The following is a 72,089-nucleotide window of genomic DNA, read 5'->3' as shown; positions in this document are numbered from 1 at the left end:
AACGAGCACAAAGACAAACAGCAAACATTATATCAGGCCTAGAAGCAGTTAAGTACATTAAAGAACCTATAATAGCCCGATACTGAGTTGGGTCCACATCTGCATCACCGTCTGACTCAGCACCCAATTTGTGATTGACGCAGATTGGAGTGTCGAATGGAGTGCTGTCCTCCATCTTGAAGCGTTTGAGCACATCATGGACATACTTGGTCTGATGAATGAACATCCCATCCTTCTTCTGATCAACCTGCAATCCTAAAAAGAAAGTTAGTTCACCCATAGTACTCATTTCAAACCTCTTTTTCATGACGGCCTCAAAATCTTGACACACGGAGACTCTTGATGCAGCAAAGATAATGTCATCCACGTAGACTTGCACTAGCAGGAAGTGCTTCCATCTCTCTTGAAGAACAACGTGCTATCTATCTTCCCTCTTTCAAACCCATTTTCAAGCAAGTAATCTGATAAAGTTGAATACCAGGCACGAGGTGCCTGATGTAGTCCATACAATGCCTTGCTTAACTTGTACACGTGATCAGGAAAGTCTGGGTCAGGAAAACCCGGAGGTTGCTCAACATACACTACCTCATCAACTTTCCCATTCAGAAACGCACTCTTCACATCCAACTGAAATACCTTCATCTTCTTATAAGAAGCGAACGCCAAAAACAATCTAATGGCTTCCAACCTTGCGACAGGAGCGAACACTTCATTATAATCAATCCCCTCTTGTTGATTAAAACCTTTAACGACTAGCCTCGCCTTGTTTCTTATGATAATCCCTTTCTCATCTCTCTTGCACTTAAACACCCATTTTGTGCCTATCGCATGCACATGCTTCGGTTTTTCAACCAAAGTCCAAACTTCCATTTTCTTGAATTGAGCCAACTCTTCTTGCATAGCTTCAACCCACGAGCTGTCCTTGAGAGCCATTTGATAATTCTTCGGTTCAATCTGGCTGATAAAGCAGGTGTACAAGCATTCGTTGATTATCCCTGTCTCCTTGATGCTTGTGTAAACACAGGTGTGCTCATTCAAGCTACGTCTTGTTTGTACACCGGAGGACACATCACCAATCACATTCTCCAAAGGGTGATCTTTATGAATTCTCGTGGTCGGAACAGAACCGACATGCAAATTGTCTTCCAAGTTAGAAGAGAGCTCGTCAATGGTTGTTTCATGCTGAGAGTGAAATGGATTGAAAAATTCTTCTTCAGTCGAGGCAGCAGGGGTATCGACAGCATTTGATGAGGAAGGTTGACATTTATCGATCAGCTGTCTTTGCAATAGGTTTTCTTCCTCATCAAGGATCATCTTCGTAGCAACTCTCTCTTCTTCTTCAGCAATATCCAAATACGGTATGTTAAAAGACTTAAAAAGTATAACATAGTCAAAAAAACTCAGCAGGTCCGTTGCTTGGTTTTGGCGGTTGGTAACTTGTGATATCGGTGTTACACACCACCTCAACCTTGCTGGTCGATGTATTGAAGACACGTCGGTTGGGAGTCCCAACAACATAACCGACTAAGATTCCTTCATCGGCTACTTCACCAAATTTAGAATTTGTCTTCAAAATCGAACAAGGGGACCCGAATGGTTCAAGACCACTCAAGTTGGGCTTTTTCCCATGCATAAGCTCATAACACGTTTTACCAAGTCTTTTAACAGTTAAGACTCTATTCAGAACATAACAGGCTGTAGCAACAGCTTCAGCCCAAAACACCACAGGAAGCTTCGAATCAGCCAGCATAGTTCTGGCTCCTTCAATTAATGTTCTATTCTTCCTTTCAGCCACTCCATTCTGTTGCGGTGTATACGGAGCGCTGTATTGGTGTTCAATCCCTCTCTGAAGGCAGAAGATCTCCATCTCAAAATTCTTGAACTCCGTTCCATTGTCACTCCTGATGAACTTAACCCTTTTATCCATAACGTTCTCAACTTTGGTAATCAAATTCTTCACCATCTGAGCCGTTTCGTCTTTTGATTTCAGGAAATACACCCACGAATATCGTGAGTAGTCATCAGTGATCACCAAGCAATAAGAAGTTCCTCCTAGACTTTTTGCATTCACGGGACCGAAGAGATCCATGTGAAGCAATTCTAGAGTACTGGCAATTGAATTGACTTTCTTGGTGAGATGGGATTTCTTGTGCTGCTTTCCCTTCTTGCACGCTATACATTTATCTTCAAAATTGAAATTCTTCAAGGGAACGCCCAGCACAAGTCCATTCCTGACAATGTGGTTCATCTTCCGAAGATGAATGTGCCCCATTCTCCTATGCCACAATTCGGACTCTGATTCACTCGCTTTTGTCATAAGGCATGATTCTGCCGTGGCCATTTCAGTTGATCTCATATCCATAATATATGTATTTCTTTCACGTGGAGCCTTCATCACAATCCACTCCTCTGGTATCTGAAAACCAGGTTTCAACACAATCGCCTCATTCTTTGTAAAATGAACGGTGTACTCCTTATCACAGATCTGCGACACACTCAGCAGATTGTGCTTCAATTCTTCTACAAAGTTAACCTTCTCCAAAGTCATCTTTCCGTTTGACACCGTTCCCATTCCAGTAATCTTGCCACCACTTTCACCGGTAAAGCTCACTCTCCCTCCTTGAACAGGTTTCAAATCGTGTAACAAGTATTTGTTACCCGTCATGTGCCGGGAACAGCCGCTATCTACAACCCAAAGATTGTTGGCAGCCCTGTTCAACTGTTCCTGCACAATAAAGCAAAAGATTAGAATTTAGGGACCCAAGACCAATTGGTCTTGGATCTATACATCCCAAACTTTGGCTTTCCAAAGTTAGTATCTCGAAAATTCCTGTAAGTCCTATTAGGAAACCTCCTTGAAGATTGATTGTGAGGCCTACCAAACCTTTGTGAATTGAAAAAATTATAACTTGTGGTTTGGTTATTAGCAGTCTAAAACTGAGATTTATTTCTATGAAAACCTGAATTAGTCACATTTTTGAATTTTAAGTGGTTTTCATTTTTAGCAGCATGATAATTACTATTAGGCTTATTCTCAGTTTTAGTAGGCCTCACACCTCTGAATCGCTGCTTCAGAGGGCAATTTGCAACAAGATGTCCTAATTGATTACATCTAAAACAACACCTATGCTCAACTTTTTTATCAACCGGTGTTTTGGATGTCGAGGTTATATTACCGCCCGTTCGTCTCACATATGGTGGGACGTACGGGTTTAGTGGAGTACTCCTTTTATTTGTTTTATCTTTTTCTCCACTCTTGGGTAACACAACCTCCTATTTTGCCTTACCAGACTCGGATGACTTATCCGAATCTGACGAGACTGGACTTTGATCAGAAATTTCAACTCTTGAAACAGGCGAACTTGTTTCGCCTCTACTAACATTTGGTTCTTTAACAGTTACTTTAATTGGCACTGTCTGAGCAACCTCAAAGTCAACAGATTTCTGAACACTAGGGTTAAAAGTGTAATTGTGATTGTACGGTGGTGGAACCTCATGATAACCGATTCCTCCCCTCTTGACAGAGGAACCTTGATCACTAACAAGGTGATCAAGAATAGCAGAGGAATTTCTGAACTGCTCCAGTTTTCGATTCAGTTCCACCACTTTCACCTGGTGGTCAGCAATCTGTTTTTCTCTCTCAGCAATTAGTTTGGTCTTTTCTTCCAAAACTTCATAGCTTAAATCAATCACTTCAATTTTTTCAGCAAGTTTTGTTTTTAGACTTTTAACATCTTTTTCACAAGCTTTTATTTTAATTTTATAATTATTTTCTCTTGATTTAATAAAGTGATGATCTTCTTTTAACGTTTTAAACTCAGCATCCAAACTAACATACTGATCAGTTATGGTTGCTAGTTGCTCAGACAAGTTCTCACATTTTGAACAAGTTGGTTTATAACATACCTCGGAGAGCTGATCTTTAACATCTGCCATGAAAGATTTTTCTTCTCCGGTAACCTTCTCACTTTCTTCAGTTTCAACCTTCGCCAAATTTGCCTGCTCAAAAGTTTCTTTAGACAGCAGGTTCCAGTTGTATTCACCATCTTCTCTGGACATCATCGCACTATAATCTTTAGAACCTCCACTTTGCTGTGTAGACATGCCCTGACTTCGTTCTACACGCTCATTCCTGCATTCCTTTGCAAAGTGACCGTTTTGTTGACAATTGTAGCATCTCACCTTTGCCTTGTCAAACCCCGGCTTTCCACCGACAAACTTCCTTCCCGTCTTTCTCATAAACCTTTTTACTCTTCTCACGATCATGGCCATTTGCCATTGTAAATCCATTTCTTCCATATCATCAGCATCAATCTGATCGTAATCTTCATCCAACATAGCTGGATCAACAATCTTCCCTTGAATGTAGTTCTCATAGGAAGCAATGAAAGAAGCATAGAGACCAAACTGCTCTTCAGCAGACTTGACACTCATAGGCATCTTGGAGTAGTTGTTGCTGGGAGAACTTGGAGAGCAACTACTCTTGCTTACCTGGGGTTGAGAACCACTCGATCCAGCTGCTACATAGCAAACATCCCCATTTGTGTTAACTGACACATGCCCCTCATGTGATGAGTTGGGGCCCGACTCTCCCTTTATGTAGTAGGCAGCAGATTCAGTCTTCGATCCTGAGCTAGTGTTGACTTTAGCTCCATACATACCTGGATCTTGAACCTGATCCATAGGTGTCTCTTTTCTGACCATGTTAAGCTCAAAGGTTCTGAGCTTGTTGACTGCCGTTTCAAGATCATATGTGGGAAAGTCCTTGTCTTCCCTCATCAGCATAGTGTACATCTCCCATTTTGGTGGGAGAGCATCTAGAAGCTTCTCAACTATTTCTTCTTCTCGGTAGGAAATAGAATAGTAGCTCAATTCAGTCATCAGATGGTAATATCGAGTGATAATATCATCTAAGGATTCATTCTTCAAATACTTGAAGACTGAGAACTGGATTTTGAGCAATTTTATCTTTGAAGCACGGATTCCTACATTCCCTTCAAATCTGTTCTCAAGAGCTTCCCAAAGCTCTCTTGCTGACGTATAATTTCTGAACGTATGAAGGATTTCTTGAGGAAGAGCCATAGTAATAGCAGCATGAGCCTTGCTCTCGGCCTCATACATCTTTTTCTCTTCTTCTTCCATTTTACTATACTTTTTTAATTTGATCACGACCTTCATACTCCACAACTGGTGGAATATAACCATCCTGGATGCATACCCACATCTTCGCATCCTGGTATTTGACGTATTGTATGAACCGATCCTTCCATGCAACGAAATCGGTTCCCTTCAGCAATCTTGGGGCCTTGGTAGCTGACCCTGCTTCAACTTCCATCTTCACTAACTCAGAGATGTTGATCGACGACATCTTTCCCGAAAAGTAAGAAACCTGAAAAATTAAGAAATTTTTTTTTTATATTAAAGTACTGTAGGCGAAGTTACGGGTAACTTCGCTTGAAGTAGGCGAAGTTGTAGAGAACTTCGCTGAAGAACTTCGCTGATAACACTGCTGATTAACTTCGCTGATTCTTAACTTCGCTTGAGGTAAGCGAACTTAAAAGGTAGGCGAAGTTGTAGACAACTTCGCTTGAGTTAGGCGAACTTGAGAAAGTAGGCGAAGTTGTGGATAACTTCGCTTAACCTTATATCTTCGCCGAAACCCTACGCACAGTGACGGCAACTTCGCCTGATGAACACGGAAGATTTGCAGATCTGTAAATCGGGATTTTAACGAAGTTTTTGACGGTGTAAAGGCTTGAACACGATGGTAGGAGGTAAGAATGATAAAAAATACAGAAAACACGTCCCGCGAATAGTCGAAACGGGACGATTTCTACACCCGCATGAATATCCCGAACCACACAATCGAGCAAATGCTCTGATACCAATTGTAGGTTCCTTGGACGGATCACACGAGATATCTCGGTCTACTCAGGTGCGGAATCCCTACGTAGATCGTTACGAGCGTAGAAAGCAAATCAAACAAACACACACGAATAAACCGAAACACGTTATATATTAATAACTGAACTCACGTGATATGAATCACTGATACAGACTCTCGTCCTCACATTACAATGAACTCAAACCAGCTTAGATCAACTCGATGAACTACTCCAACACTAAGCCGTAACCTAGTATAAATACACGACAACTTCGCCTGATATGTTCAGGCGAAGTTGTCCATAACTTCGCTTGTTAACAACTTCGCTTAAATAAAAACATAAATAACATTACAGACTCGATTACAGACACTAGACTATGAACTACTGACATTTGTGCACCAACATGTTCTGATTCCCGTGAAGATAGCGTGTCAAGAAACTGCAGTGATCCAGATTCGGGACTTGCAGTTGTTTACTACTCTGAAGTTGTGTAAATACTTAAAAAAAATGTGTGTTATTGAGACATTCTAGAGTTCATAATGTTAATACTTCTCAATCAAGATGTAAGAAGGAGAAAGGGAAGAAGAGTCTACAGAGTTGTGTACTTACCAGTTAATCAGACACTACGGGTCGAGGTCAACTCGGGGTGACTTGGGGAAAGCCAAATAAGCTTTGAGAATAGATAGGAGGCATCATAATCTCTGAGTTGTTGCCCACTTAAGTTTTGAGCTTAATTGAACCTAACCTGTATCACAGAAACGATGAAAACCATTTTAAGTTATTTACCTGCTTACAACCTGTTTCTTTATGTCATAATACAGCTGAACACGGATCTGTGTGACAGTCACTTAATTAGTATGATTCCTGTTCGGATCTTTTCTAAAACATGGTAGTCCCTGTCGAGACTGAAATTTGATCCCGTGTACTTTATAGTTAAAATATTTTTCTACTTATGTAGTTGTTTGATTTTATACCTGGTTACTTGGTCTTAAACGTATCATTTAACTCTTTAAAGGATGTTTTCAAACTTAATTGCAAATTTTTCAAATTATAGGGGTTAGTTTTGTAAAGTATAATATCGGCGAACTTGTGCATAACTTCGCCTGCAATAGGCGAAGTTATCCATAACTTCGCCGGTATAACTCTGACCCTATATAAAGAAGTTTTAAGGTCAAACTATTTATTATTTCAAAAACTCAGCGAACTTGTCTTCCTGTAACCCGGCGAACTTATCGTAACCCTAAGCGAACATATAGCATCGATCAATCTGTGTTTTCATTCTCGATTTCAATCCGATTAAAGGTGTGTAGTGTTGATAGATTGTATATACACTAACAATTGATGTTATTCAGAGGTAGTATCGACCCGTTTCGTGACCTCGGACCTTCGAAACCTTAACATCCGAATTTTTAAACTTGTTATTACGTGGTCGTAATCAACTTAATCGTCTAAATCGTCTTAAAATAATGTTTTACGAGATCCGCAATCTCCAAATTCACCAACTACACGTCGATTCGAAAACCTAACTGTTGCCGATTCATATTCAGGCGAACTTACAGGTTAGGCGAAGTTATCCTTAACTTCGCCTGAGGTTTAACTTCGCCTGATAATTAATTATGTAACAGTATATGCGGCGAAGTTGTGGTTAGGCGAAGTTATCATTAACTTCGTCTGGCCCTTTTAATTTTAATTAACTGTTAACAGGCGAAGTTCAAGTTGAGGCGAAGTTGTTCCCAACTTCGCCCCACCTCTAACTTCGCCTATACAGAATAAATCATAACTTCACTCATGGTAAGAGGCGAACTTGTGATTTGCCTTGATGTTTATCTAACTTAGCCTGTTTGCTGCAAAAATGGCAGCTGTAGCTGGAGCAGGCGGTGCAGGTGGTGATGAAGGAGGAGACAACCAACGACAGTTCTTCCCAGGTCATAACATGTACATAACATTAGACCCGGATGCGAGCGGTGTTGATGATTTCCGCGAGATCATCACGTTCTTACTCCGCTCGCGTATATTCCACGCGATTACCACAACACTGCCGATATCTTTGCCAAACATCGAAGATTTCTGGCAGACCGTGGAATATGACTGTCGTGTCGAGCCCCCGGTTATGCGAGCAACGGTCAACAATCAGATTGTTCAGTTCTCATCTGAACAGATCCGGGCAGCTTTGCGGTTTGGAGAAGAAACGAGAGACGATCCGACAGATTTTGTGGCTCCATTCCGAGATGGAGCGTTTCTGAGAATGGGATACTCTGGTCCCTTGGGAGATACTCAGAGACGCAAGGGGTTCTTGCTAGACCAGTGGCGCTTTCTCATGCATGTGATGATCGTGTGCATGTCAGGGAGAAAGGCTGGTACTGATGGGATGGGCGCGACCATGCAGTCGGCGATGACTGCTCTGACTTACAATAAGCGTTACAGCTTTAGTCAGATGGTATTCTATGAGATTGATCATCAAAGAAGAGCGATGGCGCATGAGAGATTTCTCATGTATCCAAGATTCCTCCAAATGATCTTGAATCATGTTGCTCCCACGTTACCTCAGCGTCGCCCGATCAGATATGTAGAAAGTGTCAGTAAAAGGATCTTCGCCCAGTGCAGATCATCCAGTGCGAGGAGTAAACCTGAGCTCCGTCCTAGACATACTCCACTATTTGGGTACTTGATCAACCAAGAGTATGTTCCAGCTCGTGGGGACGAGTTTCGGGATCCTCAACCACAACAGGCTGGAGCGACTCAAGCTATACCTGCTGCTCCTGTTGTGTCACCGGAGGACAATGTAGACCTTGATGTGGCATTTGGTGGTCAAGGTTTCTTTGATATGGATCGTGTTGATCCTGAAGAAAATGTGCAAGTCTCAGTTGAAAGGGTTTCGAGTGTGAATATTGCTAGGCCAGCTCAGACGGTGGCTGATTCTGATTCAGATGATGATGTGGCCGAAGCAAGACGAATTTTGGTAACTCAAGAACGAATTCATGGGAAAAGAAAGAGAGCTGATGATGACAGTGAGTCAGATTATGAGGAAGAAGTACATCAGCTGATTCGTAGATCAAGAAGGGAACGGGCAGGTGCAGGTTCGGGAGCTGGTGAGAGCTCAAGGGTGGTACGTTTCACTCCACCCGCACTGTCCGGTATGACAATTGTCCATTCATCATTACAAGTTACAAGGCCAAGCGCCACGGATGTTCCCGTGGTGGCTACCTCATCCTCATTTGGCCTCCCACCCACTACATTCCAACTATCGACTCCGGAGATTGTATCCTTGCCGCCTCCAACTCTTACTCCAACGGAGGTCGTGGCAAGATTTATTGAGTCGACAGTTGTAGCTACTGCAGGGTTGTCAGTTACGATACCACCTGCGGTTACGTTTACGCCTACTTCTGAGGTCCCGGTTAAAATGGAAATCCCTCCTCAGTACACTCAAGATATATCACATCTGAGGTTTGATTTCGATGCAACCTTATGCGACTCAGAACGAATAGCAGCGCTTGAACGGGTCATGGCAGAACAATCAAGGGTAAATCTTATCTAGACCCATGCTATTCAGCGCCTCGTTGCAGAGAATCAGATACAATCGTCCCTGCTGATCGAACATGGCAAAATCATTGATGCTTTGAAGGTGTTCTTGGCATCTCAGGGGGAGACGAGCTGTAAGGGTGATGAGCTGAGGACGAAGAAGCGTAATGATCGAGACGATGATCCCAATGCATCGAAAGGTGCAGGTGGAGAGTTGCCAAGAACTGAACAAGCTCTTGGGACTTCCACATCTCAGGGGGAGTCAACAAGTGCAGCGGGCGGTACAGGTGATGATGTGGTGGTCGTGGATGCTGAGGTGGATGATGATTTTATAGGTGATGATGATGTATTACCAGTTGAAGAGATAGAGAAGATTGGTGCAGAGATTGTTATTGATAATGATATTGAAGAGGGAGAGATTATAGAAGAGAATATTGAGCATGAGATTCCGGATATTGATAAGGCAGATATGAGTAAAGATATGGGAAGTGATGAGACGGAATGGGAAGAGCAGCCAAGATTGAAAGAAGGCTACGCTCAGTGGTTCGTAAAAACGAAGAAACCGGCGGTCCCTACTATGTTCAAGAAGAGTTACAACATTAGAGGTTATGCTGAATCGAGAAAGGGGATTATTTGCTGGATATATGATGAGAAGTTGAGGCTCTTTGTGGTTAAAAGATATGATGGTGTTCAGTACTTCAAGAGGATGTTGAGATCGTTGAACACGTTGCCTGAGTGTGAAGTGAAGGACTTAGCCAGATTGGGGTTAATAAACAGGAGTGATGATAATATGGCTAGAGTCATTGGGAAGATTGTTTGGAAGGAAAGTATAAAAGAGAAGAAGTTCGAGCTGTTGAAACCACAAAAGGGAAAACTTATTGAAGACAAAGATAGAGGATTGAGAGCAGATGGCAAGCCTTGGATGATTATGAAGTATAAGCCGATCCGGTGTTTAAAAGAAGTGCCGATGAAACAAATGCCCAAGGATGTGCTCAAAGATCTGAAGTGGTGGTATGTTGATTGTGAAACAGCTGAGGTAGTAATGGAGGACGAAGATGAATAAGAGCTGCTGAGAGTATATGATCCGATGCATCTAGTGAACTTGTCTCAAGCTGATCTGCAGGTGCTGAATGAGAAGAAGATATTTTATATTCCTGCTTGGAAAGACGAAGCGAAGAAATATCAAAGAGTTGTTTCGGTATGTGTACGAGAAGGAGTTCATGCTTGAAGATGAAAGATACAAGATTGTTGAAGATTACCAGACACGTGCTTGAAGTTAGAGATATGAAGCTACTGCCAAGGGGGAGTCTGTTGGTACATGATGTCAGTAGTTCAGTATATAGTGTCTGTAATCGAGTTAGTTGGATTAGTATTTTGTAATAAGCGAAGTTAGCTCACAAGTTCGCTTATATAGGCGAACTTGTAGAGTAAGCGAAGTTAGTGACAACTTCACCTAAACATGCTAGGCGAAGTTGTCGTGTTTATAAGCTGCTAGGTTACGGCTTGTTTAAGCAATTAGTATTGATCGAGTTGTAACGAGTTGTCCAGTGTTTGTGATTGATATCACGTGTTTTCGGTTGCAATACAACGTGTCTTTGTTAATTGTAACGTGTGTTTGATCGTGTTAACTCGTATCGTCTTCTACGCTCGTAACGTCTTACGTAGGGATTCCGCACCTACGTAGAACGAGATATTCCGTGTAGATCCGGCTGGGAACCTACAATGAGGTTGTTGTGAATCCAGTGGCACAGTATGATGATGATGATTTTGCCAAAGTTGAAGAGGATGAAAGAGCTCTATCAACTATAACCATGGCTCTTTCTCCTGAGATTGCCCTTGGTTTTAGAGAACTTCAATCTGCTAAGGAACTATGAGAGGCATTAATCAAGGTGTATGAGGGAAATGAAGATATGAAAAGGAGTTGCCAAGACCTGCTGCGACAAAAGTTCAACATGTTCAACCATGTTCTGGGGGAGTTGTTGGAAACTCAACTCCAAAGGTTCATATCTCTAGTGACTGAAATGAGATCCACCAGTATTTATCTAGCAACTTCAGAGATAAACAACAAACTGGTGAACTCATTGCCAAAAAGTTGGGACATGAATGTTGCTGTTATAAAGAAGACTAAAGATCTCAACAGAATGTCGATCTCTGAGATGATGGCTACTATTAAGGCATGTGATATGGACGACAAGCAACGTGAAATAAATCATGCTAATTCCTACAGTGCAGCTGGTTACAACGTTGCTTCCAACAATGCTCTCATTTCTCATGAGAGTTTCTCTATGTTCAAGGCCACTCAGCAACCACCGAACCAAGGAAACTTTCAGATGTTTAAGTCCACTCAGGGCCATTCCTCTGCTATTCCACCTCAACCAGCCTCAGTTTTCTTCACTAAGTCTGCTCAATCTTCATCAGCACAACCTTCATCTGCTGGCACTGCTCATGGTCTGAACTCAAGCCAGTTTCCCTCCATTCCGAAAGAGACTCAGGAGAACATAGCTCTAATGGCAGGGTTCATGAACTGCTATAATGCATTTCTAGCTGGAGACTTGGTTCAACCAGTTGTGGCTGCTGAACTCGATCAGATTCACCATGATGATGTTGAGGAAATGGATATCGCTTGGCAAATCGCCATGGCAGTGTTTCGTGCCAAGAAATTCACTAAGAGGACTGGTAGAAACAATTGGAACATGCCAAATAATTAGAAAGTGGGTTTTAACAAGAACACTCTAAGGTGTTATAACTGTCACGAGTCGGGTCATTTTGCTCGTGAATGTACTAACCCAGTGAAGGAAGGAAACACAGAAAGGGCGCTGGTTCCAGTGGGTAATGCTAGGGGAGATGTTGGTGAGAGTTCGGGAAATGGTGAAAGGGGATTGATTGCTCAACAGTTCTCTTGGGATGATCTGATGGCTGCTCTCAACATTGGAAGTCAGACTGCAAATTTTGCAAATGTTGAAGACATTTAAGAGGAAAACGCTTCTGAGGAGCAAGTCAAGGAACTTCAATTCGCATTCTACGCGTTTACTCCCTCCAGCTCATCTGAGGTAAGCTTTCAACCATGCTCTCTAGATTGTGTTGATAAAATCAACTTATATAAACTTCATAATGATAACTTAATCAGAGACATGGAAAGAGTAAAATCAGAAAATTTTAAACTTAAGAAAAATGAAAAATCTTTCGTAGATAAAATAGAAGCATATAAAAAGGATCTCTCTAAGCTTAAGTCTGAATTCAGTGTAAAGTGTTGTCACCACCTAGATGCTAAGCAGGAAATTGTTGAATTAAATGCTAAACAGGAAGCCTCAAAATTGGAAATTTTGAACTTAAACGCTAAATTTGAAAGAGCTTAATTTGATTTTAAAAAATTTGAGAGTTCCAGTAAAGTAGTAAACTCAATGATTGATAATCAATTATGGTGGAAGGAGAGGGAAGGTGAGGGATTAGGGTATAGTCAGGTACCCCCACCTTACAATGACAACTATGCTCAACTTCCTGTCACCAAAGAGCAGGAAGAAACGGTACAGGACATGAAGTACGGTAAACATGATAAGAATGACGTATCTGATCATATGAGTGCATCCACCTCAGGAGTAAACGATACTAACGTGTCTACTTCATGTGCAGAGAAAGTAATTGTCGAGGATTGGACTGATGAGGATGATGAAGCTTGTGTTTCGTTTAATTAAGACTTTAATTCTGATGTTACTTTGAAACTACCTGTTTTGAATTCTGTTATTCCAACTGTTTGTGTAGGCTCTGTTTTAAAGGGCAACGATTTTTATGTGGTTGATTCAGTTGAAACTTTAAATTCTGAAAATGTGGTTTCAAATAAAATTGAAAAATCAAAAAAAATCAACAAGTATCTACCACCTAAATTTGTCAAAGAGGGATGCTCTAATGACAAACAAGGTGATAAGTTTCAAAATGTGAAACATGGTTCTCGCAAGTTTAAACAAGCTGGTCCACACAACCAGTCCAGACAAGGAGTTGGCCAAAATGATTTTTACATAAAGTGACAAACATGTTTTAACTGTGGCACTCCCGGTCATATTGCCAGAAATTGTCCACATCGTCCATATGTTCCGTATTATGGATTTTATCAGAGGAATATGCCCTATATGCCTCATAATTCATACAGGCAAAAATTTAGGCATTATACGGCTAATCCCTCTGACGGTGATTGGAACCGAAACAAATCTGGCAGGTTTAGTTCTCATCAAACCAAGCCTGACATGTCTCAGAAAAGGGTTGGAAACAATGTTTCTACTTCAAAAGTTCACTTGATTTCTAAACTTCAGCCTGTCGGGAGAACAAATTCGTTTGTTCCCTCTACACGCAAGCCAGAGACTAAACCATCCATTCGTACAAACAACAGTAAATCTTTCAATGGTAAATATAAATGGATGCCTAAGTCTCCGGTTAAGAAGGTTTCTTCTTCCATGTTAGATAATCGAGAAGATATGTCATGGCAACCCGTAACTAGTGTAGATGAGTCAGGTGTACCCAGTGTCACTATGGACTGGGTGCCAAAATCTAACTAATACCGCACTTTGTGCAGGAGCTGCTATGGAGGAATATCATCAGACCATGGTATGTTGATAGTGGCTGTTCCAGGCACATGACAGGAGACATTTCCCAGCTACACGACATTCAAACTTTTAATGGTGGGTATGTGTCTTTTGCGGGTGGAGAAAAGGAAAGATCACACAGAAGGGTACTGTAAGTAACGGTGTCTTAAAATTTGAAAACGTAAATTTCGTTCCTGAATTGAAGCAGAGTTTGCTAAGCGTGTCACAAATCTGTGACAAAGGGTTTTCAACTCATTTTACTAAAAAGGAGTGTTTGATTCTGAAATCGGGTATCATTATCCCAGAAGACTGGATTCTTGTTCGATCACAACGAAAAGATAATGCTTATGTGATCGATATGAACAAAATTGTTCCTGATGAAATAACATGTTTGTTCTCAAAAGTGTCTGAACACAATGCAATGCTCTAGCATCGTCGTCTTGGTCATGCAAATGTGAAAAATCTAAGCCGACTTGCTAAAAATGATTTGGTACGTGGTTTACCCGTTAAGGATTTTGTTACCATTGAAAAGTGTGTGGCTTGTGTTTCGTTTCGAGGATTGAGTCTTTTTTAGTGTAATCTATTGTGAGTGTAAGGTTTTATTTTCGCTTAAACTTATGTCGGTTTCTTAAGTCTGATGAACATATACTTGTATATGTTTGGTCCAGTGATCTAATTGTAGAGTCACAAGGGATAGACATTTGTCTAAAGACTGAAAGCATCCGGGGCGAGTGTGATCCGTTTTATGCTTTGAATTCTCTTGCTTAAAATCATGCCGGTTACTCAAGTTCAACGAACATATTTCATATGTTTGGTTCTGTCATCAATTCTTGACTCAAGGGATAGCCATTAACCTTAGGACTGAAAGTGACCGAGGCAATTAAACATATATAAAAATTAATTTTTGGTTTAACTATCAGTTTAAGTTCCCTCACTGAAAATCATGTCGGCCACTTAAAGTTTGATGGACACATTTTATTATGTGTTTGGTCCTATTGTCTACATGTAGACACATAGGATAGCCATTCACCTGAAAACTGAAGGCAGCTGGGGTGATTGGATTTAAATCGTCTTTGGAATATCATCTGGGAAATGTTATTATTATTCAGCTGAAAGCTTTTCAGATAGCTTAAAGTTTTTCAAATGAAAATTGATCCAACCTTTGATAAATGATAGATAAATTGATTTTAAGTGCCTAACGTGTGAAGTTATTAGGCTAAAAAGGCTTTTGATTAGTTATTGATGTGTGTGGAAACTTTTTATGATACGTAAAAGTTGAAGTGATACAAACTAAATCTGCTAAACTTAGTGTGGAGAGTCATTTTGAAAATTTATGCATGTCCCTAGACACATCTCTCCGAATTATAGGCAGAAAAGCAATTACCCAGTCATACACGAGCCCGTTAGTATCTTGATCACCAAAAGGGTTATATCTCACAAAAAAAAATTTATTAAATTATTATTGTTATTTAGTTTATCATTAAATTGTTTTCTAAAAGCTTAAAGGGGTCTCAGGAAACTACAGGGGTGGGGCATCCAAATAAGTCCTAAACACCCTGAATGTAAGGCTTGTAAGTCCGGATGGCATGTAAGTCCAACGTTCAACCTTAAAGCTTAATAATCATTTTGTATAGAGAAAAATATGTTGATCAAGTACTAGGGGATTGGAGTCAAATTGGGGTGATCTGGGGAAAGCCAAATACGCCTTGAGAATAGATAAGGGGCATCAGAGGTCCATAAGTGATGTCCATGTAAGTTCTATGTCTAAATTGAACCTAACCATATCACTTTAGCAATGAAATTCATGAAAATTACCTACTATCAACCTTTTCATTATGTCACAATAATCCTGAAAATGAATCATTGTGAAAGTACCTTAATCAATATGATCTCATGTTCGGATTTTTTCAAGGTGGCATTTTTTTAATTAGCTGAAATTTGATCCCAATATACTTTGATTTTCTAAAGACTGGATAGGTAAATTTTGTTTTAGTTTAGTTTTATTTTTATTTTTTTATTCGTATCTACTTTCATTTATTTTATTTTTGCCTCGTGTTTACTCATGTCTAAACAAAGCTTTTGAGAGATCGTTTTTCACATAAGTCGGGATACTTTTCAAAAGTGCGTTGAGATAATTTTAACGAGTAAATCGTTCTCGGTTTGAGTTCTCGACTAAACATGGTTTATGAGTTCTCTGTTGCTTGTCATGACGATGTTCTCGGCTGCTTTTTGTTCTCGGCCGGATTTGAGAGTTCTCTGCCACATGTTTTCGGCAAATCTCTGTTCTCGGTCTGGTTTGATGTGACCAGGTAGTCTATAAAGGCACTCATTAATCTTGAAAAATCCAACTTCTCGTGTCTTCCAAAATCTTCTCTCACTCTAACCATCAAATCTTTCACCTATCTCGCTGTCTTACTTCTTTTCTTGTCTCCTTGAGATTCTCAAGAAAATTTCCTTAAATAGGTAAGGAACTCTAGTATGGTTGAGAGATCCTTAGAGATTATTTTGTTTTGATTTATCATTCAAAAGGTCTGTTTGATCTATGTTGAAGTTACTAATGGTTGGTTTTAGTCATTGGTTGTAGTTACAGGTTTGGTTATTAATGATGATTAGTGGCCTGTTGAAGATGATGAACAGTGCTTTGAGGTTTTCGGCATGGACTGACCAGATTCTTATGGTCAATTAGAGAGATTTTGAAGAGTTGTTAATGCATTCTCGGTCAAACCTTGACAGAGGATCCGTTGGTTCCACCAAAGATACATCGTGCTTGACTTTTCTGAGTCAATCAAGTATAATATTCGTTGCTATCCATGATGACGAACATAATGTTTATCTATTTCATATGGAAAGTAGCATGACCTGTGCCGGACTTCCAGCCAGGTGTTTAATTTAAGGCGCTAAATATGACACTAAACCTCCTAGTGTCCATCTTGAAGCCACAATATATACACCGAATGGCCTAAATCAAAGTATTGTTGTACGATGATTATCTAACGTCAAAGCAGTTTTGATCAAGCAATAAACCAAGGGGGAGAATGTTGGGCTATATTTGTGGTTTATGCTTAGATGTTGGGCTTAAATAGAGTATATTATGTAAGCCGAGAACTTTAGTGATTCTCGGCGGGCTTTGGGCTGTTGTTGGGCTAGTATGTTAGTTCCCTATATATAGATATCTTGTATAGGGTTTAAAGGTTGTTCGTTCACGTGGTCTTTAGCCGTCTAAAGGTTTTTAGACGAGTATTGTATTGCTAGGGGCTTAAGCACCCGACGTTAATATTAACGTGTGTTTTGAAGCCACTCTAGTGTTTAACGTGTTTGAGCTTTTTTTGTGTTCTTGAATCATCAAGTGTTGGAATTCCGCGCCAACACCTAGATTGTTGATATCATAATTGTAGTGATCCAGATTCGGGACTTACAGATATTGGTTGGTCTAATGGAGTGGGTTCGGGTGAGGATTCGGGTGAGTCGTGGAGTAAGGTTTTGGTTTTCTTGGATTTGGCTATCTTTCTGGTCTTTGGTTTCTTGTAGGTAGGAATCTGTAATTTGGTTACATATAATTCTTTGAGAGCTTTGGCTAGGGCTTCTTTGGTGATCTTGGGTTGGTCAGATGGTTTGTCTTGTGAGGGAATCTTGACAAGAAACTTGGATGACTTCTGGGAGTCCCCAAGTTTCCTCAGACGCTTCAAGGGCGACTGGTCTTCCTCTTCCTCTTCTAATTCAACAATCTTTCCCTTCTCAGTCTCCTTCCTCTTTAAATCGTGCTTGGCCTTTGTGCGGTCCTCAAGAGGCTCATCAGACGAATCTTGTTCAACCTCAACCTCTGGCTCATCTTCCTCTTCACTCTCAACAGATGCCTTATCCCCAGCAGGCTATGTTTCCTCAAACAATCCAAATTTAGGACCCGGCCTTGGTCCCTCATACTGATGTCCCCTTCCTTTGGTGCTCAGCAACACACCAAAGATTGACGTCTTGATTTCATTCACATGATAGGGCTCGGGAAGAGATTTCTTGTCTTTAGCCTTCTTTGACCCTAGACTTGGAACATCTGGGATCAAATCATCCAGGAGCAACTGTACGAATCTCGGGTACATAAGCCATGTGGCTTCACTCTTGATATTCACCAACATGCACAGGAATATTCTTTGAGAGTAATTGAACTTCTCTCGAGTCGTTAATGCAAACATGATCCTGACCCAGTCAACCCTCATGCTATCAAATCCTCCACGAATATCCGCAAAGCAATGAGTGACTATGTGGAATAGAAATCTCTAGTATGGTGGGAGATGTTTCTTCTCAAGGCTCTTCCACTCTGTATCATATCCCATACTCACCACAAAGTCTTCCAACTTCTTCCTGTCTCCCTTCTCATATTTGTAATCTGGCTCGTCAGCAATCCTTAAAACCCGTCTAATATCTGCTTCAGTGATGGTCAACTCTCTTCTTGCAGCCTTTGTTGTGAACGATAGGGAATCATCAGCAACTTTGGCAAATGCCTAGAAATCCAAGACCCACTTGTAGTAAATAGCTGGATCAGCAGATATAGCATATGCAAGGGGTGATTGCTTAAGTCCCTTGACCATAGATGTGAACGCCTTGTCCTTTCTAGACTTTGGAAGCTCAAAAGCACAAAATTGATTATGTCCCTGAAATTAATACCACAAGATCATGAGAATCATCATTAGATAAAAGCAAAACGAGATAAGTTATATACATATGCCTTAAGTATTTACATATTACTTAACTTAGTGAATTTTACAATAAATTAATTATGTATATTTTGTTTGAAAAAGCTAATCAGTTAATTTTAGTTAATTCATAAGTTAACGAGTCCACTATGTCCAATGCTCATGTTCAGAACAGTCCAAGAGTCCCAACAGTCTTTAGTTCCAAAACAGTCCAGTAGCTAACAGTGTTAAAGTTCTGAAAAATTTTACAAGTGTGACTTTTTCGCATGGTGAATTTCGCATGTGGTCCAGTTTCGCTTCGCATGGTCATGCGAAGCAAATCAGAAACTCATTTCGCTTCGCATGGTCATGCGAAACGAGACGGAAACCCTTTTCGCTTCGCATGAGCATGCGAAGCGAAACAGAAATCCTTATCACTTCGCATGGTCATGCGAAGCGATACAGAAAGCCTTTTCGCTTCGCATGGTCATGCGAAGCGAAACAGAAAGCCATTTCACTTCGCATGGTCATGCGAAGCGAAATGCAACCTCAAGCGAAAAAATTCCACTTGTTCCATTTTGATTCCTTTTTCTTTCAAGGGTGTCGCCTAGCCATGAATTGGGTTTCTGGAAAGATTGAACCTGAAACCCTTTGGTTTGCTTGGTCAATTGAACCCTTGAACACATGAACAAACCCTAAAACTACATCCTGTACACAAATAAACCTAAAACTAGCAAACAATGAGGATAAACATGAATCTAAGGTCCTAATTACAGGTTATGATCATGAGAACACCAAAAAAATCAAGAGATCCATCTTAGATCTAGCCGACGGTTCAAAAGAACCGCCGTCTTGATCCATGAGAACCCAGAAACACAGATGAAAGGATGAATTTAGATGTTTATGATGTTATACCGAAGGAGCATGATCTGGATTCAAAGGCATATTTGATAATGAGGGGTCGGATTGTTGAAAAATTTGAAAGGAGGTTAGGGTTTGAAGGTTTGAAGATGAGAGAGAAGAGAGAGAGTGAAAAGTAAAAGTGTTTGGTGAATAGTGAAAGATATTTTGGGTTTCCCATTTATATAGGGTCAGCCTATCTCGCGATAAGGTCAAAACATCGCGAGTATTCACCGAAAATACACTCTCAGTTCTCGGTCTTAAAAAGATTTTGCATTTTCAAACCCGAAAAACATTTACTCACCGAATCCAAACACTTGTTTAATTTTTTATAGTTTTCTTTTGTCGGTCCGTTACTTTTAATCTTTGCACTAACGATCTCTTAAACATAAGCATAAAAATAAAATAAAAATAAAATAAAATAATAATAAAAATAAAAGTAAAAGTAAAAGTAAAATTAAAAAGAAAAATAAAAATAAAATTAAAATTAAAACTTAAAATATTTAAATGTACAAGTACTTAAAAATTTTAGAAAACAAAAACAAAAACAAAATAAACAAAAACTTTAGATGAAGATAATATTAAATTAATTTACATAGTTATTTTCTTTATTTAATTTACAAATAACGATCTTGAAATGGAATCATATTGATTTGCAAAGCCCTAGATCACGTCTCCATTTTGAAGTTATTGTGACACAAATTCATCATTGACTGTAGATATTGTCCATCTTTTTAACTTGACAAGTGTTTTGATGTCAAAGTGATACATTTGAAGTTCAATTAGGCACGGTGCTTATGTGGTCCCCACTTAATCAGACATGTTACTGATTCCATCATATCTCGGGTTTACTTTGTGTTAATATGTCACTTCAACTTGACTTAAACCTTTCTTAGTTAATCACAATACTCTTATTAACATACTTGACTTTTTGTACACTGTACACATGACACTTTGTGCTTTGCACACTTGACTCAATCTATAAAGATTAAAATAAAGCAGAAGTTCAGGCCATAACAATCAGGTCGGATAATGCCATATTATCACGCAGAGAAAGTCCAAGGCTTGAACAAAAGAAAGAAAATAAAACAAAGCAGAAGACTCAGGGCCTTAACAATCAGATCTTGTATGACTTCAAACGTAGAAAGTCCAAGGCTTGAGTCGAAAATAAATGAAGAAATAAAGCAGAAGTTAAAATTCCTAGGACTGACACTTTTTCTTTTTCTTTTCTGACTCTTTTGTTTTTCTTTTTCTTACTTTTCTTGACGTTTTACTTGACTCTTTTGTTGACTCAATGAAAATTAAAATTGACATTGACTTTCATAAGACCACTGTGATCAGGTAAAGAGAGGCTTGGGTATGACATGTGTAATTACATTTCATCCTTCATTGATATGACTTTAATGGAATCATGTAACCGCTTCTTAAACGTGTAGCCACTAGCAACGGCAGTAGTTTAAGTTTATATCGCCCAATACTTACTTGTTTGTCAAGCCTATCTACACTTCAATGAATGACTTTGTAGTCTTTTGTTCTACTCTTTTGACATGCTAGGATCAATACATAATGTACTATCACTTTCCACAAGGTCGAATCAAGTTCTTAATTGAAAATTTTAAAATTAGCCGACTCCCTCTATAAAGGAGCTCCCTCTAAGCGGGACAACACTTTTAGAGTTTTCTTAAGATTTTCTTAATTAGGAGTAAAAATGAAATAACTATTAGGTATAAAAATTAAAATCTTTTTGTTAAGTCAAGTGACTTAATTTTTTTTTTCTAAACACAAATTTAAAATATAAAAATTAAAATCTTTTTGGTGAGTTAAAGTTAACTCATTTTCTCCCTCTAAAATTGTGACATATTTGAAAAATATTTACAATTTTAAAAACAAAGATAAAATTTACTCAAAAGAAATCATGTCTAATGGCTCAACGAGAAACAAAAATCGGGCACGACTAAAAGCTTTAGTAAAGATATCTACAAAGTTATAATCAGTATGGACCCTTTTTATGTCGACGAGCTTACGATCATAATAGTCACGAATAAAGTGTATTCAGATGTCAATGTGCTTAGTCTTTGAGTGCTGGATAGGGTTTTTAACAATAGCAACGGCCGCCTCATTATCACATTTGATTGTGGATCCATAGAAATTCAAACTGTAATCCAACAGCTGATGCTGGATCCATATCACTTGAGAGCAGCAGCTGGATGCGGCGATGTACTCGGCTTCTGCTGTGGAGGTGGACACGGTGACTTGTTTCTTGCACTGCCACGAGATCAACCGGTCTCCAGGAATTGACATCCACCAGATGTTGACTTTCTGTCCAAGTTGCATCCCCCATAATCACTGTCGGTGTAAGCATGAAGTTCCAAGGGAGAGTCCTTTGGATACCAAAGACCCAAACGTGGTCTACCCTTCAAGTATCTGAAAATATGCTTGACAGCTGTCATGTGGGATTCTCTCGGGTCAGACTGATATCTGGCACACTGACAAACAGGGAACATGATGTCCGGTCTACTTGCAGTGAGATACATCAGGGAACCAATCATTGACCTGTAAAGGTGTTGATCAACTGGTTTTCCCGATGGATCAGGAGCGAGAACAGGTCGCGTAGCGATTGGAGTCATGAAAGATGTTGAGTCCTTAAATCCAAACTTCTGAACAATGTCGTGAACGTATTTTTCTTGGTGTATTAAAGTCCCGTCCTTCTTTTGCTCAACTTGTAAGCCTAGGAAGAAAGTCATCTCCCCTAAGGAACTCATTTCAAATCGCTGTTTTATAACCTCAGAGAACTCCTTGCACAGATCCTCATTCGTGGACCCGAAAATGATGTCATCAACATAAACTTGCACCAGAATCAGGTCACCCTTGACCTTCTTGACAAAGAGAGTTTGATCAACAATTCCTCTCTTGTATCCATTCTTCACTAAATGATCGGCCAGTGTGGCATACCATGCACGAGGTGCTTGGTGAAGACCATAAAGTTCTTTGTCAAGGTGGTAAACGTGATCAGGATGACTTGGATCTTCAAAACCTGGAGGTTGACTAACGTAGATCTCTTCTTTTACTTTCTCGTACAAGAAAGCAGTCTTCACATCCATTTGATACACTTTGAAGTTCATGAACGAGGCGTATGCCAGAAAGATATGAATTGCTTCTAATCTGGCTACCGGTGCATAGACTTCATCGTAATCAAGACCTTCGCGTTACCAAAAGCCTTGCACAACAAGCCGGGCTTTATTTCTAATGATCACCCCCTTGTCATCTTTCTTATTTTGGAACACCCATTTCATTCCAATCGGTTTCTTATTTTCTAGTTTCTTCACTAGCCTCCAAACATTCAGCTTCTTGAACTGTAACAGTTCTTCTTGCATGGCTTCAACCCAAGAGTTCTCTTTCAGTGCAACCTTGTAGTCCTTGGATTCCACCTGTGAAATAAAACAAGCAAAAAGACATATGTTAATGTTACCGGAAGTACTGCGTGTTTGGATGCCAGCGGACGGATCTCCAATGATGTTCTCAAGCTCGACATGATCGACTGGTATTGCCTCAAGCTCGATTGATAAGGTCTCTATGGGATGAAATACAGCAGTCACATTGACAGGAACATTTGGTTGAGGATCACTTGCATCTTCTTCTTGATCAACCAAGTGTTCCTGTGCAATGGGAACGTCCCATAGGTTGTCGTAGAATGGTACAACGATTGCTGGAACTGAAGTCGAGACGGTGCTGCCAGAAGCTCCATTCTGAACTTGTTCATTCTGCACGTTTGCTTGATCAGTCTCCTCAGCATTACCAAGATTTTCTTCTTCAGAGGGAGGTGTAGGAACAGATTCAACTACACTTGGTTCTGCTGGAGGATCCACCGGTTGATCAGTCTGGACATTTTCAACAAGATTCTCCACATTGTCAGCAGACACATACGAATCTGTATCTGAATCGGAGGGGTCCTCGACAGTGGGCATCTCAGTAGAGTCTGCAGAAGGTTGTACTTCAATTACCGGGGCTGATTGATTAGCCACGGGTGGAACATTAATAACTGGTACAGGTGCATCTACTTGAACATCTTCTAGACCTCTCAAAACAGCATTCATTAAGATTGACTGATCGTCCTCAGCTTGAGCTGGTGTTGTCACAACGGTGGGAACATGAGAAGCAACTGGTACAGTGTACATTCCTCGAAATTGCTTGAACAGACCTTCATAGTCAAACATCCAATTTGGACTGGTGTGTGCATCTGTAGGGTTTAATTCTTGCCAATCAATGTTGTACGACTCCAGGATCACACATGTTTTCTTGTTGTAGACGCGATAAGCACTTTTGTCAGCGGAATAGCCAACAAAGTAGCACTCATCCGCCTTTTCAGTGAACTTGGAGGTTGTGGCAACATTTGTTTGGAGCACGGTGCAAGGACATACAAACGTCCTGAAGAAGTTAACCCTTGTATTGTTTCCATAAAAGACTTCATAAGGTGTCTTATTCAATCTTTTATTCAGTAACACACGGTTCTGGGTAAAGCAGGCAGCGTTGATGGCTTCACACCAGAAAAATATAGGAAGTTTAGAGTATGACAGCATGGTTCTAGCAACTTCAACCAATGTACGATTTCGTCTTTCAGCCGCCCCATTTTGTTCGGGAGTGTAAGGTGCGCTAAACTGACGAAGGATTCATTTGTTGTGACAGAAGTCGTTGACGGTCTTGTTGTAGAATTCAGTTCCATTGTCACTTCTGATACACTTGACTCTTTTGTCTGTTTGCTTTTCAACCAACACGATAAATCTGAGTAAAAACTGAGATGTCTCATCCTTGTGCCCTAGCAGAAAAGTCCGACTGAAACGCGAGAAATCATCAATAATAACCAGACAATAGGCTTTTCGACCTATTGCCATTGGTTGAATGGGACCAAAGAGATCCATATGTAACAGTTGAAGAGTGGAATTTATGGAATTGACAGTTTTGGGTCTGTGAGGGAGTTTGTGCTGTTTGCATTTTGAGCAAGATAAACATTTTCAACACAATGAAATGATTTAACAGGCAAACCCCTCACATAGTCACCTTTAACTAACTTGTTCAAGTTCTTAAAGTTGACATGACCCAAACGTCGATGCCATAATGATGAATCGTTCTCCGAGGCCTTGGACATCAAACAAGAAGCGGAACGCATGGAATAATTGCTTCTCATGTCCAGAATGTAGGAATCATTGTGCCTCGAAGTACGCAACATGATCCATTCTTCAGGAACTTTAAAACCTGGTTTCAATATAAGACATTCATTTTCTGTAAATAGGGTTGAGAATTTCTTATCGCAAATTTGAGAAACGCTGAGCAGGTTGTGGTTGAGCTGTTCCACCAGATTGACCTCATCGAATGTCAAAGTACCATTCGAGACCTTCCCTTGTTTGGTTATTTCTCCTCCAATGTCACAAGCAAAGGAAACATGTCCACCGTCGAATGGTTTGATGTCGAACAACAAGGGCTCGTCTCCTGTCATGTGTTAGGTGCAGCCACTGTCCAAGTACCAAATACTGTTGACTGGCCGTCCTGGCTGACCCTACACACACGAACAACCAGTTAGTGGAGGGTTTCCCAAGACGTACTTGTCTCGGGAAAATTAAACACAAAATCACCAAGTTTAATTTTATTATTTCTAAAAATGTAATCTTTTGGTGAGTCAGAATCTGAAGAGCAATCCCTCAAGGAACTTGAATTATGATTTCCTTGGTTTTGAAATGGTTTTCTTGATTGCCTTCGTTTTGGTTTAGGCTTAACCACAAAATCTTCTTGATTAGCCTTCGAGAAAACCTTTGAAGAGTTCTTGGGCTTTTCAGCTTCAGATCCCTTAGCTAACCTTTTCCGTTCCCTTTGAGTTAGCCAGAAAGGTTTCTTGGGTTTGTCGGTTCTTTTAGGTCTGAAATCCGTCTCACTGGCTGAAGTGTAGGTTTGGTGAAGCATTTTCTTATTTTGAGCAGGAAACTTAGAAAATGTCTGACCAAACTTACTATTTAGATCTCTTTGTTGTTTATGCCATTTTTTGCAATGTCTTGCAAGATGAGACGGATTGCCACAAACAAAACAACATTTTCTTTGGTTGCATTTATAGATATCTTGGTCACTGAAATATGTGTGATAGGGTGATGTAGTTGGGTTAACATTTCTATAACTTGTATCTGTCTTATAGTGATGAACATTTGAAAATTTTGAAGCAAAATAGTTTGAATGTCTAGGTTTCTGTTGAAAATAATAATAGTCACTATCAATCTGATCATAATATTGAGCACTATTGTTTAAATTTGTATATTGGGAAAATGAGGTTTTCTTCGGTGGCACGTATTTACAGGAAGTACTTGGTTTTCATTTCCAAATATGGATTTCTCTTTTACTAAGTTCTCAACATTATGATTAGTTGATGAGTAACTCTGACTAGTCTGTTCATTAACCTTGACTTCAATGGTTTCATTAAAAACAGTTTCACATTCTGAATCAGAAGAAGAACATTAATATTTATACAACAGTCATCACTAGATGTTTCACAAAACACAGCTTTTGATCCTGACATTAAGCTTCCTAACATTGATTCACACACTTTATTACAGACAGGATTGTTAATCGTTTTTGTTAGACCCACACAAGATTCAAAACGAGGTTCTAACTCTCCTTTTGGTTTACAACCCTGGTTAACCTTTCCACAATCACCACTTACATCACCTACCACACAAGACACGTTGACGTTAGACTTATCAGATGATGGAATTTGAGCTTTTGATGGAGAGGCAGCAGGAACAAATTTCACTGGTTTTGGTACCTTACCAATCCCATAAGCCATCTCTTCATTAGGAGAAATATTATAGCTAAAGTGGGGTAGGCAGGTGTAATTATCATTCATTGGTGAAGGCACCGCTGAATAATCATATCCTAGCCCCGATTTAACTTTAGTACTTCACTGGGCTCCAATAAGATCATCTAATTGCTCAGATGATGCTTCAAATCTTTCAACTTGTTTTTCTTTTTCCCTTTTATTAGAAACTTCAAGTTTTAACTTTTTAATTTCATCTTTTAAATCATTAATTATGTTCTTATAATAAATAACATTATGCTCTTTTTGAAAAATTTTAAGTTTAAGATTTGCAACATCATCGATCTTTTCAACATAGATCTTGTCAGCCTTAACATATTCAGCATTCAGTTGACGAAGTTTTGCATTTTCATTCAAGACTCCGTCTTGAAGATATGTAATAATATGTCGAGGGGTGATGCATCAGAACTAGCAGCTGAAGATGAAGAAGCTTCATTTATGAAAGCCATGCAAGCTTGATTGAGTGGGTTGTTCAGCTCCTGGAATTGATCATCCCAATCCACAGTTTGGACCTCCGATTGGGAGACAAGGGCTCTTGAGGTTGAACTTTGATTGCACTTGTGTGGATGACCTCCTATTCTTGCAGGAGAGCTGTTTGGCTTGTGCACTTCATGCTTCTTTCCTGCTGACTTGCTGTTTTCCTCATCGGTCACCTCAGTTACTCGAATATCGTTTGCTGGTTTAGGAGTATTTGTGCACTCCCTAGCAAAGTGACCCATTTCAGCACAGTTTTAGCATCGAAGCTTGTCCTTGTCAAAACCAATTCTCTTCCGATCAGAATCTTTGAAGCTGTCTTTCCCATACGTCTTCATGAAGTTGGTGGCTCTTTGCACAGCCATGGCCATCTGATACTTGATGTCCACCTTCTCGAGATCCTTTTGATTAATGTCTTTTAAATCACCTATCTCAAACTGTGCCGGCAACAGATTTCCTTGCATCAAATCTTTATGACATGACAAGAAAGCTTGAACCAATGTTACGTTTGAGTCATTCAACATGGGAATAGCTTCACAGTAGCTTGAGCTTTTGCTTGTTTGAGGCTTTGATGAAGAGATTCCATGAGTCTTCAAAGCTTGTGCAACCGCACTGTCGACTGCCTTTTGAAACGAACTTGTACAGGATGGAACTGATTGGTTGCTGGTTGAGATGAATTCTGTTGATTGTGAAGGCACACTTGGGGAGTACTTAGGAGTGGTCACAGGATACACATTCTGTTGAGTCTTGCTTATGAAGGCAGTTGGCATTGACGATGCAGTACTCACCCCAGCTTGATTCAGAGAACTCAGATGATTATTCATTCCCATTTGTTCATCCATTTCAAATGATTTGATAGTAGAAATCAAATCGTTGTTTGTCATGGCATTCAGATTGGTTGTTCTCTTGATTGTGATTGTGTTTGTACTCCAATTGTAGGGCAACGAATTCATCAGCTTGTGATTGAACTCAGAGTTGGTGATATTGACACTGGCAGCTCTGACTTTAACTGTCACACCCTGACTAGCACAATGCGGAAGCGTAAAACGGGAATGTAACAGACACCTCTGGTATCAACACATTGTTTATAAAGAAACATTACAAACTAATTTACATTATATTACATTTCTTCGTTCTATCATTGTTTTACAGTCTAGGTGGTACAAACAAAACTAGTTCGTTAACTAAACGTTTTTACTACTAACGTCTTTGCTTCTATTCACATAGCATCAACCACACACTTCAGGCAAGTGACAGATCACCCAATCATTCCGATTTAGGTACACCTGAAAAGCAGTTTAAAACAGGTCAACTACTAGAGTTGGTGAGTTTTACGAGTTTCAAGAAAACAGTAATGAGTATTCACAATTCAGCACTTGTAATCATGAAATAAGTATGTATGTATGTAAATGATGTATGTGATGTAATTATGCTAAGTTACAGTGAAGCCTGGACTGTTCGTGCTGCGTGCCTCCATTTCTCACGCTCAATCAACCACTGTGGCCCCTTTCCGCCCACAACATGCCCCGGTAGCTATGTCTAACATTACATAGCCTGTTTGTATAAATATGGTCATGTGCAAACAGCGCTATGTGACACGGCAACCAGGCCGATTCCGTTTGGGTTTGTCAAACCAATAGTACTATTCACAAGCCACCGGCTCGAAGTTAATCACTGTGATCGTGGGGACTCTCGTGTGTTAGCACTTAGATAATTCACATCAGTACATGTTTCAGGTATGTATATGTAATCAAACATGCTTTTCACCCCAAAAGATCGTAAAAACAGTTTAAAAGTGGGGTCATGAAACTCACGGTTTAGTAGATATTCGGTATTGTTTCAGCTCGTGGTTTGTTCGGTCCGCTATCAGTAGTTCCTATAATCAATATTATAATAATATTAATAATTTAATATTATTATAATTTCAATACTAAGCTGGGCTGTATAACTAATCTGGGTGTAGCTGGAACGCCCAGAAAGTGGCAATAGGCTTAGGTTGTGATGTTGTTCAATGTCTAATACTTAGAACTGAACTTGGCTCAGATTCCCGTTTTCCCAACTGAGCCAAGTTGTTCGTTTAGGCGTTCAGAAAATAGTTATGGGAAAATAAGCTTGGGTAAATGTATTGGTTAATAAAATGATTAAGTTATAAAGAATGATCACATACTGGGGTCCCGGATTAGCCACGGGGCCCGTTTCCGTTTATTCAGTTTGTTTTAAGAAGAAACGTGCACAATCCACCCGGATTGTCCAGGTTTCTCATAGAAAAGTTCATTTTTACTTAATTAGTCCAAAAATATGATTTTTGATTACTCTTGGTGTTTTGATATTCCCGCAGATTCACTAGTCGCGAATTTACCGGTTTTTATAAAAACTGAATTTGTTTAATATTCAGATTAGCATAATTAATTAACCGTTAATTATTAAATTATGAAAATTTAACCACTTATCAATTAAAATATGTAGATTTTTATAAAAATATTTCTGGAATTTATTTACTGATTTATTAATTTATAAAAATTCATTTTATCAGCTATATTTCGCCTGAAAATCGTCCGTTTACCCCAAAAAATTTCCAAAAATTCCACAAAAATTCATGAATTCTAAATTCATGTCCCAAATCAATCTGTATCAATTCCAGAATGTAAAAAGCTCGTGCGATATTCTTTTCGGCCCAAATTCGGCTATAAAATTCACACGAACGCAAATAAACAAAACACCTTTAAACTTCTCAAAATGATCCCAAAATTCATATGTGATCAAAATATATCAAATCTGAGTTCCCAGAAAAATTTCATAATTTTTGAAGTATTTTAGCTATTTTTCCCAAATAAACGTCCCAATTCGGTAATAAATTCGCCAAATATTCTCGGATGGTCGAAAAATTACCAAATTTGAACAGGGACTCATTGACATGGTCCCTGATGTCCCTGAAAAATTTCAAGTCCTAAAAATATGCACATCACAACCTTAACCTAAATAGCCCGTAAGCGAGTGTTTCAGCATTACCTTAGCGGGTTTGGCTCGTTTCCGACCTTTTAATCAAGTTTTCAGGTTCTTGTGCTTCTAAGAAAGCTAGGTACAAGTCCTATATCATAAACCAAGCAATATTTCATCAAAATAACAGCCCTTAAGTTAGGGTTTCGGCTAGTGCACAAAAACGAACTTTTGAACCGTAGAAACGTCGTTTCAACCCTTTAATCCGTGTTTATGGCCAAAAAAACTATCAAAACAGGTTCCTTACCATGTGTATGATCAAAACATGTTTATGGACCATTTTTAGGATTTTTACACGGTTAGGAATGATTTTTAGTAACCAAGACATGTTTTTATGGTATTAAACAAGCATAAAAGCTACTTATTTAAGCCCCTTACCTTAGGGTTTGAAGGTTTTTGGCTGGAGCAGCAATTATGTCCAGATTTTTCAAGAAAATGAGGCTGAAAATATCTTGGATCTAGTTTAAATGTGAAAGAATAAAAGGGGGGGACTGCTGTTTGCAATCGGAGGTCCATGGGCCCATTTTGGCCCAAGTTTCTGATTTCTCAAGCCCAAATACAAAAAGCCCGGTCCAAATTTAGTTCGGGTTCGGTTTTTGGTGCGATAAACTTATCGGGTGCGTTAAACAACGCGAAAACAAGTGTTTTTCGGCTAGTTTTGAGTAAAATTATAAAAACATATTATATATTTGTAAAAATCAAAAATATTTTCACGGATCACTTAAAACATTTCAAATAAGTGTTTGGTAAGTCTTTTTCGGCTTAACGGATGATACAATGCTTGGTTTGTAATTATCTTTCGCGTTTAAATCTATAGTGGGTGGTTAAACGAGCATGTTTTCGTTTAACTTGTTTGTTATCAAACTAAGACCATATTTCTAATATTTTAGCTTGTATAGATCGTATATCACTTATAAATGGCCCCCCGAGATATCTGGGTCATAACCCGACCCGTTCGGTTAATCATTCGTTTATTACGTAAAAGGCGTTTATTTGCTTAATCGGTAAATACGTACTGAAGTGTACCTTGTTTTGGCTCAAATGTCACACTAACCATCAGCTTCTCAAATCTCTTTACCAAATCCAACACAGCTTCACCTTGACGATGGTTGAACATATTGAACTCTTCCTTCAATAGGGCCTTCTTGTTTTCCCTAATTTCAGCATTGCCCTCAATCTTCTCAACAAGTGCTTCCCACAAACCCTTGGCACTTGTTTGTTCACGAAGAGTCTCAGTGATCTCATTTGAAAGACAGACGGTTAAAATGAGATAGGCTTTCTTGTCTTGTGCTAATAAGTCTCTGTCTGCTTGATCATAGTTGTCAACAGTCTTAAGTTGTTCCCCAGCATCAGTGCGAGTCACAGGAATATGAGGACCTTGTTCAAAACATCTCATTTGGTCAGTTTCAGTCAATGAGATGTAGTTCATGAACCTCCATTTGAAGTCGGCAAAGTTGCCATCTAAGGTCATAAACTTAGGAGGCTTCTGAGGGGTTCCCACTTGGTTTTCCAACAACAAATAACATTTTAACAACTCAGAATCAGTGCTCGTCATGGTCTTGGCAGTCTCAAACACTTAACAACCTTCAAACAGCTTAAAAATCAACACAGGCAACTTTTTCGCGCGAAACAGACTCTATGTAAAGCGAAAAAGTTGTGAACAGTAAAGCGAAGCGAAAACGTTGGATGAACAGTGATGCGAAGCGAAAAAGTAAGCGAAACGAAATTCTGAGCGAAGCGAAACACCAAGCGAAGCGAAAAAGTAGGCGAAGCGAAACCCCAAGCGATGCGAAAAATTATGCAAAGCGAAAAACTTTCTTGTGCGAAAAAGTTCAGTTTTCTAGAAGAAATCTTTCTTGGGATCTGTTCCACCTAACTTGTCAGTACAAGGTCAAAGGTTGGTACACTGATTTTCATGCCATGAGAAGCGAAATTTTTGACTTGTTAAATTCAACACTTTTCAAACCCGTAAACACCAACTTTAATACTTTTAAACCCAAAACCTTTGAATCTAAGGCTAGTACACTTGTTGTTCTTCACCAAGAACACAATCTAAGACATTTTATGAAGTTTTTGACTGAATCTTTTTATATTTTTGTGAATTTTCTTTACAAGAACACTTGATTTCTTCTTCTCAATATCAAAACCTAAGGTTGTGATCCAAAACCCTCAACTAGTGAGCCGAAGCTCTGATAACAATTGTAGGTCCCGTCGCGAGTAGATCTAACAATAATCTTGGATCAACCGAGCTTAGTGCTAGCGGAAATCACACTAAGCCACCTAAGCGGTCTCGGATCTTGAGAGGTTATTTTCGGGTAGAGAGAAAGAGAGAGACGAGAGAAAGAAAGATAGAGTTAACAAAAGGTTTTCTATTAATGAACAACAACCTTTCTCTCATGGCATGCTTCTCTATTTATAGAGAAGCATGCATGAGAAACATGTCACATCAAATACCCCATTGGCTTGTTACATTATTTCCCTTGGGCCTATACATTCAAGACTAACAAATAAAGCCCAATACATATAATTACAATACAAAAGACTAAAACAAAATGGGACTAACATGAAGTATTTAAATTCACCAATTCTAACAAAATGCTAACAATCATCTCTCCATATTAAATTAGTGTTTAGACATAGTGACATGTCAATGCTTAATTGGTGCCATTTTTAGAAATTGGAATATCGATAATGATCACTTAGAGCATTTCCACCCAGTTCCCTACTCTATATCCATATATATCATATAATTACACTAAAAAAACACTGTATTTTCTCTCTCCTGTTTAATTAAATAATAATTTTTATACCTTTATCATCATATTTTCTCTCTCTTTCACTTACAACTACTTTATGAAAATATTAAAAAATTATACAGTATCTACAGTAAAACCTCAAATTTAACTTTCTCATATAAATTTTCTCTCTTCTCTACTCACAACCACTCATAACCATACCATATAATTTGCAAATCCCTCTCACGTAATTTTAGGGAACGGATTGAGAATGCTCTTAGACAAGTCTAAAGAGCCCGATGGTAACATAATTTGATTATCGACGATTCACGAATGGAGATATGGGCCCACAACAAAAATCGTTTGAAAAAAATTAGTGAGAATGTTATCGGAAATCTAATCAACTATTACCAATGGATTATCGAGGGATAACCTGTCCTCACCAAACCAAGAACATTTTAAATATTGCGTTATTTGTAAAAAAATGTTTTAAAGTTTTTTTCGGGCTTTCAAATGTACCGACGGGGGACATGTCCGTCAGGTAATTGGCCGGTGCTACCTTAGTAGTGAGATTTAGAAACTAAAACAGCTAAGAACCATCAAATTTTAAGCTGAATGAAATACAAATACTCAAAAGTATTTTGTCTGAAATGAACTCCGTTTTCTGTTAAGATGGCAATCCTCCTACGTTTTCGCATGATATTTCAGTCAAGTTCATCTCCAGCAACACAACTACTACTACTACTAAAACTGCTCTTTCACGAGAGACACGCATAATATTACAAAATATGTTTAATGGTAAGAACAAGCTTACCAAGCGCTTGTATGGAAATGACACGAAGGTGTGTGGAAATGACACGAAGGATGCCACCTGTAAGACCTCAGAAAATAGAATCACTAAAATGTAAAACAAAATATTCCATCAAAAGATGACTAAATAAATTCAAGTAAGAGGGTGAGCAATCATTACATAATTGGCATACAAATGAAGATGCACACTAGTAGATACTTGTTAGAATCTGTATGATGATTGCGTGCCGTCTTTTATCACAAGAAAATATATAACGAAACATAAGAGTAAAAAAGTACAATATATTGCCTCAATTTACACTGAACAAAGCTTCAAAAGATTATGAATATTAGCTACTTGCTGACGTATTGGTTTTCCGCTAAGCAGTTTTTCACTGCTTCATTAGCCTTTTGCGGTTCGCTTCTTTCTTCTCGCTTCTTTTTCTCCCTGAAAGCAAGAAAACAGAACACATGACTCGACAAAATAAACGTTTTCATGGTTTTTAAAAGTTTATCAAGTACCTTTCGACATATTCTTTCAATAGTTCTTTGGCTTGAACAAGCTTTGAAAGCAGATTGCGATAAACATCAAGGTCCCGATCGACACTCTTTTTGTTGATGTTGAGTGCTGCACAAAGCTGGAATCGCAAAAGCAAGTAATAAACATGGTATTTTTTGTATGATTATTTCATAACAAAAATCCATTAGACATTTCTTTCTAATGAGGAAGATAACCGGGACACATCAAGAACATTTATTTGTGCATACATACACACGGTAAGGGAACTTGAAAACATCAGTTTTGAGCTAGAGTGGTTGTGCTTAAATTAAACTAGAGTAATTATTATTACGCTTTTTGAGCTAGAGTAATAATAATTACTCTAGTTCAGTTTGTTTGTGTGATGATCATTACACTAGAACAAATAAAGTAGCGTAATAATAATTACTCTAGTTCAAAAACTGTAGCGTAATAATAATTACTATAGTATTAGCATAATTACTCTAGTTATTTGTACGTTTCTCACGTTAAGAGTTGTTTGTATTTGATGCTAATGCCATCCTATGAAATCAACTTTTAATGGAAAACAGGACATATAATAATAATAATAATAATAATAATAATAATAATAATTATTATTATTATTATTATTATTATTATTATTATTATTATTATTATTATTATTATAACTAAGATGTATATTACCTTCTCCAAAATAGTGGGTTCGGTTGCATTTGCCAGCTCTAAAAGACGAAACAAACCGACAGCAAAGAACCTACTGTAACTGAAACTTCCACTTCCCCCTGCTCTCTCTGCAATATCCTTCAAAATCTCCTCGCATTCCCCGGATTTAGACGCAAAATCAACCAACGAACCGGCATTCTGAGCACGAGCCCACGCTTCCAGCTTCTGTGCATCCGCCCTGCAGTTTACAGAACATGTTAATCATTCAACTTGTAAATCATTTATATCACTTGCAAACTGAAAGATACCTGTACTGTTGTGGATCCTCGTTTAGTGCCTTAATATATACTTGAAAGATGGCTTCTCGATCATCATCGCTAGGGTACCCTTCCATAAGCTGATCATAAACAGTAACAAAGCCTAAGGCAAATACTGCATCGTAACAGTAGGTCTTCTTGTATCTCATTAGATGCTGCTGTACTATCAGTTCCTGCAGCACCGTGTTGTAGATGCTCGGAATCGGCCGTTTGTAAGCATTCAAGAATTTCAACTTTGTCTCTGAAACTGGTGGTGGTTCTGAACAAAACCCACATGACAATAAAATATTAGAGAGTATATTAGTTATGGACTTAGGGCTTATAGTTATATGACTACACCATTATCATAGTTAGAAGATATGACTTGATTAGGTTTCCCTTGTAATTATACTGATTGTTTCTATTAAAGGTGTAGTTTATGTTTTTGTAAAAACTGAACTTTTGGTTTGGTTTTGGTTTTGCATGTAATGAAAACCAAATAAACTGAATCGAACAGAATCTATAAATTTTCATTTTTTTTAAGTAATCAATAAGAATTTAGAGAATAGTGTAGCCCAAGTATTTCTAGTCCAAATGTATAATAATAAATCCATTATTAATTAAAATATTTAGGTCCACATTCAATATTTTGGGCAATTTTTTTCTTCGCCCAAAAATTTCAAGCTCAAATGGAAAAACCAAAACCTAACCTAAACCGTAAACCAAAAAGAAAACAAAACATGAAGGTTTTTAAAAACTCGAATACCGAAATTTCGAATTTTTACTTTTTTGTTCGCTTTTAGCCCAAACCCGAATAAACCAAACCAAAAAAACCACAACTCATCGGTTATCAAAAACTAAAAATTCGAATTTTCTGTTTTAAGTTCTGTTTTAACCAAAAAAAAGCAAACCGAAAAAATCAAAACTGAACAGCTGTCAAAACCGAAATTTCTGTTTTTGGTTCGGTTTGAGCCCAAAACTGAACGGTTTTCAAAAACCAAAAATTTCGGTCTTAGCCCAAAACCGAAAAACCAAAGCTGAACGGTTTCAAAAACTCAAAAAGCGAAGCAAACCGACCCGTAGAAACCCTAATTAATGCATTGGTATATCATATCATATAATAATAATAATAATAATAATAATAATAATAATAATAATAATCTAAAATTGCATTGCAGTTGTACTGGATTCAAATCTCATACATTGCCACAGCATAAACAAACCAATATATCAAAGTAATCACGGAACACTTGCCTGTTACAGTAGACATACACTGCACAACGAATCTGGAACTTGAAGTAGAAGTACGGAAGCTTATTGAACTAAAAGACAAGTTGGTACGAACCCTAACGGCATAATAATCGGAAATAAGAGGACGAGAGATTTTGGACGGTGGTTGAGTGACGCCACGGAACGAGAGTGAAGCAACAGTAGTCATGATGATTAAATGCAGTTGATTGATAATATTAATATGAGATTATTATTATTAGTTTATAAATTGAGATAAGAAGCCATTGTGAATTGGAGAATGGAGTGAGAAGAAATTGGGGGAGACAGGAAGAAAAGAGAGAGGTTGAAAATAATGTGAGTGAGGCGCTTATCTGTTATCCATGGCAACACGGAGGTTTTGTTTGTAGCCAGTAGATATCTTACACGTGGGATGCTGACCTATTCAAATTTGCTAGCGGTTCGGTACCGGTATTTCGTGTAAAATTCGGGGAATATCAATACCAGTTTTGTATCGGTAAGGTACCAATATTTCGGGCAAAATTCGAGAAATACCATACTGGTACGAGAACGGAAAAATCAAAAGTTAATTAACCTGTAGGGATGAGTAAATTCAGTACCGATATCGAAATCGGTACCAAAGTTTTGAGTTTCGATATCGGTACCGGTACTGGTATTTCCCGAATTTTTCCTTCAATACCGGTACCGTCGTGTAGGGCTGTTCACGAGCCGAGCCCGAGTCGAGCCAGGGTGGTTTCGAGCTCGGGCTCAAAATTAAACGAGGCAACTTAGCTAGGCTCTCGCTTGATTTTGAAGTTAAACGAGCTTAAGATCGAGCCAACGAGCTGAGCCATGGACAATTTTGGCTCAGTTACAAAAATGATCCAAATCAGCTCAGGATATTTCAAATCAACTTTTTATAGCTAGTTTTATTTGAGCTTTTATCGAGAGAGCCACGAGCCGAGCTTCGAGCCTCGAGCTTTTTGAACAACCCTACCGTCGCGGTGAACCAAAGATTTCGGTACCGGTACCAAAAATTTGCAATTTTCGGGACCGGAATTTTCGGTACAGGTACGGTACCCATCTCATCCCTAGGTACTGATATCAAAAACGCTCATCCCTGACGTGGGGTTAGGGTTCTCTTGAGTTAGCGTTTCTGTCATGTCATGCAAATTGTATGGTACATTTGATGTCAATTCAACTCTAGATACCATAGTTGATCACGAAAATGATGTACGATCCGTTGATTTGCTCAGTGAAAACATTATTAGTCATATGGCTGTATAATTTGCTTGTTTATATGATATTTTTTACTCTGTTATATGGCGCGCATAACACGTTAATAAAGCCTTGATGTTGTGTCAGTGATGTTTGTTTATCTCTTCCCTTTGAGGTTATGCTTTTGAACCATTGTAAGTAGTTAAAGAGATATTTATTGAAGATTTGATTGTTTTTTTAAAAGGCCTAAAATACTTTAGCTTTTTATTTGTGTTTTGAATCTTGTTACCAAGTATGTTTACATGGTATCAGAATTCTAAAATTTAGATTTGATTGCATCTTTTTTGTTGAATTATATTTTTTAGTTGAGGACCAAGGTTCATTTGAGACGCCCTGAATTTTTCAATTAAATCCGTCACTATTTGTAAGCATCGAATTGTTTTCTGGTTTTTAGTCTATTTGGGTGAGATCCCGGGCATCTTCAATCTAGAGCATGCATGAAAGACCAACCAAGTCAAAGCAAGGTTCGGTCGTGGGCATTCCATCAAGCAATGTATCTTGTTAGGGGAAATCATGTGTCATTAGCGAAACACACCTTAGATGACAAAACTAAATGATTTAGATTCTTCACACTTTTGAAATCAAAGCAAAGTGTTGAAACTTGGTATATATATTTACTGGTCCACCGAAAACACACCATGAACACAACAAAGTATTCTATACATCTTTTGGAGGCTGACCAACACTGCCAACATTCGGTAATCGCGTATATCATCATTCATCATATATTGTACCTTTAATTATTGAAACATTACCATAATCCTAGTACTTACAAAAGACAGCCCATCATAGTTACTCGGGACCACCCATGCAGTTGAGCTAACAATCTCCATTGTCGGGCTCGATTGAACTTAAAAGGCCATTGCCTCTGAGCTGCGTGCAATGCTCTTCAGCATCTGGCTGTCCACAAACAATCACCACAGATAAATCGTTGACGTGCGCCTCTTGCATAATATTAACCGCATTGTCAACAGTCATACCAGGTATAACCTTCATTAGCACTTGCACAACATACTCTCTTTTGTTAAAGTTGTCGTTGTGCAACATCACACGGTAAGGTGGAGCCATTTTCCTTGATTTCCTGAAACAAAAAAAAATTATTAAACTCTGTTTCTTTAACACGATTAAAGTTTGTTTGCTTGTAAACGATTACTTCAAATCGAACTCTGACTCCCGGCCAGGTGTTGTTTACTCTATAACAGGTTTATCCATCACCCCACCGCCCTTTTCCAGCCTTGGGGGTGCCATAGTCATAACAGTGATCCATTTTGTGCTTTGTTTATGAAGCGAGTATTTATCCCCTGTAATAAGACACATAATGACACAAAATAACAATTTGCTAAAGTGCGTAGGCAGAATCAAGCAGTTGACTACTAAGAAGCAATTTGCTAAAGTGCGTAGGCAGAATCAACTTACAAGATAAACATGATTATTGAGGAATTATACCGCTGTTTACGAGGAATTATAAATTAAGCAGTTGACTTGTATGAGAATGCCAAAAAAAGTGTGAAGAAACGGGTCAACAAAAATCAGCAAATCATCAATCGAGATTTTTAACGCATTCATTTTTATTTGAAAGCAACTTTTGATGCATGAGGATTAAATCTAGAATATTAGTTATTTGGACTGAATTTATATGTCAGTTATATCATTTAATTCATCTAATGCTAATGTGTTGGTTACTTTGACATAACTTAATATATTGGTTACTAGAATCGACTAAAATTATACAATAATGAAGTTTCTCGAACACATTTGCTAGGGCATATCTAGCTTTCTAATGCTTCCACCTTGCTTGATAGTTGATACATGACAGGTTACAATATTAGCTTGTTAGTTTCCTCATGACAAATTGTCATTGTTACTACGGTGTTGTTACTTTTTCGGCGTCCCATTTTGTACAAAAGAAGCATTAGTAGCACTAGTTGATACCAACCTATTGTCAACATTAAGTGATTAATCCAACATGTTGACTTTTCACTTGATAAGAATTATTTGTTTTGACGATCTCCAAGGTCCGAATCGGCAAGATATAGAGGTTGATAACAAGAGTAAAAAACCCCAACCAAAACGTCGGAGATGACATTGTTAGCTTGGAGTGAGTCATAAAGTCAACAAAAAACTATGAGCGGTCGATGACTAGATGGTGTGTACAAGTCCCGTCTTCCATCACTCTTACATAAGCTAGACACACTTACATCTATCGCTGTCCTATAGAAGAATACGCCTCCATACATGCATATGTACTCATTACGTGTATGCAGAAAAAAAATAAATCCACAAATAAAGATGGCTGTAATGTTACAGAAGCACGCCTTTAGGCCCTAAAAAACCGCACACAGGTCTAATTTACAGTTTAGCATAAAAAATCGTTAGTAAATGATAAAACACAATCACAAGTAACTGATGCTTCCTTTTCTTTCAAAAAAACATGAAACTAGGGCCGTCCAAACCGCTCGCCGCTCAAACTCGCTCGCCATTCGCTCGGAAACTGCTTGGAAAATGCTCGCTCGTTTTTTGGCTCGATTGTAAGCGAGCTGCTCTGCTCAGTTCGGTTTGTAAACGAGCCAAGCAACGAGCAAAGGTCTGCTTGGTTCGGTTCGGCTCGAATATTTTTAATTTATTTTATATATAATTATATATGAACAAGTATATAAATATATAGACAACACACATAAAATATAAGTATACAACTTTTTAAACCCTTTTAAATTATTCCTATTCCGTCAATTTTAAGTTTTATTAGTTCAATTCAAGTTTTCAGAATACTAAAAGTCTTTTTACATATTCATTATATTCAAACTTCTTTCTCCTAAAAATTTACAACCTATTATACGTTTGTCTAAAAACTACTAATTTGTTTACAAAATATATTATTTGTAGCCTTCAAACTTCTTTCTTATTGAAATTTTTAAAGTGAAAAAGAAATAAAAAAAATGCTCGAAATCGCTCGATGTTCGATCAAAAAATGCTCGATTCGATTTTGGCTCGTTTCATTTTTCGCTCGGTTCGAATTTCAGTCCTTCAATTCGGTTAGGTTGTAAATGAGCCAAGCAACGAGCAAGGCTTCGCTCGGTTTGGCTAGGCTCATGAACAGCCCTACATGAAACCTCAACCAAATGCCACAAATTTCCCAATTTACTAGTATTCTTACAGCATCGGATACGATTTCGCTAGCTGTTTATTCCAAAGCAAACTATAGTACCATCTATGATTAAATCCATCAGTACCTTGTGTTTATTTTGACTAATTAACCCCAATTACAAGCCTACAAACCCTAATTTGCCAATTTCATTAATAAATTAGCATTTTAAACAAAAAAAGCCTAATTATTCTAATCACAAAACCTAATGACAATTAGATCGGAGGAAACTTGATCGATGAATTAATAATAATAATAATACTACCTGATGATTTGGAATGAAGAAGAGTCCGATTAGGTGAAGGACGGAGTCGACCCGAAATGGTAGTCTCCATGTATTCGCCTTTTTGAAATTTGCTTTCGATTCTCACCACACGCTATAACTGTTTTACCAATAGCCAATCTTATTTTAGTAGTATTTATAATCATATATTTAAATTTAAAACATGGCTCGTTGGCTCTATCTCTATGTGTCTTTGGTTTTCCTGATTTAATTTGTTGGTATTATCTAAAACCATTTATAAGTGCAGGATATTTCAGTCTAAATACATTAAAAATATTTATTTTCTTATTACTCTTGCAAGCATCCTTACCAATAGTTTTAATTTCACATTAACGTTTTCTTTTTTTAGTTACTTTTAATTAATAATCAAACTTTTTTTTATAATTTTACAACTTGAAAAATGAATGCCATAGCTTTTCTACCAATAACCAATATTTTTTAATAGTTATAAGCAAATAAAACATGGCTAGTTGGCTCTACCTCTGTGTCTTTGATTGTCCTTAGAGAAAATTACTTTTTGTGTTCCTGTGTTTTTAGGGCTAAGACACAATGAGTCCTTGAAAAAAATTTTGAACTGGTTGAGTCCCCGTGATTTCAGAAACGAACAATTTGAGTCCCTGTGGTTTCAGAAACGAACAATTTGAGTCCCTCTGGTTTTAGTAAAATGAAAGTTTTACCCTGAAAGTTAAGTAAGGGCAAGGACTCAAATGGTTCGTTTCTGAAACCACGGGGACTCAACCAGTTCAAAATTTTTTTTGAGGACTCATTGTGCCTCCGTCTTAAAACTATAGGGATTCAAACAGTAATTTTCTCTTGTCCTTATTTGTTGCTATTATCTAAAACTATTGACAAACACGTCTAGTCAGCAGTCACGATATATTTCAATAAATACATTGAAAACACTTATTTTCTCATTAATCCTACAAGCATCCTTGCTGATGCTTACGTTTTCATATTATCATCGTTTTTTATGTTTATTTTTAATAATCAAAATCCTTTTATAAATTTTTGTAACTTAAAAAATAAATATTGTGTCCACTATAATTTATGAGTAAAGGAACATCCTGCCAGTAAGATGCGCCCACAATATTTATGAGGTGGAGGAACTAGAAAGTATATAACGTCATGTTTCGTCAATGCCACATAAACAATGAGTTTTAATTAACTCACCGTTAACAAGCTATGTTATTTTTTTATTTTCCTTATTTGTTGGTATTATCTAAAACCATTTATAAATACATTAAAATTACTTATTTTCTTATTGATGTACAACATCTTTATAAATACTTATGATTTCACGTTATCACAGTCTTTTTTTACTTACTTTTAATTAATAATCAAACTTTTTTTTATAAATTTTACAACTTGTAAAATGAATGCTAGAGCTGTTCTACCCATAACCAATATTTTTTAATATTTATAAGAAAAAAAATAAAATAAAACATGGCTCATTGGCTCTGTCTATGTGTGTCTTTGATTTTCCTTATTTGTTGATATTATCTAAAAACCGTTGACAAACACGTCTAGTTAATAGTCATGGTATATTTCAATAAATAAATTAAAAACACTTATTTTCTTATTAATCTTACAAGCAAGCATCCTTACTGATGCTTACGTTTTCACATTATCACTGTCTTTTTATGCTTATTTTTAATAACCAAAATCCTTTTGTAAATTTTTATAACTTAAAAATAAATGCTATAAGGTGGAGGTTTCAAATCATGCATGTGTAGGTGGTTCATAATTCATAAGGCTATGCGATGTGGTTAACTAGAAAGTACATTACGTCATGCCTCGTCATTACCACGTAAACAGTGAGTTTTAATTAACGGGCCGTTTAGCAATCCCGTTATGGTTTTACTAAAAAAAATGTGTGATGTATGTGATTGGCAGAATATTGTGGATCCTAACTCCTTTTTGTGTTTTTTATGTTAAAAGACCGCCAAAGACGAACTGGGCCTACTCAGGTACCCCCTTTGGGGTAGATTTTGTCGAACGGCGCTGCCGAAAGCAGGGGGTTCACAGTGGGGTAGCCAGCTTGGATTATAGTTGCCAACAAAAGAAGAGGAGAGAGAGCAAGGGAGAGAGATGCGTTTGTGTCTGCACGGGAGAGAGATGAGTTGGGTGGGTTCTTTAGGGTACCTGCGCTGGAAAAGGATGTCAGCGGGTTCCTTCGGCTGTCCATGAGTTGTCGAAGACTGGTTGGATCTTTGCCCGGGTTCTAGCGGTGATCGCCTAACGAACTCAATATGATTTACTTTTTAAGTAGAAGATTAACTAGTGAAATGTGCTGTATTTTGAAGAAAAATATGTATTGTGAAAATGTGCTGTATTTTTCAACTAGTTACAATATACTGAGTAGAAGATTAACTAGTAAAAACTTAATTGATTTAGCCACCTAACAAACTCAATATTATTTATTTACTTCTTAACAATTGTCTTGTGTAATGTGTAAACAATTTAAGTGTATCGGTTTCAAAAACTGCTTATCAAGATAGGCATGGTTGTTTCAAAGCCTAGTAATGCCTGCGCCAGCACCTAGTAACAACCGTATTGAGTAATGAGCCCGTTGATCCTGACCCTTACAATGCGCTTAAATACCAAAGTAGATGATCGTATTGAGTAACAACCTCGTCACTTCTTTCTAGCGACCAGCTTCTCAAGTGGGTGGCTTGGTTAGCAAGCCACCTTGAGAATCAATCAATGTAGATTGAAAAACTTAGTGCCACTAGCAATATCATAAATAACGAGACCCAAATGCGAGTAAACGCCCTCCGGTAAGTAACTACGCAAGCCACAAACACATGTCATTTAGTGCATGACTACAAACCAAGACAGAGAAGAGAAAGTAAAGCAATCTAAAGATCTTTTTAAGGAAAGCCTTGTACATTAGTTGTTGGGGGTCCTAACTCCTAACCACTAACTAATCTTTCGGTTAAATAGATCACAGAAATAGACTTACACTTCGGTTTTCCATCGTTTCGAAGATAGCGTACGTTTGCGACTTGCAAGCACAAAGTACCAATAACCTAACAAAACACAAAACTTTGATACCATATATACATACAACTCAAACCGCAGCCAGTGACGGAATGAAATGAAAACAGCTTCCATTAATAAACCGACGATTCTCAGGCGTAAAATCAGACAACTGGAAAATAGTCTTCGGAAAGAACCCCCCTTGATGATGACTCTTTTTACTAAAATCACAAAGCTGAAAGATAATATTCACCATAAAATTATACTGTATAAGTTTCCCGGGAAGCTCAAGCACCACAAACGAATCCTCTTCCCGTTCCCCAATCACAAGCGACTGCACAATAAAATGCAGCCCGAGCCGAGTCACCATGTTCGGATACACCCTAATAACCTGCTCAAGATCCACATGGTACTTAATACACCACTCCGAATAATCCTTCTTTATCTCGTAAACATTCAGTCTCCTCAACCTACAACACCGAACAACAAGCAGCATCCCATCACACAACTCCGCCAAAAACTCATCAAGAATCGTCCCGTATATCGTCGTATCCGGCGTGTCAATATCAATATAACGCACCACCTCTTCGTCCAACTTCAAGTACACCAGCCGGTTCAGAAAACTCATCCAATGAATCGCATTATGCCCGTACACGCCCCGATCAAATATATCCACCAAATCATCCACACACTCATCCAAAACCCTCCATTTCCCAACCTCCGACGAGTAAATCTCAATCTTCATAACCTTATACATATAATTACACACAACCTTATACCCGCACGCTTTCGCAGGATCAAACGCCAACGTCATGTAACAACTCGTATCCGGGTTGTAATTACAATGCTTCGGAAGCGTTGTGAACCGATTCGTTGTCGGGTTATACACATAATACTTCTGGAAATCATTCCCACATAACAACAGCCCATTACACGATTGTAAAATCTTGATAGCACCGGAGTCGAACCCGAGGGATGTAAACGGGGGTTTAATAATATGAATCGGGTTAGGGGTTTGTAAGGGCACGTAATTGTATATGGATCGGGCATCCCAGCCTTCGAAGAAGAGGCCGGCAGGTGGGTCTAGATATGGGTTTCAAAGGAGGGTGAAATTGGGGCTTTTGATTAACGAATACCATTGTTTTGAATCGGATGAGTGAGATTACCGGTAACAGGAGGAAGATTTCGGTTAAGAGGTCTTGGCTTGATGCGATTAAATCAGCGGAAGTTATATCTTCGTTGTCGTTTTTTGCGATTGTAATTGTCTCCGGTGAGATGTGGTTTTCCGGCGAGACTCCGGTGAGGGGTTCCATGAGAAATGGGTGGTTTTTTGGTGGCTGTGTTTTTGGGATTTTGAGGGGATTAATTTGGTCAAAGTGGGGTTGATTTCAAAATTGGACTTTTAGCCTTTTGAATTTTATCGGGTGGTGGTAAAAAGTGTTTCGTATGTTAAAATATTATGAGGATTCGAGTTATGTGGTGTGTAGATAAGTAAAAGTGATCTTGGCGACCGAGTAAGTGATACTTGAGGACTCCCAGTCTATGGCTAGTACTTAGTGTGTAATTCTCAAGTACTCTTAGATTCAATGGCGTCCCCCTCCACCCCCCCCCCCCCCCCGGTTTTTTCGTGTAGTGGTGTAAATCAACCCCTTTTCGTCCGAATTTTTGTATACATTTTGAGTCCCCCCCGGTGTCTTAGTCTAAGCTTCGCCACTGCTTAGATTACACTGAGTACTAGAAGTGTGTAGGTTATGGGTTAGAACCGTGAACCCATGAACTTGGATTACAACAACTGATTACGGGAACGGATATTTCGATACATGTATGGTTCCGGTTATGAATATTATTAAACGGGAAACGGGTTGGTTCTGGGTATGACCGAGTGGAACGTGTTAGGAAAGGTGAATCCTTGAGGCCATAACCTATTATTTGTCGGAGGTTAACAAAAATAATACGACTTATCGATCTTATAAACAGCAAGGGTCGGAGACGGCATATTATACTTCACCAGTGGCAGCCTTGTCGTGCGACATCATTTAGGTCATCGTTTTAATCGATTTCAGGAATGCTGCTTGATAACCCGTCCGTTGAGGTTGTATAATTACTCTGCTTAGACGCTTTCGTTTGTTTTTTGGCATGACTACCCATTGGGCCTTGAAGATCCATCAATGGAATTGGCACCCATGTAGAATGAGATATCACAATCTCTCGTGCCGGCAAGTGGGGAAAAGTTTTCTTCCCGTATGTTTTTGTGTAGTCTTTTGGCGCGCCACTGATGATAGCAGCCTCACCTAATCTACTTGGCAAATTACGAGTCTATACAATTTAAATTAAGTAATCACTTATTTACATTTTAATACAAAAATATTAACAAGTACTATAAAAAAATTATGTTTTGAATATATCATGCGTTGAACTTGCTCAATTTTTATTCAAACCCGTCAACTTCGAAGTGACTTGATCCATGTTTCGGTTGGATCCACCGAGGAGTTTTCCAAAATCTTCGAAAATCCGATACCAAAACATTTTTTTTTGTTGATTTCCAACCCTTAGTCTTCGTGCGACTTGGGTTGGCATGTTGGGTTGGTTGTAGCATTGTGGATACATGTTTGGACACGGTTGGGATGAAAATGGTTGGGTGGTAACGGCTATGTTGTAAAAGAAATCTATTCGATTTACCTTAGTTAGCACAAACCTTCGCTCTATACTGTTTTTTCTTTGAATCCAACCAATTTTCACTTGAACCTTACTATTGCTTTTTTAAAGAGTTTTGTAACGTATGAGAAGAGTTGTGTGTGAAAAATGTTTAAAGGTTTGGTATATTTATTTTATTTGAAATTTTTTAATTAAATTACCCAACAGTCAAATTGGCCGTTTGACAACGGTAACATTGGCCATCACATAATGACCACCATCGCAATTTATACCATGACCTTGTCACCTTGCGACGATGTTTCATGATGGTCTTTGCCTTCACGACCTCATCACGAAACGCCCCTCCACCCTAATGGTGGTGCATTTAATCTGGTCTTGTGTATTGTACGGATGTACCTACTCTACCTAAAACAAGAGGTTTGGGATTTGGAAGGCCAATGGTTTTTAAAGAATAGATTGTCAACAATGGCCCTTGGTGTAATGGTGTTACCTAGTATAGTGTTTCACTATTTTGGTTTGTTATCTTTGGGGTTTAACAGGACTTGTCACTCATTTTATACATGATCTAGATAGTTAATAGCTTAAATGAGTTCGAACATAATTTGAGCTCAAATAATAAACATGTTTCAAGGAATCAAACCTAGATTAGGGGTTTTGTTGATTACTTCTGAAGTAGATTGGGTTATCAAACATAGATTATTTAAGTTTAATTTTTTCTGTTTTTTTTTTAACAGACGCCTAATTTAATCTATTATATTAACTACTTCAAGCATCATCAAATATATACACCACAGAATTTGAACCATTTACCTTGAGTTATGAAATACAATGTTGGGTGGTTTGATAATGATTTAAGGTTAAAGTTCTAATTTTTCTAACATGATAACAAAAACTGAACTTTCACCTTATCTTTGTTTAGTCTAAAAATAAGGAAATCCACTTTATCTTTATTTCTTTTGCAAAATCCAAAAAATAATAATAAATAAAAAGAAAAGGGTTGTTTTAGATGGCGGCATTATCAAAGGACAAAAATAACACAAGTGAGCCCAACGTTTATGGAAAGAAACCATTGTTTAATCATTATCAAGCCACCCACAAGCCATTTCACTGCTCCAAAACCATTGGCTTCCTCCTGTTTCAATCTCCCTATTAAAGCCCAAAACCATTCATCAATAACACATAATCATACGCATTTCATAATCTACAAAAGATGAGTTCAAGAACCAAAGCATGGATGGTTGCTGGAACAGTTGGACTGGTTGAGGCACTCAAAGACCAAGGCTTTGCACGGTGGAACTACACCATTAGGACCATCCACCACCACGCCAAGGCCAGTCTCAGGTCACTCTCCCAGACTAAAAAGTTGTCGACTATGGGTTCGAAAAGAAGCATAGAAGAAGCAAAGCAGTCGGAGGAATCATTGAGAAAAGTTATGTACTTAAGCTGTTGGGGTCCTAATTAGTTATGTGTGATGTGCAACCTTTATAATAATAAATAAAGTTAGATATCCGATTATGATCAAACGTATAGAGATGTTGCATGATATGGAACTGGTCACAAATGCTTCCTTTCAGTTCTTATATTACATTTCTTGATGTATTTTTTTTTCTTTTTCTTCTAGTTTTTGTTGATTGATTTAAAACGGGAAAAATTCCTAAAATAGGTATTTTTAAAAACAAGTTACAAGTTTTAGATATCATTTGTACGAATTGTAAAAATATGTATTTTAAACTAGTCGAGATATCTAGATTCTTAGTGCCAACGAACGGTTTATAAAACTAGTCGCGACGACTATTTTAGGCTAAGAAATTTCATGGACGAGTATTTTGACGCTATAAACATGTCGGGACGACTAGTTTAGATAAAAAAAGTCTGGACGAGTTTTTATGAATTTTTTGTACTTTTCTAAATATTATATTATTATATTTAATTTTACTCATAAAATAGTTTTCTTTTATAACTTTTAAAGATTGTGACGTGTTTTTTTTTCTCTACGTGCCGACATAAGATTTATTTAAAACCGAGCGGGTAAAAAAAACCTAGATATAAACTTGACCAGCTCAGTTTTGAATAAATCTTATGTCCGGATGTAGATAAAGAAAAGCATGTCTCAATGGTGTACTTGGATTTTAGTAAAACTTTATATTTTAAAAGCTATAAAAGAAAAACTAATTATGAGTAAAATTAAATGTAATAATATAATATTAAGAAAAGTACAAAAAAATTCATAAAAACTCGTTTAGACTATTTTTTATCTAAACTAGTCGTCATGACAAGTTTAGGGCGTCAAAATACTCGTCCCTGAAATTTCTTAGCCTAAAATAGTCGTCGCGACTAGTTTTGTAAACTGCTCGTTGACACCAAGAATCTAGTCGTCACGACTAGTTTAAAATACCTATTTTTGAAATTCTTTACAAATTATACCTAAAACTTAAAATTTGTTTTTAAAAAATACTTATTTTGAGAATTTTCCCTTTTAAAACATAGAAGTTTAACTCTAAGTTCATGCATCACATGGTTGATTCATAATATGCATTCAATCTTATGTTAAACTTGCACGGTTCATACAAGAACATATATATGATGCATCAAACATAGCTTAGTAGACTTCTTTTAAAGGCAAATTGACTTGCTTGTAGGGGTGTTCAAAAAAATCGGAATCTGAATCCGTATCCGAATTATCCGAAAATCCGTATCCGAATTATCCGAAATTTTGGATATCCGAAAATTCGGATATCAGAAACCCGGATATCCGAAAATTCGGATTCGGATAGCAATTATGAGATTTTTCGGATAGTTCGGATATCCGAACTATCCGAAATAATAAATTTAGTACTTTTTTTTTGTTTTATTTTATATACAACTAACAAGAGATATGAGGTATGAAGCTCTAGATCTAAAATATACGCCGCTCTCTAACTGCCTCTCTATATCTCAGTGCTCTCTTCTTCGTTCTTTCCTATCTCCACGACTCTTCCTAGCCATGTGAATTCCTCATTGATAGATTGTATGAAATCCTGCAGCAACTGTGGTTATGACTTCTTTGACTACCGACTTATGAATCCGATAAGTAGCCTTATTGATTCTTTTTCTTATGGCATTAATTAATTTGGCCAATAAAAGGATGTTGCTTTCAAATTACTAACGATTCTAGTGGCTGTAAAACAATACAAGACTTGCAAACCAGGGATTTATTCAAGATCCTTAAATTATTGTTTAGGTGTTTAAGGTAATCTGTGAGAAAATTATTCAATAACAATTTTGTACTTGGTGATTTTATGTTAGGATTTGGAATGCATGTTTAATTTTAAGCAGATTTGATTTGATTTTTTTTTTTTTAGTTTTTCTGAATTCGGATATCCGTTTCACTATCCGAACGGATATCCGAAATTTCGGATATGGATTCGGATAGTGAAATCGACTATCCGAAATGTTCGGATATCCGAAACTCCGGATATCCGACTTTGAACACCCCTACTTGCTTGAGCCGATTAGACTTGCCTTACTAAAACCGATTCATGGTCGAACCATGCAGCCAACATCTTCTTTTTCCATTAATTCTGCTCTTTATTATATACAAGCTTTTGGATATTCATTGTTGATTATCTAGAATCTATTATATGGATATTCATATTTAGCATTTGAATTAAATATTCTTATGTTTATTGGCTTCAAAATAAGGACAACAACAAGTGTGAAAACTGTATGCACTAAACATATACTAACAAAACATATATAGACTAAGGTTATCTCTTAATGATTACCTCTTAATCATTCAGACTTAGGGTTACCTTTAAATCATTAAGAGGCTATGAACCATTAAGAGATAGTCTCTTAACGATCATTAAGAGGCTACCAAATAAGCCCTTATATCGACATCTTAGAAGATCTGGTCAATGGTAATTATGCGCAAACAATTTGGCATTATGGAGACGGGTCTCAGAGAAATTTCTCCCCATTAATTATGTGTGACGAACCATATCGCTCACACAATCAACTTAGTTCAAAATATCGAGAAATGCAAACTAAAGTGTCCCACTTTTACCGTATTTATAATAATAAAGTTCACTAGCTAAGGATGCAACAGTTTTAATTTCACTAGCTAGTTTCATTGCAACGTGTAAAAGGAGTGTGGAGATAACGTGAGTTTTAACTTGTAACACTCCATGAATGATAATACTCGACAAGAGAATAGACGTTCGGGTTTATTTGGTAGCCTCTTAACAATTATTAAGAGGCTATCTTTTAATGACTCATAACTTTTTAAATTTTAATAGTTAAGAGATAGCCTTAAGTCTGAATTTATGAGCCATTAAAAGGCTACCAAATAGACCTGAGCCGGTCCACGTGAACACACCTGTCCTGTCTTGATGGGTCATTTCGTGCAATGCACACCCCATAATATAGGCTCATTGCATCGATCTCTTGTATTTTAATGTATGCTACGTGTTCACCGTATATTGAAGCTCATCCTCATGACGAGAAACCTGTTGGCTACCTATTGGTTATCGTAGATGACTCACGCGATATAAACATAGTTACACATATAATAAATATAATAAATTAATCCTCAGTTCCTCACACACCACCTTCAATTCCTATAAAAAATATCCACACCTTCACTCTTCTCTTAATTGCATCTACACCACAACACTCCATAACATAAACCAACACCAAATCAATCTCAATCGCTACATCATGACTACTCTAGGCCGTGTATGGATGCCAGCCGGTGTAGCCGTTATTAGTGGACATACAGATCAAGGTTACAAACTCAGATCACTCATTAACTCCATTCGCCATAGCGTTGATCTCCGTCCCATTGCTAGCGTTCTACTATCCGAAAACAATGAAGGAGTTGGAGACAGGAAGACTACGCATGCGCAGTCTGATGATTCTCTTCGACAAGTCATGTACTTAAACTGCTGGGGTCAGAACTGAGCTGAAGAGTAGTTTGGTTTGGTATATATATGGGTTGGGAATATTACTATTAAGTTGCTTGAAAGAAGAGAGTTACAAATTGTATATATGTTTCTCTTCGTAACAACGTGCTTAAATTTCTCCCAACAAATGTATGAATACCATTTATTTATGAAATGGACTTCTAACCAGTTGGAGTATACTTGTACATATGTTTTTGTTCTTCTCCTCAATGTTTTATGCAAAATATGACCAATATCTAAAGAAGTTGTAGTTGTATTTAGGACATAATACATCCTAGATTTAAACTAGTTGGCCCCAAAGATTGAAATGGAAAGTGAAACAACATAGACTTCATTCACTCAATAATATGGTTAATAAATCCTTTTGATAACTAAATCCAATATAGAGCAAGTGTCAAAATAAGAGTAAGTGTCAAAATTGTTTATGAGGTTTGTCATTTTACGACTTTCATCCAAAAAGCTTAATTCTTACAACTGAACTATTGAGGTTTCCAATTTCTGTCAATTACATTCAAGTCACTAACCTGTTAGTCTTTTAACATTAACTCAAGGGCCTTCCAAGCGATTTAAACCCTTAAATCTAGGAACAACCTTCAACCCTTCTGAGCAAGAATCTATAAACTATTTTTTAACAAGAATCTATAACACGAACTGAACCCGATAACCGATATAAATTTGCAATCTTTTTTCTCTGTACTACGCTTAGTGACGTTCGCCTCATAGGATCGCTTTTGGTTCAAGAGATTGTTACATTTTTTAGTCGTCTTATTATACGCCTTATTATGAAGACTATTAACTTCCCCAACATAGTCCTTTAAGGCACTCGGTTTACTCTAATTACAAAAGCCTCCACTTAAAAAGGTATCCCTTCCACTTTGATTACCAAAACTTTCATTAAACAAGTAAAAACATATGCAATATGTTTTTTCTTGTTTCGTGCTATACTCCAACCAATCATGTTTATCAAGCCATTTTACATTACGTCTTCGGCCACTATATTTGTCTATTTAAAGTCATGACCTCGTGGTTAAAAAGTCTTTATAACAAGATGCACTCTTCTTATGTAATCTATTTGATTAGGATGAAAACTAGCAATAGGTGGTCTACTTTCCGAAGGAAGATCGTTCAAATCGTTTGTATTTCGTATTGAAGGACTTGAAGCCTAAGGAATGTTTAGACCAATATTATAATTTTCTTGCATGTCACTCTCAATATTTGAACTTGGACCATTATCTTCATTTCTTTGCATATCAACAATATTTAAATTTGGAGTTGGAATATTTGAACTTGGTGTTGGACCAACACTATCATTTTCTTTTCTTTTTCATTTAAACAAATTACTAAAGCGGTTGTTGAGCATGCTTTTGTTTGATGTTTCTCGCTCACGAACAAAAGAAAAAAGAAGGGTAAATGGGTTTTATTTTCTTTGGGTTTTTAAACTTTATTTGGGCTTTAATTGATCTTAACTTTTAAATTGATTGGACTTTAAATACATAGGTGTAACGTAATATGTTTTCAGGGGTAGCAAAATACAAAACCGACCAAAAAATAATAATTTTACACTGCCGACAAAAAGTTGAGGGGTAGCCTGTGAACTAGGTCCATCCCTGACCTGTCAAAAGGTGGAACCCATGGAAAACGACATTCACGATCTCCAACATGATGCGTGCAGAAGAGACAGCCCAATGTAGACGGTTGACCTCCATCATCATACACATCCAACTATAAATAGGAGGCCCTATCAAACTGTAAAACTTTCAAACTCCAGACAACCAAGCCATATACTCTTTGTGTTTATACACATGATGTACGGAGAGACATTGTTGAAGGCGATGATGACTCTTTGCTGAACTGAGAGCATCTATCCTTCTAATTCCTCACTACACACTCATTCTTGATGTTTCTTTACAACTACAGATCCCATCATTCCACTCTATTAGATTCCAGACTCCAGGTGACCAACCCATGTGAAAGTTCTTGCTCAAACCCGAATTAACCTCGTGTTTCTTCAATTAGAAACACACATGAAATTTGCACAAAACAAAAGTATCATCCTGAGTGATAACTTTTTAAAGAAGAAAACAAAGCTTAAATAATAAATTTGTAATTTACTTTTTGACAATGTCTGACGGAGTAAGTTATAAGAAAGAGATTTAAAGAAGAAAACAAAGCTTCAATAATAAATTTGTAATTTACTTTTTGACAATGTCTGACGGAGTAAGTTATAAGAAAGAGATTTAGAGTTTCATATGACTCAGGTTCAATTTCTGACCCTCATTATTTAATTTCGGCGAAACCAGGTGATGCTTGGAGATTGGACGAATAAGTGGGATTCACTAATTTGATCCTTGAACTAAATGAGTTTAATCTCATCGCACTGTTGTGCCTTCGAACGAGTATTCACGGACGTTGGTCTTAGGCTGGGGTTCCCCGGATCGAATGTCAAGTGTATTTCGATATGATGAACTTTGCCAGTAACTCATTTCAATGATTCCTTAGCCGTTAAAAAAAAGAAGACAAATTACAAATTTTGTCCTTTAAACATAGTGAATTTATGAAACATGTCCTTTAAAAAGTTTACTTTCACTCGTCGTCCTTTATATGATAAACTGTCTCGTTTTTAGTCATTTACACTAACGCCCATCCATTTTTCCCGTTAACTATTGGCATGTGATAGACATGTAAGGGCGTAATGGTAATTACACATTTACTTAATATGCCCTCACATGTTTAGCATATGTCAATATTTAACGGAGAAAATGGATGAACATTAATGTAAAGTACTAAAAACAAAACACTTTACCATATATAAAGGATAATGAGTGATGGCAAACTTTTTAAAAGACCCATTTCAAAAATTCACCATGTTTAAAGGACAAAATTTGTATTTGTGTAAAAAATAAATAAATAAAATAAAAAAAAACGAGATTAATAAATAATCTCTAATTTAATTGTGAGAAACAAAAGCCTATATTAATGCAATTTACTCCAAAAAAAAAAAATTGTCATATAGTGATTCTTGTCATGATGTCCAGGGGTATTATTGAGAATTTAACTACCTCAAAACAATCGGCCCTTTCCCACGGTTTAGTTCCCCCAAAACCTGGTGTTATCTCCTTTCTTTCTTTCACATTATGTCTCATCTATTTATACCCCTTCCAGTCTTCATATTTTTCATCAATCACTCACAAATCACAACAACTTCTATTCAAATCAAACCCACTTATTACAAGTTTGAAGATAGCATGAGTTCAACAAGCAGGGCTTGGATGGTGGCTGGAACCGTTGGACTGGTGGAGGCACTCAAAGATCAAGGCTTTGCACGGTGGAACTACACCATCAGAAGCATCCACCACCACGCCAAGGCCAATCTCCGGTCACTCTCTCAAAACAAAGAAGCTGTCTTCTCCGGCAGCCATGGCTTCAAGCAGAGGCATACAAGAGTCTGAGGAATCATTGAGGAAAGTTATGTACTTGAGCTGTTGGGGTCCCAACTAGGGCTTTTCAAAAAGCTCAAGCCTCGAAGCTCCGAGGCTCGTGTCGATAAAAGCTCGAATAAAACTAGCTATAAAATGTTGATTTGAAAGTTGAAACATCCTAAGCGGATTTGGATAATTAAAATCGACCTAGGCTCGGCTCGAGTCATGGCTCGGCTCGTTGGCTCTATCTTAAGCTCGTTTAACTTCAAAATCGAGTTAGAGCCTAACTAAGTTGCCTAATTTAATTTCAAGACCGAGCTCGAAACCACTCTGGCTTGACTCGAGCTCTACTCGTGACCAGCCCTAGTCCCAACTGATCAAGGGGGTGTTATTTAGGTAGATAGATATAGAGGAACATGGTTATGCGTACATGTAATTATCTATGTTGTGCAATTCTAGTCTTCATAAATGAAGAGAACTCCGATTTAGATAAAAGACTATTATGTATTGAGTTGCAGATGTCTTTTAACCTGCACTTAAAACATATTAAATCTAAGTAGCTTCGGAGCCCGTGTAATACACGATATAATCCAAATAATAAAGTTGTTATAAACAAAACAAATAAGTACATGCTGTATATGAAGAAAGATTACATTTATATTTATATCTATATTATGCGTACATAAACTGATTTTATTTATATCAGAAAATGATTTTTCAAAAAAAAAATGAACTTAACAAAAAATAATAATAATAATAACGCAAGTGCAAAAACATACCTGAGAAGTAGTGAGAACGGTCCATCTATTGGGAATTTGATTCTTAGTATCATATACATATAATTGAAAGAATTTTGGTTATGAACCAATTTCCAAAAAGACTTTTCATACAATAATAGTTCAGAGCTACACCATGAAAATGATTTTTATAATTTTAAAGGGGCTTCTCGACTTTGCCATAATGAAAACACATAAAAATAGCGCGTTAACCAGTTCAATTTTGTGAATGTTTTGCTTCTCTTGAGCATAATTTTGCATGTCATGTTTCACACACTACATTTTAATCACCATTAAAGAAAAAGTCAATGCTGCCACAAATGTTTCAAATTTGATAAAAGTTAGAAGCAATGATAGGCCTGAAGGTAGCATGTCGAAAGTGTTTGCCTTTTTTTCTTAAATTTTAATAGTTATGGGGAAAATAGTCAGTTAGCCACATCCCGAATTTTTTCATTATTTCCGAAAATGTCATCGAAAATAAATTCGAAACCTAAATCACGTTTAAAATTGTAGCTTTCATTTTTGACATTTTCAAGTCAAAACTTTGAATCCGTAACAAATTTGATGATAAATCTACTTACATTCTCAAATTTTTAAAAATACTCATATTACCCCTTTCTGACCCGTAACAAATTTTGAGTCAAATGTAATTAAATTGTACCACACAATCTATTTACCAAATTTTGATCTGTAACAATCAAATTTAAGTCACACAAAAGACCTGAAACAATCATTGATAAAAAAACTAAGAAACTGACTATGATAAACTTTATTATATATGAAAGTGAATGGTATATATTATTACATTTTAACATATATATAGTTTAGTAAATTAACTAAAAAAAATAAATAGTTAGATTTAAAGCATATATTTATAATTTATAAAAATATTTATTTTTATAAAAATGTATAGAATAGTATATATAATAAAATAGAGTTTAAAGAAAAGTGAATAATTTAATCATGTTATAAATATAATATGGAGTGTAAAAGAAAAGTGAATAATTATTGATCTATGACATAGTTATTAGTTTGAAGGGAAACAATTATAAGGTTTAACCACAAAATGACACGTGTCCACAGTTATTTTAATTTATTAGAATACGTAGATTTCAGTCCTATTATTTTTTATTAGACGCAACACAACTCTACACAATTTTCATAATGCTATTCTCTCCTCTCCTTAGTTTATAATCTGGATCGGAACATTCATTTACTTGTTGGGCTTTGACTAATGGGCTACTTGAGTGGGTCATTGTGGTGTTATAAATGATAGTTGGGCTTCGATCTATAACAGAAAATTTTTATTCTATTTAATTAGATAATTCAGTATTTTTATCTCCTCAATGTACAAAACAAGTGAAGAAAAAATACTTGTCTCCTTGATATACAAACCAAGAGAAGCGACAATATTAAAGATCAAAAGTTTCTTTGCTCAATAAAGAGGCTAACCAAATTTCAAAAGTATTTTAGTTATACCACTCAATTTTAAAAAGTGTTCCAGTTAAGTTACTCAACGTTCATATTTTATTTAATTAAAGATTTTAACATATTTTTAACCCTTTTCCTTTTTGTTTCACATGCTGTTTTTCGAAGTTGATGCCGAGTGACTACGTGGATTTTATTTTTAAATTTTAATATAATTAGCGTTTTTTAAAATTTAACTACAAATATTGCAAATTCCCACCCCACATCTTATCCTCCGTTTCTTTCTTAACGCACAAAAAAATCGGTGAGACTCGACTTGAAGATTTAGTGATCCGATTTGAAAAAATATGCATTAGTGATCTAATTGAAACACTTTTGAGAGTTTTTTACTATTCTATGAGATATTGTCATAAATAAAATGCTCATTTTTTTGGTGTGCCTCATACGAGGCGTAGAGAGTTGTGGGGCTACGTTCTAGCCCAAAACGTTGCCCCCCCCCCCCAAACACATGCCAGCTTTTTGAGGGATTTTATGCTTTAAAAAATCACTCAACATTGGGTGCACAACTCTAGATGAAGGGGATGGTGTGCCAAGCATGCAGCCAATAAATACCCCCCCCTCCCCCCGGAAGGATGATTAACAAAATTTATCAACTAAAAAGTATTAATTATTTTTATATTGTTGTTGACATAAATGTATAAAAAGATTAAAGAAAAGGAAAGAAGTATTACAAACAATCAATAAGAAGGATTAAAACATTTATATAAAGCTAGGGTTTTACATGGTGCGTTGCGTCGGGGCAGATTGGTAAAATTCGGGTGGTGGTAAAATCTAAGTGTTGAGACGGTAAGTCGACGTGAATTCGTCTGGATTCAGTTACGTGTGTTATTGTATCGAAACTAAAACAAAAACATATAAAAATTGAGGTGGATCAATTGGGTGATTTCGGTTGGTAAACCTCGAGCGTTGGTAAAACCCGATCATTGTCGATCCCAGACAATAAGGCGTTGGGTCTATACAAATTTGATCAGTTTTCGTCACGTTTGTTACAGTACCGGAACTAAAAAACGCGGTGAGTCTACGCGAATTTAGCCGGTTTTCATCACGTTTGTTACGGTACCAAAACTAAAATAAAACAAAATTGGCATTCAATCATTTCTTGTTACGTTTATTACAAATCGGAACTAAACAAAATAAAAAAAAAAAATATCTCCACCAATAAGGTGCCGCAGGTGGCCCAAACATGATGAAACTAAGTGTCAACAAATTTTGTTTTATGGGCCTCTAACTTGTGCAATGGATTTTCCTAATTTTCCTTGACATTAACACAAACTTAGCAGCAAAAAAATCGGTGAGACTCGACTTGAAGATTTAGTGACCCGATTTGGAAAAATATGCATTAGTGATCTAATTGGAACACTTTTGAGAGTTTTTTACTATTCTATGAGATATTGTCATAAATAAAATGATCATTTTTTGGGTGTGCCTCATACGAAGCGTAAAGAGTTGTGGGGCTACGTTCTAGCCCAAAACGTCCCCCCCCCCCCCCCCACACACAAACACATGCCAGCTTTTTGAGGGATTTTCTGTTTTAAAAAATCACTCAACGTTGGGTACACAACTCTAAATGAAGGGGATGGTGTGCCAAGCATGCAGCCAATAAAGAACAACCCCCCCCCCCCCGGAAGGATGATTAACAAAATTTAATTATTTTTATATTGTTGTTGACATAAATGTATAAGAAGATTAAAAAACAGGAAAGAAGTATTAGAAACAATCAATAAGAAGGATAAAAACATTTATATAAAGCTAGGGTTTTACATGGTGCGTTGCGTCGGGGCAGATTGGTAAAATCCGGGTGGTGGTAAAATCTAAGTGTTGAGACGGTAAGTCGACGTGAATTCGTCTGGATTCAGTTACGTGTGTTATTGAATCGGAACTAAAAAACATATAAATATTGAGGTGGATCAATTGGGTGATTTCGGTTGGTAAACCTCGAGCGTTGGTAAAACCCGATCATTATCGATCCCAGACAATAAGGCGTTGGGTCTATACAAATTTGGTCAGTTTTCGTCACGTTTGTTACAGTACCGGAACTAAAAAAACGCGGTGAGTCTACGCGAATTTAGTCGGTTTTCATCACGTTTGTTACGGTACCAAAACTAAAATAAAACAAAATTGGCATTCAATCACTTCTTGTTACGTTTATTACAAATCGGAACTAAACAAAATAAAAAAAAATATCTCCACCAATAAGGTGCCGCAAGTGGCCCAAAAATGATGAAAGTAAGTGTCAACAAATTTTGTTTTATGGGCCTCTAACTTGTGCAATGGATTTTCCTAATTTTCCTTGACGTTAACACAAACTTAGCAACAAAAAAATCGGTGCGACTCGACTTGAAGATTTAGTGACCCGATTTGGAAAAATATGCATTAGTGATCTAATTGGAACACTTTTGAGAGTTTTTTACTATTCTATGAGATATTGTCATAAATAAAATGATCATTTTTTGGGTGTGCCTCATACGAAGCGTAAAGAGTTGTGGGGCTACGTTCTAGCCCAAAACGTTGCCCCCCCCCCCCCCCCCCACAAACACATGCCAGCTTTTTGAGGGATTTTCTGTTTTAAAAAATCACTCAACGTTCGGTGCACAACTCTAGATGAAGGGGATGGTGTGCCAAGCATGCAGCCAATAAAGAACACCCCCCTCCCCCCGGAAGGATGATTAACAAAATTTATCAACTAAAAAATATTAATTATTTTTATATTGTTGTTGACATAAATGTATAAGAAGATTAAAGAAAAGGAAAGAAGTATTACAAACAATCAATAAGAAGGATAAAAACATTTATATAAAGCTAGGGTTTTACATGGTGCGTTGCGTCGGGGCAGATTGGTAAAATCCGGGTGGTGGTAAAATCTAAGTGTTGAGACGGTAAGTCGACGTGAATTCGTCTGGATTCAGTTACGTGTGTTATTGAATCGGAACTAAAAAACATATAAATATTGAGGTGGATCAATTGGGGGATTTCGGTTGGTAAACCTCGAGCGTTGGTAAAACCCGATCATTATCGATCCCAGACAATAAGGCGTTGGGTCTATACAAATTTGGTCAGTTTTCGTCACGTTTGTTACAGTACCGGAACTAAAAAACGCGGTCAGTCTACGCTAATTTAGTCGGTTTTATCACGTTTGTTACGGTATCGAAACTAAAATAAAACAAAATTGGCATTCAATCATTTCTTGTTACGTTTATTACAAATCGGAACTAAACAAAATTAAAAAAAATATATCCCCACCAATAAAGTGCCGCAAGTGGCCCAAACATGATGAAAGTAAGTGTCAACAAATTTTGTTTTATGGGCCTCTAACTTGTGCAATTAGCAACAACTAACACACCAAGATATCCCAATTAATTAAATACCTAAATGGTCTACATGAAAACAAAACAAAACAAATAAAATATTTTTTAAAAAACCTTTTGTGTCACCGAACTTCTTAATTATACTATATAATAATAATGGTCATATCGGTTTTACAAAATAGTTAATTTTAAAAAAGTTAGTTGCATTTTTTAAAATAGATATTTTGTTGAAAAATTATAAAACCAAGGATAATTAAGAAAATATCTTTAAAGAATTTTACAAAACTAAGGTAAAAGGTAGTATAGAAGAGCAAATACCATGAGAGCAAATACCATGAAAAAATAACATACTTTTGATTTTTGCTTGCAAAAGTCTCTCTATTTTTTTTCTTTTTTTGTATATTAAAGTCCATTAACTTGTTATTTTTTAATATAATTGTGAATATGACCAATTGCAGGTTTTTTTTCCTAATTTGCATAAATTAATATTATTTTTTTATATATATAAATAAAACAATAAACAGTTTTTTATCATATATAATAAATAAATAAATTATTAAAAAAGATTTATGGTTTCACTTCATCGCCTCTACCTACAGTTACCTCACAAACTACCATCGCCTGTTCGCCATCAAGCCTTTTTACGGTTTTGAGCAGCCATTCTTTATCATACGAGTTGTAGGATAACATGCAAAGATTGATAGGAGAAAAGAAAATAAGAGGGACGATTTGAAGAGAGATCTTATATATTCATTCATAGAATCGTAGGAGTAAAGTAAATGTTCTTTTATCAATATGGCTTTATTGATATTTAACTATTTAATTTAAAATTGATAAAAACAAATATTGAATTATCAAAAATTAAACGATAGATTGATAAATTCCTTCTTTATATGCAAACAATAAAGTTAAAAGAGACATAAATAATTTAGAATCTTATACCGCGGATACATGCTATACAGTCCTACACAATTAGTTTATTAGTAGTCAACTCGTCACGACTAGTTTAACCTTATAATCTACTCGTCGCGACTAAAGGACTTATGAATTACTCGTGGGTGTTGATTACGAGGCATAAAACTTATTTGGTCGTAACGTTTAATTGATTAGTGAACGTGTTCGTTACGATTAGTTTAAAGACACGTGACAAGTTCGGATTTGTTTCTATAAACTACTCGTCACGACTAGTTTATAATAAATATTTTTAAAACTTTTTGCAAATAAATAATAGTTTATACCTAAAACTAGAACTTTCGTTTTACAAATACTTATTTTGGGAATTTTCCCTTTTTATTATCATATTGTTTTTTCATTTATCACGTTGTTATTGAAGTCCAGTGACTTTATTGAGAAATCAACTACCTCAAAACCATCGGCACTTTCCCACTGTTTTGTTTCCTTAAACCTGGTGTTGTTCTTTCTTATGCGGTTAGATTCCCACTTATTTATACCCACCTCCAGTCTTCTTACCATTCATCAATCACTCACAAGTCACAACACTTTTGAATCAAATTATCAAACCCACTTACAACACAAGTTTCAAGATAGAATGAGTTCAACAAGCAGAGCTTGGATGGTGGCTGGAACCGTTGGACTGGTGGAGGCACTCAAAGATCAAGGCTTTGCACGGTGGAACTACACCATCAGAAGCATCCACCACCACGCCAAGGCCAATCTCCGGTCACTCTCTCAAACAAAAAAGCTGTCTTCTCCGGCAGCCATGGCTTCAAGCAGAGGCATACAAGAGTCTGAGGAATCATTGAGGAAAGTTATGTACTTGAGCTGTTGGGGTCCCAACTGATCTAATAAGTTCAAACCATTGAAACTGCTAGGGTTAGGTAGATAGATATTTGCATGATGATATGTACATGTAATTATGCATAATTGAAGAGATAAAAAACTATTATTATCTATACGAGTTGTTTGATCACTTGGATGCCATTTTTGACTTTTTTTTATCTCTTTTACATCAGTAAAACCACGTAATTCACGTAAAATAACTAGAAAAGTACGTTCGAATGTTCGATCAGCAATATAAAAGTCTAAGATGTAATAAATTTCAACCTCTTGAAGTCAATCCTCTATAAATTGACTAATAATAATGCTGGACACACTAAAATGTAATAATTTACTAACTAGTGAGTAGAGGTTTTCATTCGTCGCTCGTTTGAAAAGTGTTTGATAAATGCTTGTTTGATTTCTGCTCGGTTTGGAAATGAGTCGTTCGGCTCGGTCTGGTTTGAAAACAAACTAAGCATGAGAAAAGGCTTGTTCGGTTTGATTCGGTTCTTTTGCTTGAATTATTTTTTATTTATTATGTTTATACATATATTTTATGTATATATATAAAAATAAATTTTTTTATAGTTTTTGAAATTTCTGTTTAAAGTTCAATTTTAAACTCCACCTGCTCGTTTTATATATGCTTATTTGTTATTTTGAGTTTTAGACATTTTAATTAGGGTTGGAAGTCTAAACATTTTAGAGTTGAAAGTCTTGAATTAATGATATTTTTTACATTTAGAAATTTAAAATTAAAAGCTTTGTACGAAACCAAGCAAAACCAAGTTAAATCAAGCCGCTCGGTTTCAAACCAAACCAAGTTCAAGTATAAAAATATTACTCGTTTCTTAAAGTTCAATCCGTTCGGTTCGGCTAGCTTTCAAACCAAATCAAGAATAAGTAAACCTACGTTCGGTTCGACTCGGTTCATAAACAGCCTTACTAGTGAGGCACTAATAAACCGAAATACATATATTTTCTAGACTAGTGCTCGTTGTTTAGTTGCATCAAGCTTTGTATCTTTGGGCATGTATGGGAGAATATGTGACTTAAAACTAACAAAATTCAAATTCAATTAAGCCTAACGTAACTCGTTTACACCCAACTCTTTTACTTACAGAAAATATCTATCATCAAATTGATAACATTGTATAATCCTTAAACGAACTATATATTGGAGAGTTTAATATAAAAACACGGTGGCTAAACACGATAAAGCTTCCAATACAATAATACTTTATCGTACATTACATACACGACACTGCAAAACGTTGATTTTCATAAACCCTAAATCATAATTACACTCATCTGCCTGTCTCTCTCTCTCAATCGTCTCCACCACCACTTGCCGGCATCAGCACACCTCCTTCACTATCACCAAAGTCGACAACGAGGGTCCTGCAACTCTCCAGAAAAACACGAGCACCGCTCCTCTTGTTGCACATGTTTTTGTTTAGTTTTTTTATAATAATTGAAATTGAAGCCAATTGATCAGTTAATCTTTGAAATCGATTTAATTAACCATCAATTTGAAGCTTCAATCGATCAATTTTGAGATTTGAATTATGGGTTTTAACTATGTATCAGGATTTTAAACCTAAACGTTTAAGTTTTTTTTTTTATCTAAACATTTAAAGGTTTAACCTTTGAACGTTTTAAGATGGGAAATTAGCTTGAACGTTTTATGTTTTTTAACTTTAAACGTATTTCGCGTACCTAATATGCGTTAATCAATTATTGTGCGTTAGCGCATCCCGGATAAACAAAACGCCTCCCATGTGAATCCGCGTGCGTCTCAAAGTCTCGTCATTTATTTTTACTCTATTACCATACAAGTAAAGGACAGATGGCTCTTATCAACTTAAAAAATAATTAAAAAAACATAGATGTACGTGTATTCTAGCCTTCTACGTGTCCTTTTCGCATCAAACCTCATGTGCATGATAAGAAACCTGTTGGTCACAAACAATGACTCACCAATCTCATAAACCTCCTCCCATTATTACGATTCATGCACCTTCAAATATATAAAACAAAACTTCACTTATGAGTTATATTAATGCATGTGACCACTCCATAAATATCCCATCCCAATATTTCTTTCTATCAACAAACACAACCCACAACTCCATAACATAACATTAACCAAATTAATGATGGCTTCTGCTAGCCGTGTTTGGATGGCCGCCGGTGTAGCCGTTGTTAACGAACATAACGATCAAGGGTACAAACTCAGGTCACTCATCAACTCTTTTAGACATGGTAAAAGGGTTTTTGGAACCTCTACTGGAGTTGATCCTAGTGATCTACGTCCACTTTGTTCCAATGCACAGGAAGACTACACAGTCCGATGATTCTATCCGGCAAGTTATGTACATGAACTGTTGGGGGCCAAGCTAAAGAGTAAAGAGTGGTTTGGTTGGTGGTTGCAGTTGTAAAATGTATAGGCTAGGAATATCAATGTCTGGAACAAGAGGGTCCAAATTGTAAATGTTTTTTAACTCTTGTAAAACCGTTTGTTGTTATTTCCCAGCCGATACGATGAATGAATACACATGTTTAATTTCTAACTATTGTCTGTTTGTTTTATTGCTTCTTTTGTTATAAGTTATAACCTTAATAGTCGGGAGACAAATCATCAAATATTCAATCATGGATGTTGCCAACAGAACTTATATACCTAGATATTAATAAATTATTATAGAATACTCTTTTGGTTGCTTAATTTACATAATCCGGAGGAATTTGAAGGAGTTGTAACTTAAATCCTGTGATATGACATGTTCGATTGGATAAGAGATGGAATAGGAATGCCAAGTTGTTCCCAGTTAAAACTCATCTTCATTGAAAATCAACAATTCGTTCACTTTTATAAGGAAAGTAAAAAAAACAAAAAAGTCGTAATACTTTATATTTGTTTTTTCTTTTCAAAAAATAAATAATAATAAAAAAAATCAATGGTCATAAGTTTCTGTTTTATCTTTGTAGATAAGACTGACAAATGGGTCGAACTGGATGTGCTCATATCACGATCACAAAGAGTCCATTGGATGCGCTCATATCACAGGCACAAAAAGTCCATTCGAAACGGTTAATTAAAGTATTAATAATTTCTACTTTTTTTTTCCTAATATGGCATCCCATCGAACCCAAAACTCATGATTCAAGCCAACTATGTTTACCAACTCTACTAAAATAGTAATTATGTTTGATTTGTTGACTTAACATATATAAATAGATTCCTCTTCAAATATAAAACCAAAACTATATTTAATTGTTAAAATATTTTTATATTTCACAATATTACATCCTTTACTTATATCTTTTTAACACAACCATTTAAAATGGTTCATCATTTATCTTTTTATTTTAAAATATAATATATTTTTATTTATTTTCTTACAACAAAAGCTTAGTATTTGTAAATTTAGTTTTTAAATCTGTGACAGCATTTCGTTATAAATATTATTTTTATACATACAATATTTAATATAATATCGGCATGAAAGTTTTATTTGAAATAAATCAAAATATCAAGATTTGGTTTTTAATAAAAAAATTATAGTGCATAATATATCAAAAACTTAATAAAAAAAGTCATAAATAAAAATTACTATATGAAACAATTGAATTTATGAATTACATATAATAATTTTTTATTTTTATTATATTTTTCACCTATGTGGAACACGGACTCTAACCTAGTTAAATTTAAGGCAAGTTGTTACGAAGAATACATATGTTTTGTAAACATAAATGTGTAATTAATTAATTATTATTATTACATATAAATAGTACTAACTTTTCACCATTTTATTCACTCAAATCTTTCATCATTTTTTTTCACTCAAACGCTCGATACTAATTTCTCAAACGATGATCTCGGGATATATATATATACACACACACACACCGCCGAACGATTCCAATAACGACATTTTTTCAAACGATACTAGCTTACAATTTTTCAAAGATCTCATCGAGCAAAACCGAAGAGAAAGACACGACAACATCATCGAGCTAAGCATTCCTAAAAGGAAGATACAATAACATCATCATCGAGCAATATAATTGACCTAAGAATCATTTAGTTTAAATTTTCGTATTTTAATTTTTTTAGTTTGAATTGTCGTATTTTATTTTTCCAGTTTTCAAATACGTTGTATTTTTTATTTTAATGATATTTTTAATTTTATTTGCATTTAATTGTTTTAGATTATAAAAAGCAAAAAACATAAAATGTTTTAGAGTACTTGTGGGTAGGTGTTGTCGGCGATTTTATGGTTTGTGTGTATATAAGGGGAGAAATGAAAGGACAGTGCGGGATTAACCAGCGCATGGGTTTCCTCTCTGACTATGCCTGTTTGTTTTATTGCTTCTTTTGTTAAGTTATAACCTTGACGGTCAAAAGAAAATTATCAATATTCAATCATGCATGTTGCCAACTTCATAAATCTTAAAAGAACCTATACCTAGATATGACTAGATATATGGAAGACTCTTTTGGGAGTGTTTGATTTACAAAATTACTAGAAATTTGATAGAATTATCATGATTCCACAACATGTCATGTGAAGGGATCAAATCAAATAGGAACGTAAAATAGCTTCCGTCAAAACTAATTTTTATTGAAATTTAATAATCCTTTCACTTTTAAAAAAAGAAAAGTTAAAAATAAATCATGTTCATTATTTTGAAAATTTTGCTTTTAATAAATAAAAAAGTATTTATTTGTTAAAACTTGAAGATATTGTTTTATGTTTCTAGATAAGACGGGCAAGCGGGTCGATTGAACATGCTTATGTCACACGAGTCCAAATAAGTCGATTTAAAAAAGGGTTAATTATCATGTCACACGGGTCACGAGCCATAACAAGTCGATTCAGAAAAGAATTAATTAAAGGATTCAAAAATCTTTTCTTCCATTCTTTGTTCGCAACCATCCAATTAACCACCACTTACATTAATTGTGTAACTTGGAACAATCCTATTTATCTAAACAAGTCAAACTGGTTTGGGTTTGGGCTCACAACCTATAAACGCCCTCTAGACAAGGAAAAGATCTATTAAACATTATGGTTGATCACTTGATTGTAATATATGGAGGTTAAAGTGATAATATATTTAGTTAAAGTATTCACTTTAAATAAATCACCTAAATAAAGTGTCACCACTCACCCGACTGGAAAGGAACACATTCAGGAAAATAAAATAAAATAATAAATGTAATATTTTAAAAAAAAGGGAGCTCCAAGGGCATTTTGGACATTTACTGCTTAAAAACCATTGGCATATCCAACAAGCCGCCTCCTGTTTTAGGCTTTTAGCCCCCAGAAACCTTGGTTCACTTCTACACCTTTACTTCTATTTATACCCATCCCATTATTTTGCTTCTTCAACAAACACAAAACATTTTACATACATATATTTGACTAGAACAAAATCCACTTCATTTTAAGATACAATGAGTTCAACAAGCAGAGCTTGGATGGTGGCTGGAACCGTGGGATTGGTGGAGGCACTCAAAGATCAAGGCTTTGCACGGTGGAACTACACCATCAGGAGCATCCATCACCACACCAAGGCCAATCTCCGGTCGCTCTCTCAAACAAAGAAGCTGTCTTCTCCGGCAGCCATGGCTTCAAGCAGAGGCATCCAAGAGTCTGAGGAATCATTGAGGAAAGTTATGTACTTGAGTTGTTGGGGTCCCAACTGATCAGTTTTATTCCAACTGTTTTAAGTTTTAGCCATATATGATGTACATGTAGTTATGCTGGGTAGTAATGTTAATATACACCCTTCTTATTAATCACAATTACTCTAGTTGTGACTTGATATATTTTGGAAGTTAGATTTCATATATCATGTATGTCTTCTGTTCCAATGAAAAACTAGCCGTATTGTTATTATTAATATTAATATTTTCCAAATGTTGAGAGATTATTAGAAGATAAGAGCTATAGGCAGGTGGTGAGGGGATAATGGGATACATGGTTGAAGTGGTGTATATAAATATATAATTATATTTATTTTAAATGAATCATACCAAATAATATTTTCTTATTATAGTGATGAAATAAAATTAAATAACAGTGGATTCTTTTATAAGTTTATCCAAAGAATTCTAGTTAAAACCGGCTACCAGGAAGAAAGTGGAGAACATAAATTACAATCGAATTTCATTCTAATAGGACAAACTAGAGGACAATAATACACTCAATTTTTAGAGCATTTTCGGCCGGTCTCCCGTCTCCTGATCTTTAATTACCATAAAAAAACATTATATATATTTTTCTATTTAATTAAATAATATTTTTTATATCTTTATCATTACAGTTTTCTTTTCTCCAGATCTTTAATTACAATAAAAAAATATTATATATTTTTTCATTTAATTAAATAATATTTTTTATATCTTTATCATTACAGTTTTCTTTTCTGACTATCAATATCAATAAATACTAAAAATAAACAGGAACAAACAAAATTTCTCTAAATTTATAAAAAGATTACTACATTTCTCTTTACACTTTATAATTTGTACTCACAACCTCATCCTATAATTTATAAAATCCTCACGTAATTTTAAAGGATAGGCGTGTAGACAGCTTTATCCTAAACATTTTCTTCTCTATTTAGGGCATGTTTGGGATTGAGTTTGAAAAATACTTATTGGCTTTTTCAAAAAGCCATTTTAAAAAGCTAGAATTTAGGGCTTTTGAAAAAATGTTTCTCAGCCCTTTCGAAAATCTAAAAAATAAGAAAGTTTTCTGTGATTGTCAAACACATTTTAATTTATTGGCTTTTTTAAAAACATCAATAAGCATTTTTCAAACTCAATCCCAAACATGTTATTAGTCTTTTAACTTCATGTGGCTATATGAGTGGCTTGCCAATCATTATAGTGTGACTATATGAGTGATTTGACGACGCACGATATCATCGAATCGTCAAATACCTGTCACACCCCGACCAATGAAGGCAGAAACGTCGAGGCGCGACATGATTGCTCATTGCACAATGACACTATAAAGTTACAATATTTAAACAACTCATTTAAATCCATATCATCATAAATAACACAACAATTGTACATACAAAATGCCAAATAGATAGATAAACAAATAACTTGTTCTTTTATTTTCTAATATCCTAAAGCCAAGATAATAAGTTTCTTCAAGTAATCCAATCAAGCTAACATCAAACCTGTAGCATTGCATAAAATAGAGTTTGTCAACACGAAGGTTGGTGAGCAATTTTCATAGTTTTGGACAATAAGTATATAGTATGAAATCCACAACTAGTATATGAAAACAATAAATAATAGCAACAATTTAGATAATAAAACCGTCAATAAGAATACATTGACGACAATAATGAAATCGTCAATAAGAATGCATTGACGACGCCTTTCTATATGGGGATACCATATATACTCGGAATTAACGTATGATCATACTTTGATGAGGCTACCCGCCTTAGCATTCAAGAGGCTACCCGCCTTAGCATTCAAGAATTTGCACATAATCATGTAAAACATATAACACCAAATCGAGCATTTATTTAAGTAAACATATACAATACGTGTTGTGGTTTAAGACTCAAGTATAAATCATTTGAATTTGAATAAGTATGCAATGTCACCCCCAAAATGAAAGATGGAAAACGGGGGATGAAAAAGTACTAACATTAACAAGTAACTTGAAAGATAGTGTCGTGAATAATCGGAGAGATCGGTTTAACGAGCAATACCTATATTAAACGGGACTTGTGTTAGTAGGTAGTATTTGAAGGGTTTAAAATAAAATACATGACAAATAAAGTTTAGGATTTAAAATGTAAATATTTGAGAAATTAAATAAACGAGTTTTGTAAAATAAGTTTACTCGAAACCGGGTCTCGGTATTCTATTCATTAGTTTTTTTCTTTTTTTACTCAACCTATGTTAAGTAATAAGTGGGTTAAAATGCGATATTGCAAAACCCTTGGTTATAAGAATACCCAAAACGAGGTTTAAACGAGTGTTCGGGTTTGTCGGTTCGAGACTTGATAATTGACCAAGCTCACAGTTAACTTCCCAAGATAATAAATGTTATGAGATAACTCAATAAAATCAAAATAGACTTAACCAAGTATGTAGTTCTATTGTGAAGAACCTTAACGTTCGTTAAGCGAGTATACGACCTTATCGGTTCGAACTTGTTATAAGATCAAGTTGGTTACCGACATGCCAAGTATGTTTAGAAACTAACTAAAATTGATTTAAAATATAATCTTGAAGAAAAATATGAGTTTTGGTGGCTAAAAACACACTTGTGTGTCTTAAGCGAGTGAACTCGGTTTAGTTCGGTTTTTGGTTCGATCCTTGACTCGGAATAAGACCGAGGATGGTTAACACATACCCAATTACCATGGAACTTGTAAAATAACTTATAAATAATAATTATCAAGTTTTACATTCAAAAAGTTAACAATAATGCTTTTAAACAAAAGTTCGGTTTTTGGTTCGGTTCTCAACTCGGGATGAAACCGAAGCTAGTCACCACATACCCAATACCATGGAACTTGACAAATATGAACAATAAACTAAAATATGTAGAAGTTAAGCAAGTATAACAAGTTATATGGTTAGATTTGTTAAATATATAGACAAGGACTACAAAGTCCTCCATGTAACTTTGTCTTACTGGCCCGACATTTCAACCGGCCGAGACCGGAGAAATGAAAGATCGAAGGTAAACAAGGAGTGTATATTATATATATGTTGTAACATCAAGCTTTAAGTATTGAGAAGGTAGTTAAAATGAAAGATTAGCTTAAGAAGAACAACCTTAGAATTCAAGAATTTGAGAGAGAAATGAAGAAATGAGCAAGCACAAATGAAGAAGATGGGTGTGTATATATAGGGTAAGTTGAATGGGTCTTTCATAAAGGGTGTTTCATGAAAATGGGTTGGTTATAGACCCAAGAAGCACAAACTACAAATGGGTCATTCAAGTCTCCATTTTGGTAGTTTTAGTCCCTGGAGTTCGTTTTGAGCGTTTTCGGGGAATTTTAAGAACCGAAAAGGGTGTTTTTTTTATCCAACAACTATAAAACAAATATTTAACATACGATTCATCATTTTGATAATATCGAAAGGTACGGGATACAAAACGGGTCGGGTTTACATTAAGAATACAAGTATAAAATAACCCGAAATTAACAAATGTCACAATACCTAACTTCCAAAGGACCAAAACGATATTGCATAATAATATGTGAAAATGGAAATGAGTTATTGAAACACATCATTACTTTTTAATAAATAACCGGACCCTATCTGTACCGTAATCCCTTTAATTATCATCTCATATACATATACAAATAAAGTGCAATTGTAGTAATATAACTGTAACTTTTTACAAACTAAATTATATAGTTGCTAGAATGCTAGGTTCTTCGTTTATATAAGTATTAACTACCTTTTGTGGCTTTATGTTTAAAACAAACCCAAACTTAAGATATGAAATTGTTTCACAATTGGTTTAATTGAAAATAACTTATATCACAAAACATAGTTTCGTATTTATACTAGACTAATATTATATATATTCGTATAGTTGTAAGTTTGTTGACAATAATACTAATATCTAGTGCATATACATTAGTAAGCTATATTAAAGATTTATGTTCAAAACTATGGGAGAAATATTAAGTTAGAACTTAGAATGATTGAAACATATTTTAAGGGATTCTATGGACACTCACACATTTACTAAAAAACCAACTAATACGTTTCGTATAGAGCTATACGAGCATATAAGGTCCATATACTATACGAGACGTATAACTTGTTATAACTATATACGGGATAACTCGTTATTACGGGATGTATAGGAGGTCTCTGGGTAATGGGTCACTTTTAAGTAATAATTTTAATTAAGAAAAAAAAAAGTAGTCA

The 72,089-nt window shown here is 36.4% G+C and overlaps 3 protein-coding genes and 4 pseudogenes across 5 annotated transcripts; 4 read left to right on the top strand and 3 right to left on the bottom strand.

The window, feature by feature from the left end:
• Nucleotides 1–33,611: 33,611 nt before the first annotated feature.
• LOC143539003 (protein THYLAKOID FORMATION1, chloroplastic-like) lies at nt 33,612–36,307 on the bottom strand (annotated as a pseudogene). Its single transcript, XR_013136356.1, has 5 exons — nt 36,118–36,307; nt 34,882–35,149; nt 34,595–34,811; nt 33,913–34,028; nt 33,612–33,838 (listed from the first exon to the last, which is right to left on the bottom strand). The product of XR_013136356.1 is annotated as a protein THYLAKOID FORMATION1, chloroplastic-like (transcript).
• Nucleotides 36,308–38,000: 1,693 nt separating this feature from the next.
• LOC143539001 (ATP-dependent Clp protease adapter protein CLPS1, chloroplastic-like) lies at nt 38,001–40,851 on the bottom strand (annotated as a pseudogene). The gene is made up of 3 exons (XR_013136355.1): nt 40,787–40,851; nt 38,528–38,677; nt 38,001–38,455 (listed from the first exon to the last, which is right to left on the bottom strand). The product of XR_013136355.1 is annotated as an ATP-dependent Clp protease adapter protein CLPS1, chloroplastic-like (transcript).
• A 3,014-nt stretch (nt 40,852–43,865) lies between these two features.
• LOC143539000 (F-box protein At5g07610-like) lies at nt 43,866–45,091 on the bottom strand (annotated as a pseudogene).
• Nucleotides 45,092–47,464: 2,373 nt separating this feature from the next.
• Nucleotides 47,465–47,907, top strand: LOC143538999 (uncharacterized). Its single transcript, XM_077032431.1, has one exon. It carries the CDS (start codon nt 47,644–47,646, stop codon nt 47,893–47,895), a length of 252 nt encoding a protein of 83 aa, XP_076888546.1. The 5' UTR covers nt 47,465–47,643; the 3' UTR covers nt 47,896–47,907.
• A 6,699-nt stretch (nt 47,908–54,606) lies between these two features.
• Nucleotides 54,607–54,874, top strand: LOC143538998 (uncharacterized; annotated as a pseudogene).
• Nucleotides 54,875–61,843: 6,969 nt separating this feature from the next.
• On the top strand, nt 61,844–62,189 carry LOC143538997 (uncharacterized). Its single transcript, XM_077032430.1, has one exon. It carries the CDS (start codon nt 61,914–61,916, stop codon nt 62,163–62,165), a length of 252 nt encoding a protein of 83 aa, XP_076888545.1. The 5' UTR covers nt 61,844–61,913; the 3' UTR covers nt 62,166–62,189.
• A 5,305-nt stretch (nt 62,190–67,494) lies between these two features.
• On the top strand, nt 67,495–67,883 carry LOC143538996 (uncharacterized). Its single transcript, XM_077032429.1, has one exon. The coding sequence runs from the start codon at nt 67,611–67,613 to the stop codon at nt 67,860–67,862; it is 252 nt and encodes an 83-aa protein (XP_076888544.1). The 5' UTR covers nt 67,495–67,610; the 3' UTR covers nt 67,863–67,883.
• Nucleotides 67,884–72,089: the final 4,206 nt, after the last annotated feature.

This window comes from Bidens hawaiensis, unplaced genomic scaffold (assembly GCF_021521415.1).
Source record: "Bidens hawaiensis isolate Kalapana, Puna unplaced genomic scaffold, B.hawaiensis_p1.1 tig00011791_1, whole genome shotgun sequence".
NCBI classification, from domain to species: Eukaryota; Viridiplantae; Streptophyta; class Magnoliopsida; order Asterales; family Asteraceae; genus Bidens; species Bidens hawaiensis.
This window is presented reverse-complemented; position numbering and strand designations above follow the sequence as displayed.

What these genes read in the sequence shown, in the direction of transcription:
- LOC143538997 (XM_077032430.1), top strand. Translation starts at nt 61,914, where the DNA reads ATGAGTTCAACAAGCAGAGCTTGGATGGTGGCTGGAACCGTTGGACTG.
- LOC143538999 (XM_077032431.1), top strand. Translation starts at nt 47,644, where the DNA reads ATGAGTTCAAGAACCAAAGCATGGATGGTTGCTGGAACAGTTGGACTG.
- LOC143538996 (XM_077032429.1), top strand. Translation starts at nt 67,611, where the DNA reads ATGAGTTCAACAAGCAGAGCTTGGATGGTGGCTGGAACCGTGGGATTG.